This window comes from Raphanus sativus, chromosome 8 (genome assembly GCF_000801105.2).
Source record: "Raphanus sativus cultivar WK10039 chromosome 8, ASM80110v3, whole genome shotgun sequence".
NCBI lineage: Eukaryota > Viridiplantae > Streptophyta > Magnoliopsida > Brassicales > Brassicaceae > Raphanus > Raphanus sativus.
The window spans coordinates 13,586,405-13,655,833 of NC_079518.1; the positions used below are offsets into that span (position 1 = coordinate 13,586,405).

Genomic DNA, 69,429 nt, shown 5'->3' on the forward strand with positions numbered 1-69,429 from the left:
TTTTGTAGACTGAAAAGATGAATGGTTTGGAGAATTATTGATTTGAAGCCTTCTTTGTTGGTAGCATAAGTCTCTGCTTGTTTGATTTCTTGTTTCCCTGATTTTGGGTTTTGTATGTAGATGCCATGGATGATCTGGATAATTTAAGACAAATAGCCACACAGAGATTGATAGAAGTGAATGAGCGTGTGGAAATTGTATACAACTTTGTGGAGGGCGCTCACACTTGTGCAACTTGTTCATGTGATTGATCTCATGGATAACTGCTTTGTGACTGCACACTTTATCCTCAATCAGACGCAGCCAGCGCAGCCACTTGAGGCAGTTGATGATAATATGGAGGCGGAGTCCAGTACCACGGACTCTTAGTTACTTCTCTTCTTATTATAACTAGAATTTTGACCTCGTGGTTCGCCGGGGGAAACATACTAATTTTGAATGTAATTTTAAAATACTAATTATATATAAAAATATTTAGAATGTAAATGATGATATATAAAAATGAAAATCTTAAATTTATAATATCATTGAAATTGAGGCTAAGATAAGTATATTCATAGAATATATATAATATGTGATGTTTTGAAGGAACCGTTTAATTTTCGATATAAAATTCATATTTTTAGTGGTTTTGTAACTTCTTGATGAACTGATATCATAGAGAATAAATTACACAATTTAATATGGTGTATTCAAAATAATATTTTTTCTATTTCGTTGTGCCACTCTTTATCGTTCCAATAAACGTATATACTCCATCTCTAAAATAACGATCGATTTTACCATCGGTTATAAAAATAGTTTCATGATGACCTTTTATAAAAGTAATCAACATGCAAAGTTTAAATAACATGCCGACATAAGGATGAACATGCTAATTTTATGAGCAATTAAAATTGTTATCAAGTATGAACATGTATGATGACTGAATCGTGTATAAGCACATTTTTTCTGAAAATTATTGTAGTATTGATCAATTTTTAGGTTATACGAAATCTCTTTAAAGAAGGAAACATCGAAAGTGTCTTCTTATTAAAAGTAAGGCATATATACAATAAACGCAAATAAAATCTTCAATTTTAGGTGTTTTACCAAATATATTTTAGAATAATTTAGAGTGATGAATATCTTTCTGTTTTATTCTTTAATCTAATATATTAAAACTGAAGTACAAATAGTACTTAACCCTTAGAGTTGCACAAAATTACAATGGCATGCCACTCCTTTTAATTAAAAATTATCCAATTAAATATAACACATACCCAAATAATATTTATTATCTTGCCATACAAATCCAAAACGTGATTCTCTAACATATATTTCGCTTTAATTAACCACATTGCCATATAAATCAAAAACGTATTTATTAACTTGCCATATATTTCACTATTATTAAAACTATATTGCCATGTTAATCTAAAATAGGATTAATAATTTATTCTCATCAAAATAAACTATTTTGCCATTATTATTATCCAAATATATTGATCACGTAGATCCTATGTGTGATTATTCACAATAATTAAATTGAAAAAATATTATAATTTTGTATATGAGTAACATAAATTTGACATAAACGAAAAGTTTCGAATAAAATTTTGTATTACTAGCTGTTTTATACGAAATAATAAGCATTTCATACACATATTAATATATAAAATCAATATGACTCCTTTTAATATTTAATAAATATTGAACATATACTTTTGTCAAAAAATAAGTTGTCCCTTTATAGTATAGATATAATTACTAATTTTAACATTTAAAATAGAGGAATTTTCTATATTAATTTAGATTTATATATTAAAAACCACTGGATAGAAGAGTTTTTTTACCTCTTTTAAACAATATTCTCTAAAACGTTTTTTAATAAATTTTTTTTGAAGACATTTTGGTGATAAAAACTTAAGAAATGATATTGAGAGAATTACCATTTTAAATATTAGGGTTTGAAAATAATATAAAATTAGTAGAAACAAAAACAATAATAAATATTTGAATGTATTAGTAATCATTTGTTTGTGATATAAATACATTCAATATGATAATAATCAAACAATAATCTAATATCGTTTGATCACAGTTAATAAAATCCAGTAATTACCAATGGTTTATAAGATAACAATAATTTTTATAAATTAAAATAAATAGTCCTGTCGGCGTGTATGTCAAACTTTAGACATGTATTTATTAAAAAATCAAAAAAATCAGATATGATTTATATATATTTAAATCAAAATATTTGGAATGTAATTTAATAAAACTTAAAAGTATATCTAAATCTCTAATATTTACATTTTTGCTGTTTAATATATCAAAATAATTGAATTAAAGTCTGCAGAACGTGAAAACAAAATTTCTAATAATTTGGAAGTTAAGCGCATTGAACATGATACAAAAATATCAAAAGAAAATAACATATTAATCTACAACATGAACACAAAAATCAAGTTGACAACATTATCAAAAATTAGAATATATAAGAACCAAGAATAAATACCCGTGCGGGCGCACGGGTCAAGCTCTAGTTAGGATTATGGCCCATGCTATGCATGGGCATTACTATGATTAAATTTTTTTTTGACTGATACTATGCTTAATATAATTACATTCTAAATTTGAAAATACTTGTGCTACTCTTAATCAAATTTCCGGTTAGAAAATACTAACTCTGGAAAATAAGTATAATTAAATAGTTACCGAAAAATATAGTAATTTCGGACAGATCCATACAAAATTATGGACCTTTTATTTAATGACAAACATTCTTGCAAAAAAAACAATAAAATATGCACTTTCTAAATTTTCATGTTTCTATATGATATGGTAAATTTGTTTGTCAAAGAAAAAACAAAAAAATATTATTTCATAGTTTGGCGATAGACCCACTCTAATTGACAACTATTTTGTATACACATATTTGATTTTAATTACCTTTTCTATGTATATGTCATTGAACAAATTATTATCATCACCCACACTTTGATAAACTTAGTTCTTCTACTAAAAGCCATAAATTATGGATAGTGCACCAAAGAAATTGTAACAACTTACATTTATAATTTTGACCAAAAAAACTTACATTTATAATTAACTAAAAATACCTCTTTTAACAACTGACCTTGATTTGGTTTTCGCAGCAGCAGCACTTATAATACCATCTTCACACCTCCATGATAAGTTGATGTAACATTTCTTTTACCTTATAACCATATAAACCATAACATCTCGTTAACATTGAAAATATACACGGTTTAACTGAAAGAAAAGTTCCAGTTACAAAAAAAAAACTGAAAGAAAAGTGTCAAAATACTCACATTTTTATTTCAAATCGATTTAGGTCTGATGTTTATAATCCATATACGCAGTCGAATCCTCTTGGTCTTCGTAAGAGTAAGTCAATGAAAGAAACAAATGTTAATAAATAATCAACTCAAAGAAAATTAGAAAGAGTAATCTACCTCAAAATGCTTTATATAATAGACTTTTATATATTACCTCAGTTGTTGAAAATGCTTTGATTTTCCTTCCTTTTCTGAAGAACTATGCTACAGAATATGAGAAAACTCAACTGGTCTTAACGGTGAATTATGCGGAAAAAGAGAGTAGCAAATTGAGAAGATTGAAACATTTAATCTTGATAAAAATAATTAACATGTATCTATTTTTGTGTGCTACACTTCAATGAGTCAAAACAAATGATGAAGAAGATGAAACCAATGGACGAAAAGATAGAAACTGAAAGTTATATAGAAAATGAAACTGTTTGGGAGTTGTAGATGTAATGATTTAATTTTGAACGTGGTTTAGTGATCTGAGAGAATCTAGGAATTTAAGATTTTACAGTTTATAGAATTAACAGATAGCTAGCTTTAGGATTTCACACGATTGTTTCTTTGCTGAAAATTAGAAAAGGATTTTTAACTAATTATTTTTTAACCAAAAATTAAACTAAATATATTTAGAAATAGTGGAAACACGTGTCACTCCTAAAATTGATGAATGAATTCTGTTTTATATTATTAACTAGATTTTGACCCGCCCTTAGAAGGGCGGGTATATTTTTTTTTTTACATTTTTTTATAAATTTAATTTTTATATTTATGTTTTTATTTACGTTTTTTTCATTATATAATATCAATATATTAAAACAGGAATATGACCTATTGATATATGTGTGGTCAAATTATTTTACGATAATTATTAAAACCTCTTATTAATTATTTAAAAGAAATATTATACAAAGAAAAATATAAATATGATTAAAAACATAAATATAAAAATTAAATTTCTAAAATATGTAAAACAAAAAAAATATACCAGCTCTTTTAAAGGCGAATCCGAATCTAATCTATACTATTAAAATAGAAACATAACATATTGATAGATGTATGGTAAAACTATTTTAATACAATGATTAAAACCTCCTATTAATTATTTAAGAGAAATGTTATACAATGAAAAACACAAATATGACTAAAACATATAAATATAAAAATTAAATTTCTAAAAAAATATAAAACTAAAAAATATAAAAAGGCGGGTCCAAATGTAGAAATATATTTAAAACCCGTTAAACTAAAATCTGTAGAATATCGGATCATGATAATAATTTTAATTTTAATTTTAGTTGTTTAGTTTTAGTTTTAATTTTATTTTTTAAAGAAACATAATTTTTATGTTTGTGTGTTTGTATAATCATATTCTGTATGATATGAATTTAATAGAATAGATAAGTTTTGTAAGTATGTACATGTATCATATGGTAAGGCTTCGTTTTTTTGTCAATATTCAGTCCAAATTTTTTTTTTTTTTATTTGAACATAAAAATAGGAATATAGGGAAGTTACGAACGGTTAACAATATTCGAAGCCCAAATTATCGTTTCATATGCTGAGGGAAGTTACTAACGGTTAACAATGCTCTAAAGGACCTTTTATTAATTGGTCATACATGATAATTAATAGAATAGATTTTGACCCGCCCTTAAAAGGGCGGGTAAATTTTTTGTTTCACATTTTTTAAAAGTTTAATTTTTATATTTGTGTTTTTAATTATTTTTGTTTTTAATTTGTATAATATCTTTTTTAAATGATTTATAAGAGGCTTTAATAATTATAATCTTTGTATAATATCTTTTTAGCCAGTTACGTGATTAATGACCATGATTAAGAAATTAAGAAATATAATTATGCAGTAATGGGCGTTCACAAAAAATACGATATCAAATCATATTGAATCATACGCCCTTTTGGGCCGTTACGTGATTAATAGCCAGTTACGTGATTTGGCAGTTATATTAATACAAAAAGGTATATTAAAGATGTATTTAGTGGCAGTTATAAAAATTAAAAAGTGGACATAACTCCATATCAATTGGACATGTTGAAGAATTAATAGAATAGATAAATGAAACGGTTAGTATTATGAAACAGGACACGTGTCACTCCGTCGGAAGTCGAGTTTATGATGTGGCGGATGACGTGGCGCATCCTGGAGAGAGATAACTATACTTTATATAAATAGATAATAATTATTAAAGATTTCGTTGTTTTCTATTTATTTTATGTTGAATTTTTCAATGTACACAATTTCTCAGACAAAAATGAAAGGTTGTAATACTTCAAATATTTGCAATGGTTAATTGGATTGTAGTGGTTTTGATCATCAAATGTTACAATGTCTGATCATCATATGTTGCAATGGTTAATTACCTCACAACAATTGAATATTTAAACAGTTCAGATGTTTATCTAAACAATTCAAATTTTTATCTAAACAATTGCAATGATATATTTAACAACTAAAAGAATTTCATATAAAATCAATGGTATGCTTAAATTATTTAAATGATGTAACTAAATTCTTGATAAACATTAAATGCTAATTTCAAACATATTTGTTAAAAACTGAACATAAATCATAACTTATCTTATAGATATTTATTTATTTGTAACCATCGAAGACATATATTTCAGAGGAAATGACAGATGCACTGAACCAACAGAGAGACTTAGCATTGCAAGCAGTAGATCATTTCACAGATACTTTTCATTGGCCACTCGTTCACTACATCCAAGCGGTGAGAAAGAGAGTTTTCTTTATTTTTTAAACTTTAATAAGATTTTATCTGAATTTTTACCATTTACGGATTGATTTCTCCTTTGTAGGACATCATGTGCCTAATCTACAAGCTGCAATCAACAGACTTAATTTAATGATCAACAATCTTTCGGATCCTGCTATTTTTGCTGGAGGTGTTGCGGCTGAGTTATTGAGTGAAGAGGGAATGAACGAAGTGAGAGCTGTGGCGGTTGCGTTAGTAACTGTACTTCGTAATTGGGTTCCGCTGATTCAAAACTACATCAACGGGGTGAGAGTTCTTCTGCTAAACCCAATACTTGAGGCAATTGATGATAATATGGAGGCGGAGTCCAGTACCACCGACTCTTAGTTACTTCTCTTCTTATTATAACTTGAATTTTGACCTCGTGGTTCGTCGGGGGAAACGTACTAATTTTGAATGTAATTTTAAAATACTAATTATATATAAAAATATTTAGAATGTAAATGATGATATATAAAAATGAAAATCTTAAATTTATAATATCTTTGAAATTGAGGATAAGATAAGTGTATTCATAGAATATATATAATATGTGATGTTTGGAAGGAACCCTTTTATTTTTTATATAAAATGCATATTTTTAGTGGTTTTGTAACTTCTTGATGAGCTGATATCATAGAGAATAAATTACACAATTAATCAGGTGTATTCAAAATAATGTTTTTTTTCTATTTCCTTGTGCCACTCTTTATCTTTCCAATAAATGTATATACTCCATCTCTAAAATAACGATCTATTTTACCAACGTTTAGAAAAATAGTTTCATGATGACCTTTTATAAAAGTAATCAACATGCAAAGTTTAAATAACATCCGACATAAGGGTGAACATGCTAATTTTATGAGCAATTAAAATTGTTATCAAGTATGAACATGGATGATGACTGAATCGTGTATAAGCACATTTTTCTGAAAATTATTGTAGCATTGATAAATTTTTAGGTTATACGAAATCTCTTTAAAGAATGAAACATCAAAAGTGTCTTCTTATTAAAAGTAAGGCATATATACAAGAAACGCAAATAAAATCTTCAATTTTAGGTGTTCAACAAATATAATTTAGAGTGATGAATAGCTCTCTGTTTTATTATTTAATTTTCGTTGTTTTCTATTTATTTTATGTTGAATTTTTCAATGTACACAATTTCTCAGACAAAAATGAAAGGTTGTAATACTTCAAATATTTGCAATGGTTAATTGGATTGTAGTGGTTGATCATCAAATGTTACAATGTCTGATTATCATATGTTGCAATGGTTAATTATCTCACAACAATTGAATATTTAAACAATTCAAATGTTTATCTAAACAATTGCAATGCTATATTTAAGAAACTAAAAGAATTTCATATAAAATACAATGGTATGCTTAAATTATTTAGATGATGTAATTAAATTCTTGATAAACATTAAATGCTAATTTCAAACATATTTGTTAAAAACTGAACATAAATCATAACTTATCTTATAGATATTTATTTATTTGTAACCATCGAAGACATATTTTTCAAAGGAAATGGCAGATGCATTGAACCAACGGAGAGCCTTAGCATTGGAAGCAGTAGATCATTTCACAGATACTTTTCATTGGCCAATCATTCACTACATCCAAGCAGTGAGAAAGAGAGTTTTCTTTATTTTTTAACTTTAATAAGATTTTATCTGAATTTTTTTACCATTTACCGATTGAATTCTCCTTTGTAAGAGGATCATGTGCCTAATCTACAAGCTGCAATCAACAGACTTGATTTAATGATCAACAATCTTTTGGATCCTGCTATTTTTGCCGGAGGTGTTGCGGCTGAGGTATTGAGCGAAGAGGGAATGAACGAAGTGAGAGCTGTGGAGGTTGCGTCAGTAACTGTATACTTCGTAATCGGGTTCCGCTGATTCAAATCTACATCAACGGGGTGAGAGTTCTTCTGCTAATCCCAATACCATTTTTACAATCTACAAAATGCCATCAACCGTCTCAATTCCATCATCCAAGATCTTGTGTCTGCTGTTTTGCCCTGATAATGATTGTGTAGGGTAATGGAATTTGAGCACATTCCTCTCTATCTTTGTGAAGACCTTTTCATGTTATGGATTTCTCTACTATTTTAGGTTTCTGAATATCATCCTCCCGCTAGTTCTTTTGTTTCCACTTTATCCATTCTCATCTTGTTAATGTGTTTCAACTTACATTGTAAGAAGATACCCTTTGTTCCTTGTGTCTCAGTTAACTGTGAGCTTGATACAAAGTTGCTCTGACATGACTGTAGATGGTGGTGAAGTAAACTGTCTTTGTAGATTAGAGTACTTTATGCTGAGTGTTGATTATTAATGTCCTTATGATTAGGGTCTTGCATAGTTCTGATATTGGGTGTCACTAGCTAGCTATCTGTGCATTGAGGGCTCAATCTTGCCTCCTCTTTCTGTTCCAGTAAATCATGAATTTGTAGTTCTATCTCTCCATGTTTTAGCATTTGATTTGGATCTGCTTTTGTTTTTTTTCTCTGTGGAATAGAGACTGCAATATTTGAGCTCAAGCTCTTGTTTCTGTCCGTTGTAATATTCAGCGAGTGACTCTTGTTTGTAATAAACTCTCAAGTGCTACCAAGACCCTATATCTAAAATCTTAGTTTAATAACAAAAAATTAGAAATCTAATGCCATAACATTAAAAAAAAATCTTATATTCATAAAATTCACTAAAGTAAAATGATACTATATAAAATTTTAATATAATAATATGGCTATATTTTGTTTCGGTTCCTGATTTGTATACACTGCTGTATACAGTATATATCTTTGTAGAAATGGAAGGAAGTATATTCTGTACGCATGTATGGGTGTATATTTTTAAATAAACTTTTATTTTAAAACCAAGGAAGTATTTTAGAACAAAAGGAAGTATTTTATTTTTACCAAAAAAAGGAAGTATTTTATAACAAAAGCTACTTTGGTCGTTAACCGTAGGGTCCTTAACTGTATAACACAAGAAGATGGTTGGTTAATCGCTAACAAAAAGAATGTGGTTATTAATGGAAAGAGACACATGGGCCAGACCAAATAATTTAATAAAGCCTTGGCCCGCGTGATCAGTCGTTTTGTTTTCTTTTTTCTCCTTAGACCATCATTATTGGTGTCCCTCCACAAAGTCCCCCAATCTTTCTTTTTTTTTTTTTTTTTTTTGGTCATGAATGTGTAAGGGCTTTGTAAGGGCAGCCCTTACATAAGAGCTTTCCCTTCATTTTTTGCCTTGGTCCCCTCCCCTTCTCCCTCAAGGGCTCTTTTAAAACCTCCCCAATATTGATGCTCTTAGGGTTTAATAATAAACGAACAGTAGTATCAGCTTTTCTCCAAACACAAAGATCCGAATTTGTTCAAGAAACTCCAATTCTCGCAAAGGTAAAGATTCCAACTTCGATTACGTGTTGTTGTGGAGATCTTCCTTTATAAACTTTTACAGATTCTTTAGATTTATAACTTGATTTTATTAGGATGCTCCTGTGAACTTGTGATGTTATGATGGTATGACGTATGAAGTTCCCTCAAGATTGAAATGTTTCTGACTTGCTTTGATTTGTATCCTCTGAGCTATATATATATATATATTTTTTTTTTTTTTCGGTTCATGATTTGTATACACTGCTATATCTTTGTAGAAATGGATCTTTCTCCCAGAAGAAACAGAATCCATGCTTTTCTCAGCAAAGCATATGAGATGGTTGATGATCCTTCCACGGATAAGATAATCTCATGGGGACCAAACGGCACGACGTTCGTGGTTTGGAAACCGCTCAAGTGTTCAAGAGACCTTCTTACCCGACACTTGGGAATCACAAACTTTGCAAGATTCGAGTCATATGTAAGTGTTTGTTTGTATTACATTCTTCTTTTGCCAAGTTCAGTTTACACACCCATGATGGATGTTGTTTTTGTTGTTCTAGGGTTTTAGCAAGATGACTGTGTGTGGACAACAGTTGGAGTTTGAATGCAGTGACTTTGTGAAGGGCCACCCTGAGCTTTTGGACAAGATTGGTGATCGCTACGTGGCCAAGTTGAGAGCTTTTCATGAGAAGAGGTACAAGCCTTTTGAGGATAAGCTTAAAAATGCAAAGACCAAGGAAGAGTGGGATCTAGCTGTGAAGGAGTTCTTTGAAAATAACAGTAAGGAGAGAAGGGAGAGCAGGCTGAGGATGGAGACCTCTCCTCCACCTGCTCAAGTGCCAAGTAATGGATCTTGATCACAGCTCTCCATCTTTGTATTGGATTTCTCTACTTTGGTTATCTTTCTAAACAATACTCTCTGGATTCTGCTTCTTTTGTTTCCACTTAAACCGCACTCATCTTGTTAATCTGCTTTCAGTGTTGGTTAGTCTTGTAAGATATATACCCTTTGCTCCTAAGCTCTTGAAGCCACGAGCTTATTATAAAGTTGCTCTGCCTTAAGTAAAATATCTCTGGAGAAAAAAATGTATTTTATGAGAGAAGAGACAGGTTAGGTGCTGAGTATTGATAATTAATGTCATATGATTAGGGTCTTGTAGCTCTCTGTGCATTGAAGGCTCAATCTTGCCTCCTCAGTAAATCATGAATTAGCAGTTATGATTTCTCTCCATGTTTAGCATTTGGTTTGGATCGGCTTCTCCTGTAGAATATAGATTGCAATATTTGAACTTATGGTCGTTTCTGTCTGTTATAGTACCCAGCGAGTGGGTCTTGTTTGTCATAAACTCTCAAGTTCTACCAAGACCCTGCTTTTATTTCCGAATACAAAGTGTACATAGCAGATAGTTACAATATCTGGATCCTACAGAGACATGACATGAACTTAAGTATGTCCAGAGGTAAAATGGTATAGAAAGTTCAGCTGAGGATTGGATTTTCTAAAGTTTACTACATTTTCAACGGTTCAGTGATTCAATACAAACATAATCATTCTAAGATATTTTTTTATAAATATAATGGGAAAATTTTAGATGAAAACATTTCCTCTTTTTTTTTTGCATGTTTTCCTGCTTCACAGGAGTTATCATAAGCTTTAAATGAAACAAAATGAAACAGTATCTCTTATTCTACTTCACTAGGTGACTCGACGGCATATATATGTGGGATAATATTTACGTAAAATTTAAACTATAATAGTTATTAATATATATTTTTGTTTAGTTTTTTGTATTTTATATTATTTTAGTTAAGTATGTTATTCATGAATTACTGAATTGTGATGTTTTAATATACTTGATTTTGCAGAATATTTAGTTTTGTTGTGATTTTTGATTCTAAAATTCTAATTTGATTTTAATCTGGCAGAGTTAAGTTTTTATTGTTTATATGGTTATTTCAGTTGTAATTTTTTTTAGTATCACAAATCACTTATACAATTTATAACGAATAAAATTGAAAATAATTTTTAAATCAGTTTAGAATTGATTTTTTTTAAATGTAATTTTACATTTAAAATTTACACATAAACATAAAATCAATTAAAGCTACCCAATTTTTGAAAAAACTTTATTGTAATTAATATATTTGGTTTTATTTTGTGAAGGGAACACTAAGTAGAAATTGTATGCACCACATTCTAAACTGAAATATCGATTCAGGCGGAGTAACAAACATTAAAAATACTAAAGATTTAGTTGTCCCTATTACCTGTTATAAATGTTGCATCGATAAAATGTTTATGTAACGCCCGCATTTGTTAGGGTCGTTACAGTTTAGTTAACCAAATTATTTGAAGTCTTTTTAATTATATAGTTTACTTTGTGATATTCACTTTTATTTTCGTGTGTTCAAAGAGAGTCTTCGATGTTGAAATATTTATATTGATGGTTTAAACGAAGTTAACTAAATTATTTGAAGTATTTTTCATTATATAATTTACTTTATGTAACAAATAGTCTTCAATATTGAAATATTTATATTGATGGTTCAAACTTCATAGATTTAGTTATCTAACTATTATTTATAAAGTGAATTGACTGATTTGTCAGTATTTCCATGAATTCAGGTAATTTTATTATTTTATATTTTAATAATTATAGCTAATAATTTTGTTTATTTTCATATTTTTTATTTAAACATGTGGTTTAAGATAATAAAAATATTATAATATTTTAGTTATGATATATCATCTTTTTATAACTATTTTAATTTTTGATATATGTTGGTTGATTCTTATTTAAGTGCTTTTTGGGTAAATATTTACTTTCGGTGTATGTTTCGGATTAATATTAAATACTAACTGATATAAGAGATGTATATTTGGTACATCTAGATTTGATATATATTGGTTCATTATTCCATTATTCGTAAGTGATTGACTTTCAAATATAATAACCGACTCTATCTTATCATAATAAGAATACATAAGTGTTAACATAAAGAAAATCACCTAAGATGCTGAATTTATCTTATTATTTATATTGACTCTATGTAGCTATATATATGTTATTTAATTTCTAATTTATCATGTTCTCCATAATTTTAGATTTGGTTATATTTTACGTTTAATTATTTTTGTTAATAAATAAGTTTAGTGATTTAGCTGATAATTAATTATTATCTTGAGAATAATTTTAAAAATATAATGATAATATCATAATTAGATTTATATTATATTTATTTTAATAATATTAAAACATTATGTATATATATATGTTTATATTATATTTGGTTTAATCAATATATTACATAAGATATAATGAACCATCCACCTTTTAAGATAAATTTCTTAAAAGATCAAAATCACTCATTGTGATAATTTGTTTTTTAAAAATGTTAGCAAAGAATTCAAAAATATTTATAATATTATTTGTAAAATATTTTTTCTCTCTTACGTCAAAACTTAGAATGTTTAAAGTTTATATTTTTCTTATTAATTTATTAATTAGATTATATTTGTTAATATATAATTACTCATAAATTAAAACAAATTTATTGATTTGATAATCATCATTATCTAAAAATTTCTATATTATATTATCCAAAAATATTTTACATCATAATATTTTAAAAATAAATATAAATCTCTCTATGTAGTTTTATGTATACATGAATATTTTATGTTTATTTTACGTAATAAAATATATTTTATTAAAATAAAAAAACTTTCTCGTATATTAAAAATTAATATTTAATCAATTATCAAATATTTTTAAACCATAAAAATAACTCATTCTAATATTTTGAATTTATAATATTAATATTTATAATTTTTGTAAAATTATTAAGCCCGCAAGTGCGGGAAAGACACCTAGTTTATTTATATAAAGATATGAACATCCATATGTTATTAAGTTGGAAATTTTTATTTTACATGGCTATGGTTTTTATTACATTTGATGAATAAATATAATTTTAATATATAACTATATTTTTATCCGCGCTAAGACTATTTGCAATGGGCATGTTGAATATCTTATTCAAGTGTTTAATGTCTACAGTAAAGGTGTTGAAAAAAAAAAACAATGACATGGCATTCAACTAGTTGCATTTATTCAACATGTTGAAAGAAAAAAATGGGTCTCATGAAGTTAGGCGTTTAATTTCTATTGGATGTTTGAGATTTTTCATTTTTTTTTATTTCACCCTAATTATTTGAAATTAATTATTTATAAAAATGTAAGCTATTATTTTCACTTTTATTATATAAAATTCATAAACTTTATGCTCTATAAATAGATACTTATTTCGTTTGATTTTGGATATAGAAAAGAAAATTTTATACTCCCTCTATTTTTATGTAAGTGAATGCATATAGATTAAGAAAAATATTATTTATTTTTTAAAATATTATTTGATATATAAATTAAGTATAGTTAAACCAATCATAAATAATTCTATATTATTTGATAGGTAATATATTATTTGATTGGTCATACTATACCCAATAAAGTAAAAATTACATAGAATAATGAAACTACTTATATTTTAAAACATATAAATTTTCCTTAAACTACTTATAATATGAAACAGAAGGAATATCAACAGATATTTAGAACATCTGCCTCACGAGAGTTATCATACTATCAGTAAATTAAGTAGTAAGTACCATCAATACGTTTGAGGACGTCAATGTTTTGCAAAGCCGTCTAACAGCACGTGCAAATAGAATGGTCGACAGTGTTCGAGTTAAAAATTAAAAAAGACATTAAGAATTTTTGAGATAAATATATAAGTTATGATATAAAATTTTAATTTTTTAGATATAGTACTAAATTTAGAACTGGTGATTTCAAAAAAAGATGTCAAATATATATAAATAAATTTATAAAATTTTAAAACTATTCTATTAGATCATTAAATATACCATTAATACTTTTTCAACAGAGTCTCACTACAAGAAAACAGACGTATACCGACGGACAAATTCGTCGGAATGTCGTCGGAATACCCCTATTCCGACGATTTTCCGACGAAAGTGGTCGTCGGTTTCAGTTGGTCGGAAATCCATCAGACAGTCCGACGATTTTCTGACGGATAATGATGAACCCGATTCTGACGGAGTTCCGACGCCATTCCGATCACGCATTCCCTCGGAAATCCGTCGGAGTATTCCGATCACCGTATTCATCGGAAACTCATGATTCTGACGACAGCCATTGCATCGGAATATTCCGACGAAATTTCCGACGAAACAAGTTGTCGGTATATTCCGACGAAAAAGGTCGTCGGTATATTCCGACGAAATGATCCGTCGGATACGTCCGACGACATTTTTCGTCGGAATATACCGACGGATATATTTCGTCGGAATTTCTGATTTATATATTTTATTAATTAAAATTATTTTTATTATTATTTTTTTAATTTTTAAAATATTAAAATTAATTTAAACAAAAACTGAAATTAAGAAACTATTAATAATATTATAGAAAATAAGTTTTAATACAAACTGAAAAAAAAACATTTAGATAGTTTTAAATTAAAAAACAAAAAAAAACTACTGATCCGGGAACAAACGATCCAACTTCTGCATTATCTCGAGGTTGGTCTTCTTCTGATCCGCCAACTCAGCAAGGATTGTAGCATTCTGCTCCTCCAATGCTCCAATCCGTTGATCCTTGTTCTGTAGCTGCTCTAGAATCAAAGGATCGGCGTACGGGACTTGAGATGAAGAAGTCGGACATGAAGAAGCACGACGGGCCAACCCTACCAAACGACCCTTTTTTTAGGGACCGCCTAGAAAAAATTTAAGTTAGTAAAATATAGTAATAGAAAAATATAAAATTAATAAATAAAGTATTAAAAACAAATATAAGAATGAAAAAAAATTACCTTTTCAACCAGCTCGTTGATTTGCAGTCGGACATGTTGTTCGAAGCACCCGTAGAATTGTCGTCAGAAAGAGGCTGCTAATAAATAATTCGAGACGGCCCTGATGTTTTGCGTACACATGCACAATTTTCACTTGTTGGGAGCATGCAAAAAAATATATATTATATATATATATATATATATATATATATATATATATTTATATATATACACGTAATGTAAGATATTGCCATCTCTTTACAGCAGGAAAAATCCAGCAATTAACGACAACTCTAACTCTGTTCGTTGCTTTTTTCAAAACTCTTATTGTTTTGCTAAAACTAGCATTTTCAAAAGTTTGATCCGGTGTAATTTTGAAATATTTAAGATATACAAAACAGTTAACTTGATGAAAATAATTAAGTATGCGAATTAAAACGTATTTTAAGATAAAAATTTATAAGAGCATATTGTTAGAGCATATTGTTAGAGCAACTTTTTTTTGTAACTTAATTGTTAGAGCAACTTCAACACTAGTTTCTTGCAATAGTTCACACTATTAAAAGAAATGATACAAATCATAAGAGCACTCCTAGCCCAAATATTTGATGGAATATCTCAAAATGAAAAAAAATTAAAATGCATGTAAAATGTACAGTTCTGTTTGCTCCCAAGGAGAATGGATATAGTATAAATTGTTTTTGTTTCATGTAATACTGTTCATTCTTCTATATCTAATATAAGATTGTCATTGGTGTAACTTTTTCTCTATATTTAACGTTTAATAAGAAAAAAATATCATTAGAAATGCTCTAAGGTGAGATACACATATTGTTAGGTTATAACTATATAAGTATAGCAAGAGTCTTAAAAAAGAGAAGAGTATTTTCTTTTAACTAATGGAGAAAACTAAATGTTAACTAGAAAGCACTAGGATTCTGAATGAAATAAATATTTGGAGATTCGTTGGCTGTATCAAAGACTAAAGCAATGTTCATTCCTATCATTTATTTTGTTGCTTCATCAATATTTTGATGCTTTACTAAAGGGTGTTGCATTTTGTTTTATGATCTCTGTTTATTGAATCAAGATGATTGGAACTGTGATCATGTCTTTCCACATCATCACTGTGAACTGTGATTGGAACTCTGTCTTGTAGCTGCGTCCCACATCCCAGAACTTAAGTTACAACTTTCTTCTTCTTTGTTCTCCCAAATGGGTTCCTAAGTAACTTAAGAAGAGAGTCCACTGTCTCAGTCTCTTTTCCTCCTCCTGGGTCTCGGAAACCATTCTTATTGTTTCTTCAGAAGCTAGGATTTGTTTCTGAGGAAATCTATTCAGACAAATTTTTATTTTGTTGACTTAGGAGTTGGATGAGAAATCCTTCTAGCATTTGCGGTATGGAAATTTTTTATTTTGGGTAAAATGTAGAAAGTTGTTTCTGAACACTATTGGGCTATGTTTTATTTTCAAGCATTAAATGAAAAGAATTTAGCCCAAATCAAAAGACTCTTCAGTTCAGAAGTTTTAAGTCTTTCTTCCCACATCGGTATTTCTTCTGATAGTGTGCTTCTTTATATAGAGCATAGAAACAACAATTAAATGTCGAGCTAAGTAACAAGAGCTTGTGACCCATGTGGGGACAACAAGATGGTGGGACACTGACTCTGTTCCACGAGCTGGTTCTGGTGTGGCATGTTTCTGAGCTGCCCAGTCCAAGCTGAGAGTTATATGTCTGGTTTGAGCGAAGGCTTGAATTAGGGGTGTGCTAAAGGTGGAGGGTAATGCGTAAGGCTGGTTTCACAGAGCAGCGACCACCTCCCACTCTCAGCAGTGGACGGATAACGGCTCGGCGCGGCCCAGAACCAATATGGCCTGCTGGTTCGTTGTGAGCTAGACCACCATTTTTTCCTCTTTACTGAAATACCTATATTTTTGGTTACTAGACCATTTTTTCCTATTTATTGAAATACACTGACTCTGTTCCACGAGCTGGTTCTGGTGTGGCATGTTTCTGAGCTGCCCAGTCCAAGCTGAGAGTTATATGTCTGGTTTGAGCGAAGGCTTGAATTAGGGGTGTGCTAAAGGTGGAGGGTAATGCGTAAGGCTGGTTTCACAGAGCAGCGACCACCTCCCACTCTCAGCAGTGGACGGATAACGGCTCGGCGCGGCCCAGAACCAATATGGCCTGCTGGTTCGTTGTGAGCTAGACCACCATTTTTTCCTCTTTACTGAAATACCTATATTTTTGGTTACTAGACCATTTTTTCCTATTTATTGAAATACCTATATTAAGCTTAGCTGCTGGAATCTTACGAACAATAAGCGTGTTTTTGGTGTGCTCCCATGGCCAGCGACATTTCTCGTCCTATACCCGAGTGTGAGTAGGTTATTCTTCCTTGGAAAAGATTCTTGAAGACTAGTTGAACGAGCTCTCTATCACTCAGTTTTTTTCCTCCTATGACTCTGAAATGTTGAATCAAACCACAATATCATAATTAAGTTGAAACATGGAAACCGAAGTACAAATGTGACAGAGCATTGCTTGGTCAGCAAAATAAATGTGTTTTCGGTACGCAATGAGGGTTCTTGGGAAGCTGGAAACCGTTCTTGATCATTTCAAAAAAAGGTGGAGATAGTGCATTCTTTTGATCGTCTTGGATTTTTGTTATCCGTCTTTTACTCATGCAGACCTACTTTCTTAATGTTCAATCATATTTTATGAATGATTTTGAAATAAGATATGATGTTATAAAGTAAAAATATCAGTCATGTGTTTGAATCCATTTGATGGTGGGAGCGATGGCAGATCATGCTTTTTTTTGTTTATTGCCTTTATAAACATATTTTCTTTATTTTATATGTCAAACTGTTTTGATTTTGTATTTTCACATAATTAGCAAACTTTCATTGGTATTCTCACCAGCTATGTGTTCTCTGTTGTGTTTGATTACATCTACTACACTAAGTAAAAGCCAAAAGAATTGGAGATTGATCAGCAGATTAATTTAGATTTTTTTCAGATTAATTCAGATTCTACACGCTTACAGTTAATTATATGTATTGTTATTTTAAACAAATTACTTAAAAATGATTGTTCAGTTTATTTGAGAAAAATAGAGTTGTGAATCATTAATTACTTATTATCAAGAAAGTTGTTACTTTTAAAAAAGTAATATTTAATTAATAAATTCAACCAATTATAAAAATATATATTATTTAATTGGTTACACTATATCTAATAAATGAAAAGTTACGTAAATATGTGTGAACTACTGACATTTTGAAACAAGGAAATTTTCATTAAACTACTTAGAATAAAAAATGGAGGGAGTACTAATTAACTTATATGTTTTATTTTGTTATTTTTATTTTTGTATCGTACACATTTGAAGTTTCGTAATTTTATTGGTTTTAATAATAATACTTTTAGTATTATTAAAAAAATTAATAAGGATAAAAATACCAAATAAAATAAAATTTATTAAAAGCTATATCATTTTAGTAATTTAAGTTAATTAAAAAAATTGTAGTTGTAAATTATAAAAGATAAAAATATGAATTAAAAATAGTAGAGCATGATGTTGAATTTTACTAAACAAAACTATTGTAAGAGTTAGAAATGAAGTTAAGTATTGAATAATTAGATAAAAGAGAGAGAAGATGATGTAGTTTGTTAAAAAGTTAATACAAGGGTGTTGAATTGTGTAACCATTGTTGATAGTCTAAGAAATCCCATGTTTTTTTTTTTTTTTCAATTACTGATAAAAAACAACTATTAATTTTGTTTCTATCTTAAACAATTGAGTTTAAATATTTTATCATTTGTGTTTTTTTTCAAAGTGTGGTATTTATTCTAAATAGATTTAAATAATAGGTTTGATTTAACTGTATATATATTCTTTATTGAAAAATAATGTGTTCTTATTATTAAAATTTAATAACGATATGAATTGTCAATTTTAGTTGAAACAAGTTTTTCTTATCATATATTTGTGTCATGTTATAACCATCAATCTATTTTATTATTTTATCTTTGTTCCATTTGGAAGCTACTACTAATTGTTGAAACATTCTTTCAAAGCGCGGATATCTTTCCGTTGAACATTTTTGATAAAAATTTACATGAGTTTATATTTTATTAAAAAATAAATAATTTAAAAGTTTTTCTATTATAATGTATGAGTTTCAATCCTATCTGACTCAGATCCATGGTCGAACTAGTGAACCTGATGCAATGTATATAATCCGGTTCGGATTTAATGAAACTTTTAATTAAAAATCCGATTGTACCTGATAAAAACTAGAAACCCGCTTAACCAGTTGAAGGTAGTCTTTATAAAATATAATATGTGTCTAACAAACTTAAAATGAAAAAAATACCTGACCTCAAATAATGAATGTTCTTAGAAAATGATTTACCATGTGGTTGAATTTGATATGAACTAATGGGATGTTTTCGTATTATTGTAGTACATTGTTTTTTTTTTTTTTTTGTCATCAAACATACAGACTCATATTGACTCTGTACACCAAACTGGTAGCTCTGCATCCATGTGAATGACAAAAGACGATTGTTGTCTGGCACTGCGTGCTAAACGATCCGCCTTTGAATTTGCCGTCCTTGGTACATGAATGAGCTGTGAGCTATGGAAACTACTTTGTAATCTCCTGATATCCGCCAGATAACTTGCAAACGCCGGCCACTCTTCTGGTTCCGAAACCATCTTCACCAATTGAGAACAATCCGTTGCAAACGTAACCTGATAATGTCGTAAATTCCTCATACATTCCATTGCCCAAATCAATGCTTCCACCTCCGAGTGAAGGGGAGACATATTTACCCGAACATTTCGTGCCCCCATTAAACCCTCATATCCTTCCAGAGTACTAAACCAACCTTGTCCCGAGAATGAATCCTTATCCTTCCACGAGCCATCTGTGAAGCACCATCTCCCTGGGATTGAGGGAGGCTGATGTACTTGTGGTGGTATGGATTGACGGATAGTTAAATCTTGTGCCGCAGCCCACATAGTAGATTCCGTTTCTGCCAACTTTAGTGTGTCCATGGGATCAATATCCAGGTTACTAAAAACCTTGTTGTTCCTTGCTTTCCAAATATACCATAGGATCCATGCAAACTGATGATCATTCATATTGGGTAAAACTCTCCAGAATAAGTGATCCATGTTAACGAACAATGATGCCGATGGGAAAATATTTGGATTTGTTGGTATTGTTGACAATGCCCATATTTGTCGCGCTAGAGGACATTCAAAGAAAACATGATTCAAAGATTCCTCCACACTCCCACATCTATCGCAATTAATTTCCCCTTGCATACCTCGGGTTTTTAAATTCTTCTTGACCGCAACACACCCTGATACAATTTGCCAAAGAAAGTGCTTAATTTTTGGTGGACACTTAACCTGCCAACAAAAAGCTTTCAAAGCATCTACCGTCGGTCCATAGAAAACTGGTTATTTTTCTTTGTCAGGGTAAACCCTTTCCACCTCATATCCTGATTTAACCGTATATTTTCCATTGTTTGTGAAATGCCAGCCATCCTTATCCTCTATACAAAACCTACTAAGAGGTATACTTTCGATTATCTTTGCGTCCAATGGATCCACCAAGGCCCGAATGGCTTGTGAGTTCCACGTCCTAGAACCTGGAGTAATAAGAGAGTCAACCGTGAGGTCCGGAAGTAAATTGTGATGATTTTTGTTTGCAGGTCTCGGGCGAGTGGTTGGGAGCCAAGGGTCATTCCATACTGAGATAGATGAACCTGTTCCCACCCTTTTAATTAGTCCTTTGCTAACCAGAGATCGAGCAGATACGATACTCCTCCAACCATATGATGGGGAGTAAGAACGGATTGGTTCCAGGGGTGAAGCATTCCTGAAATACCGACCCTTGAATACTCTAGCGAATAGAGTATCCGGTTTATTTATTAGACGCCAAAGTTGTTTTCCAAGCATTGCCATATTGAAATTCATAATATCCTTAAAACCCAACCCACCCTCCTCCTTAGGAAGGCACACCTTATCCCATGATTTCCAGTGCATGCCTTTCGTACTTCCCCCAGGACTCCACCAAAATTTGGCGACCGTACTCGTAAGTTTCTTTATTATTGTTTTTGGTAGTTGATAGCAGGACATCACATGGTTTGGTAAAGCCGTAACCACCGACTTAATGACCACTTCCTTCCCTCCTTTAGTAAAGTACCGAAAAGTCCATCCATTAATTCTTGTGTCCAGTCGATCTTGTACGAATCCAAATACTTGTACCTTAGATCCACTGAGATCTTCTGGTAATCCCATATATGACCCCATACCTCCTATATTATGAATCCCCAATATATCCCTCATTTCCTGCCTCCTTGGTTCCTCAATCTTATGCCCAAATTGAATAGATGATTTTTGAAAATTAATCAGTTGACCCGAGACTGCTTCATATTCCTTAAGAATCCTGAGAATAGTCTCACATTCATCCCTCTGTGCCTTACAAAAGAAAAGACTATCATCTGCAAACAGCAGGTGAGATATTGATGGGCAAGCTCTCGCTACTTTCATTCCCGTCAATTGTTTTCCTTGTTCCGCCTTTTTGATATTTGCAATCAGAGCCTCTGTACACAAAATAAAAAGATATGGGGATAGTGGATCCCCCTGCCTAAGACCCCTTTGTGGCGTTATAAGTCCCTTTGGTTGACCATTTAGTAAAACCTGATACTGAACCGAAGAAATACATTCCATCATTAGTTTTGTCCAATGTGGATCAAAACCTAGTTTATTGAGTAGTGCTTGAATAAAATCCCATTCCACCCTATCATATGCTTTACTCATATCCGTCTTAATCGCCATATACTTATTTTGACATGATTTATTTGTCCTCAAACCATGAAACATCTCTTGAGCAATCAGAATATTATCTGAAATCAACCTCCCTGGTACAAAAGCCGATTGTGTTTCCGATATAAGTCTTGGAAGACAAACTTTCAGCCTCTCACACAGCACCTTGGATATAATCTTGTATCCTACATTACAGAGACTGATGGGTCTCAACTCTGTCATTCGGGTAGGTCTTTCCGTTTTTGGAATCATACAAATATTGGTAAGATTTAACCTTGGATCCATGTCTCCTGTAGCTAAAAAATGATTAACCAAATCCACCAGATCATCCTTTATATGTGCCAAGAAATCTGAAAAAATAGAGCAGTCATTCCATCCGGTCCCGGTGCCTTTTCTGGGTGCATCAAATAAAGCTTGTTTCACCTCTTCCTCCGTTGCTACCCGGAGAAGACGTTGATTCATCTGAAATGATATAGCTGGTGTTACCTCCTCCAGAAAATTATCAAAATTGGAAGGATCAGTAGTCGTGAACAGGTGCCCGAAATAATCCACGGCCACCTTTTCCACTCCATCCTCATCCGTTATCCAAGTACCTGCCTCATCATAGAGGCCCATAATCCTATTACGGATCCGTCTTTGCCTTGTTAGAGCATGATAGAAGTTAGTATTTAGGTCCCCCGATGAGTACCACATATTTCGGCTTTTCTGGTGCCAATACTCCTCTTCGTCCTTATATGCATCCTGTAATTTCCTAGAAACCTCAATGATCTCCTCTTGCAATCTTGAATCATCAGTTTGTACCTCTTCCAATGCCTTTTGAAGTTCTGCAATCTTGTCCTTCCCATATGGCGGGTTATTTTTCCTCCAAGCCGCAATCTCGTGTCTACAATTACTAATTTTTGAAACTATGTCCTCTGATATGCCAGGGCCAGATTCCTTCCATCCCGAGGCTATTGATTCCAAAAGACCTTCTTGCCCAATTCATCTTTTATCAAAACGAAATTGTCCCTTTCGTCTCCGGACTTTATCTTCAATAAATGCAACTACCGGTCTATGGTCTGATCCGACCATTCCTAAATATTCCGTGTACGAAGCCGGAAAGAGAGTATGCCATTCCTCGTTGGCTAGTGCACGATCCAAACGACATCTGACCGTAAAAGCCCCTTTACCCTTTCCACGCCTACCTTGCCACGACATTTTATTTCCCCGTGCCGGGAATTCGAGTAACCCATTATTCCTTATCATGTCATTAAAGGGGACAAAGGAATTGGCACTCCGTAACGCTCCTCCCTCTTTCTCATGGTTACCAGTAATTTCATTCAAATCACCAATTATAAACCATGGGTCCGATCTCGCTAACCCATACCGTGTCAATCTCTCCCATACATGTTCCCTCAGTTTCTGTACCGGATCACCATAAACAAAAGTTAAAAAAACTTTTTTACCAAGGGTAACCGCTTCGACATCTATCATTCTATTACTCGTATACAAAACCTGAACCTGAAATACATTATTATAGAAGAGTGCTAAACCTCCACTTCTTCCATTCGGATCCACCGTAACCAAATTATCATAACCAAAATGCGCCTGAAGATCTTGTAAAAACTCTGCATCTTGTTTTGTTTCAGACAAGAATAGAAATTCTGGTTTATGTTTGTGCCAAATATCTCGAAGATAACTCATAGTCCATTTGCTTTCCACTCCTCTACAATTCCAACTTATAATCTTCATATAAAATCCTTTATTAAATTAGGAGATACAGATTTAGAGTTCCGAGGGTTTCGAGTGTTTGATGGTTTCGGCGGGTGTGAGGGGATGGGATCCCAGAATCGGAGCAATGGAAGGGTTACTTCGGCGGTGGAGTTTGGATAGCGAAGTCGACAAAGGGAAACTGATGGCAAAATCGAATCGGGGGGATTCCGATTTGATTAAGGAAAGGGGGATCGCTGGGATCTCAATGCAATATACTCTTTCTGAAGAAAAGGTCTCGATTTGGGTCATCATTAAGACGAAATCGATGATCAACAGAGGTATGGATTCTGAGTATAAAGGCGCTTCTTTTAAAAGGATTTTTGAGAGATTTGATTATCGAGGTAGCAACCATGGTTTATGGAAACAGTGGAGCTGTCCTCAATTATGTCAAGAATTTCATGAGGATATGGAGGGATCATTCATGGGTTTCAAGTGCGATTCGGGGATCATTCATAATTTCGTAGGGATTTTTTTATTTTCTGGTGATTTTCTGGTTTAATGAGCGCCAGATATGGTGGGGGAACTTTGATTTTCTTTTAATTTGGTGTTTAATAAGCTCTTGGAGCATTTGTGTTTTCAATGGTTGTAAGGTTTTTTCTTCCTTCATTTTGTTACTCTTGTGGGGATCGGGTGCGACCCGCTTAGCTTTCGTTGCAAGAAATAAAACTGGAATTTATTTTTATTGGTTTGGTTGGTTAGATTACTGGAATGGCTCACAAGTATGCTCTGTTATTTATATTGTAGTACATTGTTATATAGTAACTTTGAGTAATCTATACTATTAAAGTACAAACACATTTGGATTTTTACTATGTTTACCCCTATTAAAGAGGCTTTCTTTTGTATTCATTAATGATATTTTGGACATTTTGTATTGGTTTTTTTTTTAATTGTTTTTGGTTTGTCATTAACCACCGGTTTCCTAATTCAATTTTGGTATGTGATTATTCCGTGTTTGATACTGCATCATTTTAATATTTTTTTCAACCGGACATGTTTGAAACTGCATCGTTTTTTCTCAAACTATTTAATGGTTTGGTTTTAAACCGCTTTTTCCTAAATATAATCTCAACTATCTAACAAAAATTATTTATAAAAAATAAAAATTGTTTATTGGTTCAACCAGTGGTTCAACCGGTAACTGGATTTCGATTTTAGTAGTTTTTATTGGATTTTTAAATTTTGTTTTTTTTTCAAACCCGAACTGAATTTATCTTTGATCAACCGGTAATCCGTTCCACCGCAGGTCTCAATCGAATTTCAAAACATCGATCAAAACTATAAAGTTGTTATATTGATTTACATTTAAAATATCTAATTCAAAATTAAAAACCTAAAAATACATGTATAATATAGTTTTACCGAACATAAATCTGGATATAAAATACATATATGAGACGGATTATATAAATATATATACAAGACGGATTATAAATGTGATTATATAAAATTTTCACCAAACATAAACCCGCGCTTTGAAAGCGCGGGTCAAAATCTAGTAATGTCTTAAAGAATAAACACACATGGCTAAAACTGTTTACCTACTAATCTATTCTATTAAAATTAGGAACATAACTTATTGATATAGATTTAGTCCAAGTGACTATGCTACAAGTGTATAGTCATGCAACATCACAAATTCAATACAATTATCAAAACCTCTTACTAATTTTAGAAAATACTTTACATAAATATGATTACAAAGAAAAATGCAAATATGATTACAAAGAAAAATACAAAAATGAAAATTAATTAAAAAGAATATATAAAAGAAAACGATATACTCGCCCTTTAAAGGACATATTATAATCTAGTTTATGTATAATAAAGTATCATCTGTATAACGAGTTTAAAAAATATAGTTCTTAATGAATTTTATGTGTATAATAAAGTAAAACCACTATTAGTTTGATTTTACCTATATTTAAGATTAAAATTCATTTATGTATATAAAAAATATTTTCTTCAAATGAAACTAATGGATTCTAAAATTTGGGTATTTAAATAATGAAATTTATGACCCAAATCCATGATTTGTTTGAGCTGCATTTGTAGTATATCCGCAAAACTAAAAGACTAAAATATTATTATTGAGAATTAAAAAGTCCCTGGAAAAAAGAATATTTCAGGTAAAATTAAGTTTTCATTAAAAAGAAAAAAATATGAATTATTATATTTTAATAGTATATACTATCTGTAAATGAAAAATAAATTTCATTGATTTGATAATTATCATTATCTAAAAATAATTTATATTTTACTATCCAAAAAAACTATTTTACATCATAAAAAACTTCAAACTAAAAAGAAATATAAATCCTTATATATATATATATATATATATATATATATATATATATATATATATATATATATATATATATATTGTATAATGTTTTTGTATGCATGCATGAATGTTTTCAAATTTTATTTACGAAATAAATAACTAAAATATTTATCATATATTATTACTAAATATTTCAATTGAATATATATATATATATATATATATATATATGTATATATATATTATATATATATTTATTGTTTTTTCCTAAACCCCTATCATTATTATATATAATATTAAAATTAAATTATCTTTCACAATCAATTCCATTTTCTATGTGGTACCATTTTTATCTGCAACAATTTTGACGCCTCAAATCTCCTCCTTTAGCGTTGGCAGCCCTACAAACTTTGGTGTCTCTTTTTGCCACTAGACTATCCATGTGTTAACAGCCTACATTATCATCCCATGTAACGGTCTTTTGTATCTGGCGATACCGAAATGTTAATTCACAGTGGCCGGAGCTGGAACTCTTGTATCTTCACCTTAGTGTGCTTTGTCCTCAAGTTAATCACCACCATACCACAAGCTCTGTTTCTTAAAGAACAAGGAATATTGGCTTATTCACTAAAGAATTATCGGATAGATCTTTAGGTTTAGAGTTTCCTCTGAAATATATAAAGGGTCCTCTGTGACCGGTTAACTCCCAGAGAGAGCTTTTAGCAAGAGAGAGTTTTGTATGTCTAAATAAGGAGAAGCAAAACATCTAGAAGTAGGATCCTGAGTGGTTCAGAGACTGCTACAGGTCTGTGAACAAGTGAGACTAGCCAATAAGTTAAGTTTTGTTTTGAGCTTTATAGAAATATTGTTTTTAGAAAGAACTTGTATGCGCTTCTAAAATGATTAATTAATCTAGTCGTATTTCTTGGAAAAAATTATCCATGTGTTACTGTGTATTCTAGTTTGTGTAGCTCATATATCTTGCATTAACAGACATTTCTGAACAAGGGGATAAGTCGGGTAAGAGCATCTCCAAGTAAAACTCTATTTTTTCCTCCAAAATGGAGTAAAAGTGAATATAGAGTAAAATTGCTCCAACCCTACTCCATTTTTCACTTCATAATGGAGTCATGAACAAACAAAAAATAGATTACTCCATTTATGGAGTAAATCTCAAAATGGAGTGAAATATAGAGTTAGGTTGGAGCATATATTACTCCATATTCACTTTTACTCCATTTTGGAGTAAAAAATGGAGTTGAGTTGGAGATGCCCTAAAGAAAGATCGAGGAACAAGTTTTTTTTTTGTGAAAGTCGAGGAACAAGTTGCAGTGTTTCAATTCAGGATTAAAAAAAAGACATCGAGCATTTCTACCCTGGTTGTAGAAGCTGAGGAGAGTTTTCATATTTATGGTCATGTAAAGATATTTGTTTTGGTCTGGCTTGGAGGAAAAAAGCTATTGATGATGCATTTAGGTTAAAAAAAAATTTACTCTGCTCATCATTTTTTTTCAATTTGTTAAAACTAATGCAGTGACTGAAGCTTTTTTGGTAAATTCTAATGATTTTTATTACTTCATCACATTCACGAAACTTCGCGTTAAATAAAAAAAGCGATTATCAGCGGGAAAATATGATACTGTTGTCTTCATACTAGTATTACCACCTGTGCTACGCACATGTCAATTCATTATTTTAAAAATTATTTGATCATTGTCATTTTATGTTAATTTACCATTCTTTTTAAAATCACACATGTAAACAAAATTAACCCACAGTGTGTTTTTGGTAGTGTGTTAAATTTCTCGTTAAATTTATAAGATTAAAATTAACAACTACTTTAGTTTACATTTTATAAATTAACAATAATTATGTAGCAATAATTAAGTACAGTAGATTCACCTTTGGATTCAAAAATATAATCTTCGTGACACGTTCAGCAATAGTTTTAGCGTCGAAGCTACTACTGAAAAATAATTGACTCAACCAATGAAACATTAGTAAACAAATTAAAAAGATAGTAAACAATAGATGACAAAAAAAAGATAGTAAACAATAGAAAACATTCTCTTTTTTTGGGCGAACAATAGAAAACATTCAAAACCTTCTTTGTCACCGCTTGAATATCACTGGTTGTGAGTGTTTTCCACAAGAATAATATTTATTATGCTCCATTCAACCGTGACCTCCAAGCCCAAATCAAAAGAGAGAGGAAGTTTATCTCTTTAAATTATCGTACCAGTATCAGTTGCGTCCCGGAAATCCACCATTTCAATCTAAATCTTGTAAACAATAGGTTTTAAGAAAAAAGAAACTGAGACTAAGTTATACTATAAAAGATAAAAGAGAGAACAGTTTGAAATCGTGTGACTCTGAACGTGCATGAAGAGAATTGCTAAAATTTAAGGTGTTGAAGATTTTTTTTTCAGTCAATTGTTTTTTTCTTTATCTTTAAGTATTTTCCATTCGTCAAAACCTAATTGGTGAACTGATTTGTGATTTAGTATACATAGGATATTTATTTTGTTATATAAAATGAAATAACTTTTTATTTTTAATTGCAAAATTAAGCTGAAACGATTTACATAGAAGTCGTTTAGGTATAAAAAAATATTGATTTTTTAATTTTCTACTGGACGACTTATGTGTAAGTCGTCCAAGAAAAGTCAATTTCTAACATAGTCCAGTTAAATGCAAAATTAACTCATTTATCCAAGTAGTCTCGATTTCTTTTTTAACAAACAAAGATGGACACCTTCCATGTAAGTCGTCACTAAAAACACATTTAAAAGTCAATTGCAAAACTAACATTGTCATTGACCAGAAGACTTATCCGGAAGTCGTCTGGGGAACGGATCTGAAAGAAAAAAATGATTTCATAGTTTCAACCAATGAGATAACTTATTTAGCACACATAAGTCTTCTCCAATCACCCAGAATCTCAAACAAATGTGACCCATCAAGAATTGTAAGCTGCAATGGCTCTATGAACCATAAATTTTAGAATCAAAATCTTGGATTTTTTGGATGAATGTGAAGAGAAAATGAATGAGATGTTGTTTTTAGTTCATAATAATTGAGAAAGAATGGTGTAAATCGATTTAGGTGCATTAAGAGCTTCAAATTGGTTGTTCATGGTGGTTGGTGTATTGATGGCAATTACAATCTTGAAAATACTTGAAGATGATGAGATTGAGAGAGTAAAAATGCTATATTCGAAAAAATAATAATGATATTTTCGTGAATAATATGAACTTGTTGGGTGAATACGGCAAAAAAAAATTCCAAAAAAGCATGGATTATTTTTATGTTTGACTTTGAGTGTCAGGTCATATTTGCAAATAACCCAAAAAAGTATACTCCATTTATTTATTTTAATTGTCATTTTAAATTTGTGCACACAAATTAATGAAAATATTTAGGAGTCAAGCAACATAGGTGATGACCAAGTTTGAGAAATACTGAGATGGGCTAATCAACATGAATCCTCTTATTATTATTGCAAGTGTCTTTGATCCTAGGAACAAGATGCAATTTGCATCTATTTGTTTTGATAAGCTTTATGATAAGGACAGTGTGGAAAGCAGTCATCTCAGAACCTCCATTAGGGCACTGAAGAAGCAGTTGTATGAGTATGTGGTGAAGATAGGTCCACTATCTCAAGGTGACAGTGCTGGAAACATGAGTGAGAATGGGGAAACAATTGGATGCTTGTTTTAGATGTCTGGCGACAAGGAGGAGTGTGGAGGGATATATTCTTTGTATTCTGAGATGGTTTCAGAGGCTGCGAATGAAGAGGTTAGTAGGGAGCTTGACATATTCTAGATGGAAAGGCATGTGCCAAGAAGCTCTAACAATATGGGATTTGACTACAATGTTCTATCATGGTGGAAGCGTAGTTCTGTTAAGTTTCCAGTATTATTAGAACTAGCCAAGAATGTGCTTGCTATTCAAGTCTCTTATGTTGCTTCAGAGTCAGCTTTCAGTACAAGTGATTGGATTTTGGATCCTTTTTGCAGTTGCTTGACGTGTATATATATGATTGAAGCACTCGTGTGTACACAACAGTGAATTCGGAATACCATCAGTGCAGAAAAGCTTGCAAACTTGACACAGATGTTTGAAGAACTTGATTTCCATGAGTCTTAGGTAATCGTGTGGGCATTTCACTCTCTTACATATTTCTCATGTTTTAATTCTGCGTGTGACTGTCTTTCTCTATATGTAGAGACTCTAACAGTAGCAGGTTCATGAGGAGATTCGAACAGTTAAAGGTAAATTATCTCACTTTGCTGTTTTGGTGTCTGTTTTAAGAAAAAATTGTGTGTTTGTATAAGTTTCAGGTTCAAGTTCGAGACACTAAAGATATGATGGTGTTTTGTTTTTGGTCCCTCGTTCTATTTTTGGACATTCTCAATCTTTTTTGGACTATCTCTCAATGAATCTATGCCTCTTTAAATGTCTTTCATTGGAAAGAGTTTTAGATTCAGGATGATGGATCTTTGTTGATGATGATTGAGGAATGATGAATATTGTATGTTTATTTTTCTACTTCTTCTGTCATTGTACCAAATTTCAGATGTTTCAGGTCATAACCGAAAATCAGGAAAATCCGAAAGTAACCGAATAATAGATAATATCCAAAAATAACCAAAAAATCAGATATTTGGTTAAAAAAATCACAATCGAGTAGTTTCAAATTTAATTTTGGTTAGTTTCGACAAAATTTCCAAATTCTGAAGTATCCGACCCAAACCGAACCAACTATCTGAACTCCTAGGGCTACTAAGAATTATTTTTCACCATAATAACATAATATACATATATTTTAATATAAAAATCTCTATAATATTATCTGAGAATTCAGTTTCTTATGTGTCTCGTTCCCGTTAATTCTCACGATGGTTGATTACAATGATAACCTTATTGAATTAAAAATATTTTATTTAAATACTATTAACAATTTTTTATTTAGTTTCCTTTAAAAAAAATTCCAAATAACATATATAATAAAAAAGAAAATTTTTTAAAGTTTAAAATCGAATTTAAAACAAATATATAGTTATGTAATATGATTTCATGAAAAAGGAAAGTCGTAAAATAGTAATATTCCATAAAAAAAAATTAAATAGCATAAATATAATTTTGAAGTAATAAAATACTTTATTTATATCTATATTTTCTTATATGAAAAAATATAATTGTATATAATGTGATTTCATAAAAACAATTTCACACGGATAATCTTGATATTTGAAAAGAAATCTTATTTCAATAAAAACATAATTTTAAGTAGCATAAACTGATGTATGTTTAGTTGACTAAAAATAGTTTATAATTAAAATTAGGGAATTGAAATGTTTTTTTTTATTTTTCATATATTTAGTTGACAATAATATCTTTCAATTAAAGCATAGAAAATATCTATAAATTATATTATACTTATATAATATGATTTTTCAAATACAATCATATTTTTTACTGCTTCTTTTTAAGATATATTAAAAAGTAAAAAAAAATTAACAATAAACATCTTTTGATCAAATAATTTCAAATATTTTAAAATAGTATAACACTATATTCTTTAACGAGGTATATAAATTTTATTTTATCATTATTAAAATTATAAGTTTTCTTTATATTAAATTGTTGTCAAATTTGATGGTTTTATGTTTGTAGAACTTAATATAACCATAATCAAAATACCAAATCAAATCTGAATTATCATTTTTAAGATTATTTAAAATAAGTTTCAGTTTTTAATGAAAAAAATAAATTTCATTTTACTATTCAATAAATCTAATGCACAATACTATATAGAATTTATAAAATATTTTAGTTACTGTAAATTTTTATAAGTGTCCATGAGCTTCCGAATATATTTTAACGAAATAAAGTAAGAACTTGGCCCACGTGAGTAGTACTCATATTTTTGTTTTCTTAGGGTTTCTATTTTTTATTTTTGGTCAACTCTTAGGGTTTATGTATAAACGATATTTTAGTGGGATTGCAAAAGAAGATCTGGTTCCGAAAAAGCCGGCAAGATTCTCTCCAAATTTTCAATATTATGTTGTAACCAAAAGGGACACAAGGGCCCAGACGAAATATTTATTTTCTTCTAATAAAACAAACTAAAAGCTCGGCCCGCAAGCGGGACGCGGCAGTGATTTTGTTTTATTGTCTAGGGTTTCTATATTAAACGACGATCCTATTTTTTTTTTATTCAGAGGAAAGCGACCTTCCGATTCTCTCGCCAAGATTCACGCAAGGTACGAGTCTTACTTACAGGATCTGTTAAATCTCCGAGTGCTACAGAGATTAGAGATGGACTTTTCTACCGAAAGAACCAGAATCTGCGCTTTCCTCAACAAAGCATATGAGTTGGTTGATGATCCTTCTACGGATAAGATAATTTCGTGGGCACCAAACGGCAGGACATTCGTGGTTTGGAAACCGCTCAAGTGTTCAAGTGACCTTCTTCCACTACGCTTGGGAATCGCAAACTTTGCAAGATTCGAGTCATATGTAAGTTTTGTGTTTACATACTAATTCTTGGCCAATTTAAATCATAATGTGATGGATCGATGTTTCTGTTGTTTTGCGTGTAGGGCTTTAGCAAGATTGTGTCTGGACAACAGTTGGAGTTTCTATGCAAAGATTTCGTGAAGGGCCACCCTGAGCTTTTGGAGAGGATTAGCGATCGGTACGTGGCCAAGTTGAGAGCTTTCTATGAGAAGAGGTACAAGCCATTTGAGGATCGGCTTAAAAATGCAAAGACCAAGGAAGAGTGGGATCTAGCAGTGAAGGAGCAGAAGGGGTTTTTTGAAAACGATAGTAAGGAGAGAAGGGCGAGCAGGCCAAGGACGAAGAGCTCTCCACCAGCTCCGGAGAATTAAGTGCAGAGTAATGGAATTTGAGAACATTCTTTTGTATCTTTGTGAAAACCTTTTCATGTTATGGGTTTCCCTACTGTGGTTTGTTTTCTGAACAATATTTCTCGTGTTCTTTTGTTTCCACTGAATCCCTTCTCGTCTAGTTAGTGGTGTTTCTACTTTCATTGTAAGATACCCTTTGTGTGCTCAATAAACTATGAGCTTGCTGATATAGAGTTGCTCTGTCGTGACTCGTGAGTCTCGTGACTGTAGATGGTGGTGAAGTAAACCGTCTTTGGAGAGTAGAGTATTTTATGCTGAGTATTGATAATTAATGTCATATGGTTAGGGTTTTCCATAGTTCTGATATTGTGTGTCTCTCTCTAGCTAGCTCTCTGCGCATTGAGGGCTCAATCTTTACTCCTCTTCCAATCATGGATTAGTAGTTCTATTTCTCCATGTTTAGCATTTGATTTAGATCGGCTTCTCCTGTGGAATAGGGACTGCAATATTTGAGCTTATGCTCTTGTTTCTGTCTGTTATAATGCAAGTGGGTCTTGTTTGTTATAAAACTCTCTAAAATTTAATGTCATAACATCTTGATTTAATAATAACAAATCAGAAAATTTAATGTTATAACATCCATAAAAATATCTTGATAAAATTTATTAAAGTAATATGATAGATATTATTATGTGTAATATTTAATAAATAATACTAACATTATATTATTAAACAAATTATTGTATTTATTACTAAAATTTCACAAAATACTAAAATAATAATGTTTTTTATAAAAATAATATTAAAGTATATTCTTTGAGTACTAAAATACAAAATACTAAAATAACTAGGTGTTTTGTCCGCACTTGCGTGTTTAATAATCTTATAAAAAATTAAATAGATATATTATCAATTTAAAAACCATTAGAATCAATTATTTTATGCTTTTGAATATTTAATAACTAATTAACTATTAATTTTTTAGATAATGATGTTTATCAATTTAATGGATTCGTTTTTAGTTTATGGGTAATATGTAATCATATATCGACAAACTTAATCTAACTATTTATTAAGAGTAGTAAAGACTTTATATGCTTTAGCGAAAAAAATCATTTCGGAAATATTATTATAACTATTTTTGAACTCCTTTGCAATTTATTTTTCTTTTTGCAGACAAGAAAATATCACAATGAATTTGATTGTGTTAAAAAATTATCTTAAAAATAGATGATGATTCTATATTCTGTGATATATATATAGCCTGTTTAATATTACCAAAACTAAATATAATATATATACAATATTTTAAATTTTAATATTTCTAAAGTGAATATATGACAAATTTAACTGTGATATTATCGTTAATTATTTTTAAAATAATGATAAAATTATCAGCTATATCACTAAAATTATTTATTGATTAATAATTGTGCATAAAATATAATTAAATCTAAATGAAGAGCATGTAAAATCAGCAAATTCACTTCTCAAATCATAATAAGTGCTTTTTGGTTGTCCTAAAAATTATTTTGAAAGGTACAAAATTCATTATATCTTATTTGAAATATAAAATTCATTATGTCTTAGTTGATATATATGTACATATATATATATATATATATATATATATATAATTGAGCCGGGTTAATATTATAAATCAAATATAATATTATATATATATAGTATTGCCAAAGTAAATTTAAGATAAATTTAACTATGATATTATAATTTTTTAATTATTCTTAAATAATGATAAACTATCAGCTAAATCACTAAATTATTTATTAATTATAAAATATAAATTTACTTAAAATATAAATTAACTTAAAATTATGGAGAGTATGACAAATCAACAAATTCACTTCTCAAATAATAGTATAAGTAATGTTAAAGTATATTTTCTTAATATAACATTGAAATATTAAATTAAAAATGTGTTGTATTCAATATAAAATAATAACAAAGTAAAATCTATAAAATATAATCTATATATATTAATCATCGAATAGAAAATCTAAACAATAAGATTATAAAGTTATACAATTTCTAACTCTAAAATGTAAATTATATATTTAAAAAGCTTATGATAATACAAAGTTATATATTTACAAAATGAAAATCTAAACTACAGAGAATGGATTGTCAGCAGCTTGATACCCTATGTTCGAATTTAACGAATTATTTTTTATTTTTAATTGTTTAGAAATATGCAGTACAAAAAAATATATCGTTGTTTGAAAACATGAATAACAATATATTTAGAAAAAAAAATGTAGTGAGCTTATGTTATTAATAAAATTGGAAGTTAATTATATTATGAGAAACTATCTATCTAGTACATCTTTAAAATATACGGAAATGTCCAAACTAGTTACCTAAAACATCGTTTGTCTAAAATAATCATAAAATAAAATGTAAACTTTATTCACATATTTCAAATAAAAATAATAATTTAAAATTGATTTATATAAAATATTTGATTCAAAAATATTCTTATCTCAAAATTTGATTTTTACTCAGATATTTTTCAATAACCATTATAATTTTTTTTTCAATATATAAAAAATACAATACAAAGTTCAATTTAAACGTAACTAAAACTATGTTTTTATATTTCATAATAAGTTTAAAAAATATAATATATGTGATTATTTATATGATGGTACATATAAAATACTATTAATTACTCCCTCCAATCCAGAAAATAAGATTTTCTAGAGTTTTCACGTTTATTAAAATATATAATAGATGTTTACAACTTAATTTACTATTTATTATTTTATACATTTTTCAATAACCATCCACCAATAAAATTTATATAATGGTGCATATAAAATACTTATATAATGGTAGTATAAAATTTATATAATGGTTCATATAAAATTTATATAATTTTTTGGAACAAAAATAAAATCTAGAAAATATTACTTTCAGAAAAGGAGGGAGTATATGATTATTTATATAATGATACGTATAAAATATGATTAATTATACGACGATACTATATGTTATATAATACGTGCATATAAAAGTCTAGTTATGTTTTAAAGCATAAACACACATGACTAAATTTGTTTTCCTACTAATTTGTGTATGATAAAGGCAAGTTCTAAAAGCTGTGACATATGGTGACCATTACGAATACAGTTAAGGGCTATACTGGTTCAAAGAACCGGTTGCGGTGCGGAAGTTTGAAGTTTCAAGTGTTATTAAGCGTTTGTATTTCTAGCACACAACATTTGAAAATTGTTGTATTTGTAAGATATTTATGTCTAGTTGATTATGAGACATTGTAGCGGTTTTATAATAATTACCAATATTAACATATTTATAACATTATATAAATATAAAAACATACTATTGTGATAAAATATAATATGATTAATAATATTATTATGTTTATTTATTTAATATTTTAATTAGTTGAAAGTTATAATTTTATAAAAAATGAAATTTATATTAAAAAATTTAAAAGAATATTTTTTCATTTTATATATGTGTAGATCTTTATATATGTATGTATATTAATTTTTTAAAAAAATCTAATGAATATTTAGTTTAATGTTTTTAGAAAACAAATTATGATACTGTTTGTGAATTTAAATTAGTATATAGTGTGTATATATTTTTATTTATAATATTTCCATTTTATGTTTTTTAATTTAAAATATTTTTAAAAATTAATTTTATATTTATTTATCGACCTACAACCACCCGTAACTGCAAATTCTAGCCGTAACCAACTTTTAACTTTAATAGGTTAGAACTTAGAACGGATTAAAACGATTTGTAAAAATTTGTATGATTGTTTTAAAATGATGTCAACCGTTACTAACCGTAAAATCTACGTTTGTTTGCAGATAGTAGCAAGAAAATCCGTCATGTCCTAATTCGGATGCATTATACGGTTGCCCAATTTTTTGCCGATTAGAACGTGGAATAAGATTATACGGCCGTATTATTTTAGCCCATCTACTGTAACTTTATTAAAATGAACACTGTAGCAGCTATAAACATGAGATTTAGGGTCTGGCTAGTTTAAATACAATTTTTGTGGTTGCGGGTGCAGAAGTTTGTAGATGCGGGTGGTTGGGATTATAAGCATTATTTAACGTTTTATAAAATTGGCAAAACGTTTGAAAATTGTTGCATTTGCAGGATATTTGTGACTGGTTGATTATGAGATATTGCAGCGGTTCAATAACAAATTACAAATATAAACATATTATAACATTATAAAAAAGATAAAACATACTATTGTAATAAAATATAATTATTATTAATATAATATGATTAATAATAATATTATGCTTATTTATTTAATTTTTAATTAGTTGAAAGTTATAATTTTAATAAATGTTTTTGAAGATTTATATTAAAACTTTTAAAAGAACATTTTGTTTTGTTTTTTTATATGTGTATATCTTTATATATGTATGTATATTAATTTTTTAAGAAATCTAATGAATAGTAAATTTAAAGTTTTTATAAAACAAATTATGATGATGTTTGTGAATTTAAATTAATATATGAAGTGTGTATATATTTTATTTATAATATTTCAATTTTAATTTATTTTTAACTTTTTAAAAAGTTATATTTATCCACTTGCAATCGTCAGTAATCGTAAACGCCAGCTGAAATTATTTTTTGATTTTAAGAGGTTTAGAGCGGTTTGAAACGATTTGTAACGGTTTGTATGATTGTTTCGAAAGACGTCAACTGCTACCAACCGCAAAAGTTACATTTCACGAATACTTAAAAAATTATATAATATACTAATATATCTCTATTTAATGCATAATTAATTAATTGAGAATTATTTAAATAAAAATCTATCAGTTATTCAAAATGATAAAAATAAATTTAATGTATAAACTTGTATTGAAATTGTAGAACGACTTTATCTTATTTTGAAACAAAATAAATAAATCTAAATGACAATTATTATGAAAACGGAAAGAGTAACTTATTCAAGTAAAAACTATTCCCACGTACACTCCAAATTTATCTTGATTTTTTAACAATTAGTTAGGTTCAGGATTATCATACGAATAGTGCGTACAGCATTTTCGAACATGGATCCAAAACAAGACACACAACGAAATTTAATAGGGTAAAATGACTTTAGCCATAATCGATCCAAGCTGTTTTTTTTAGTCGGTTATAGTGCGATTCCTCGGATCCAAGTAAAATAACGAAGTCTAGAATGATATATGAGCTGCTCGAGTTACCTGTGCCTCTTTCCGACGTTTGTCACAATTATAAACTGTATTTCCAGAATAAAATGTTCGTTATTTTTATTTTCATCCAATTATTATTTGGTTTTCCTTTTTTTTGTAACTAATTATTTGGTTTTCTTAATCTATAAATTATGATCCAACAAAACAGATATACTAAACGTTTGTATTAAAGTCACATAAAATTATTCTAAGATATATTCAAAGCGAAAAAATAAAAGAAATATTAAAAAATCAAAAGGCTAAATAACTCGGATCAAAAGTTTTCCTTTTTTTTAATCTTCCGCTGTAATTTCCTTTTTAAGTTATAACACAGTTTCATCGAGAAGGGCAGAAAAGGGCAATGGAATAGATCCAACGGTCAAAATCTACCTAAATCTCAAAAGCCACCGACTCGAACGGTAACTCGTATTACCAAAATTTCCTTTTCTATTGCAATTTCCTTTTTTTTTCAATTCGTCTCCACTCGAACCCTAACTCTATAAGTGTTTCACATCTCCTTCTCTCGCATAACCAATTTCATTTTCTTCTCTCTCCCAAAAGTAATTTCCGTTCTTCTAAAATTGTAACTCAGCTTCGTAACCCTAGAAAGTTTGCGAATTTAAAAGATGGAATCAAACGGAGAGTTGGTGAAGTTTTTAGGCGAAGGTGCTTACGGTGCCGTCCATCTCGTCAGATACATTCTTAGCGACGGTTCTTTCTATCATGTCGCCGTCAAAGGCTCTTCCCCCACGAACCGCGATTCTCTCAACAGAGAGCTAAAGATTCTGCGCGAACTCAGAGGCTGCCCGAGAATCGTTACATGCTTCGGAGACTCTTTGGAAGAAGGTTTAGGGTACGACAGACGCAAAGTCTACAATCTGATTCTCGAGTACGCACCCGAAGGGAGTCTTAGTGATTTCATGGACGGCTACATCGACAGAAAACTACCTGAACCGCTTATCAAAGACTTCACGCGGATGATTCTCGAAGGTTTGGTCTCTATCCACGGTCACGGTTACGTTCATTGCGATATCAAACCCGACAATCTCCTTGTCTTCCCGTCCGGAGGAGATGATGATGATTCTTACGAGTTGAAGATTTCTGATTTTGGAGTCACCTTAGAAGTGGGAGACACTCCTGATTACTGGAGTATCTATTCTCCTTTTGTGGGGTCGCCTCGTTACATGCCCCCCGAGTCTGTCGAAAACGGCGTCGTTAAGGAAACCCTAGACCTGTGGTCGTTGGGGTGCTTGGTGTTGGAGATGTATACGGGTGAGAGGCCGTGGGAAGGGATTGATAACGATCGTATCGAGGCTCTTCTGCTTGGCGGTAAGGCTCCGGAGATTCCGGAAAGCGTGCCTTGCGATGCAAGAGAGTTTATCCAAACGTGTTTCGCGAGGAACCCTGAGGAGAGAGGAAGCGCGTTTAAGCTGTGGTTTCATAGGTTTCTTCTTCTTCGTCCACCGAAGGAGGATAAGGTTATCGCCGTTGCCGCTGCTGGAGAGAAGAGAGATTCGTTGCCGTTGAGAATCAGAGGAGCTTGGAAGGATATTACAAAGAAGCCCCTGAAAGCGAAGATATTTCCATCGAAGCCTCCAAAGTCTAAGAAAATTCTGAATAGTCTACTGGGTTGCCTGGGTTAGAAACGCTCGGATTCCAATCTAGTTTCGGTTCAATAATTTCTGTTTTCTTTTAGTATATGTGTAGATGTAGTTTTCATGTTGATGCAAATATTGTTTTCATCTCTCAGCCTAGCCTGTATGTTATATGGTACTAAACGTGAACAAACTATGTTGGATATCTTTTATATATTGCGTCTTTCTTGCTTACGTGTTCTTAATCTCAGTTAATCATTGCTATAAGGAGCCTGACTCTGTATTTTTGCACGACATTGTCATATTATACTTAGCAATCAAGCTGTTCGATAATATGCCTGTAAGAGAGAAAAAAAAGCTTCCTGCAATACGGTGATTGCTGATATAATTTCATCGATGAGTGCAAAGACAGAAGTTTGCTGATATAGTTTCATCGATGAAGCCTACTATTTTGCTAAAAAGAGTAAGATGCACTTACGTTGCACTTATGGTAGCCAGAATCACCTAGTTTAAACACTGCAAAGCATACACGTTGCAACCAAGAGTTTCCCAAGTTTCTTTGAAGAAGAAACGTCCAAAACGTCTGCAGTGATTAAAAAGACAAGGAACAATAGAAACCATAAGGTACACTATAAAGTCTCCTTGCCCAGTAGTGGATACAACAAATAAAACAGCCTCCTCATCAGGTAAACAACTCTGCAAGCAAAAAAAAGAGAGCAAGTTTGAATAAGAAAGGAAAACACTTTTACGTTACTATTAAAGAGTGTGTGGAATCTCAATGTTTACTCAAACAACTTTAATCAACATAAATCTAACAGCTGACTATTAGAATGAAGAGAACATATCAAAAATAATCATAAGGCTCTATGTGATGTGATCTAGGTTTAGATGTCTGATTTTCAAGATTGAACAAATGAATGCTTCAGATACGACTCTGACTAAGCGTTGGCGCGTTTTTTTCTTTTCATAATGATTCTTTTAGTAACGTTATCATCAGTTTTTCCCTTTCAAACAAAACTGTGATGAACAAAAGATGTTTCTCAGTTATGTCATATGGGTTTAGAGAAGCTGGCGAGGTATCACCCGGAGCTAAGTGACAACGACGAGGACACCTACTCAAGTTGCAAGTCAAGCTCACAAGTACTTCATCAGCCAAATCTAATGTCAAGAGACGTTCTAGTCTCTTTGATATGATTCCTGTCGAGGCTAGTTTTAGTACATTTTTGTTTTCAGAAAGAACAAAGTCATATGGGATATGCTTTGAAGCTGTAACTTGTCTCGCTTTGGTGCTTAGAAAGTTCTCTGTAAGTATGTGTCTACACTCTAGACTGTAGATTTTACTTTTAAGTTATCCTCCTTTCCTTTGCAGTTTTTTTTTTTTTTTGCTAAAGCCCTTTCCTTTGCAGTTAACAAACGTTTTGATGTATTCTCGAAGAATACAGGGCCGCTGACTCTGTTCCAGCACCATTCATCCGGGAAATGGAAGTGTGAATCGAAGAGTATCACCAACTCTGATGAGCCACCACCTTACCTGTATCAGCTTCTGCTTTTTTCGGACCAGAAGACACCATCCAAAGGCAGATACAACCACATGGTTCATTCCCTCCCATTTACTACCCACCATTCTAGTCACTCCCATTCCTGGTATGTTACCGAGATGACAAAGGAATAGACTATCACAAGTCACAAGCGTCATTCAATAGTACTGATCCTAAAATCCACGTTAGGAACTTGGTAGCGTTTGTATATGAAATTTAGAGAAGAAAACTTTAAGACACAAAGATCCTTGCAACAACAACGTTAATAACACGCGTCATTCTTCCCCATTAAATATGTGTGCTCTTAATCTACATTTGCTTTCTTTGCCCCATTTTTTCTTCTCTTAATCTATGTTGATTGTTTTGTTTGAATTCAATACAGTCGCATGATCCATATGTTACTGACACCTGTTATTCTCTCACTCTCCATCAGAACAATCTTAAACTCATCATTTATTAATATTTAACTTTGACAATTATTTTTACTTAAGTATCTTTTTGATAGTTAAGGCAAATACGAATATTTAATTTTGTGATGAAAATTACTATGTTCATATATAATTTTATGATATTATTGAAAATGAATATTTAAAATTGTGAAATTATCCCTTTTATATTTATTCAATTTGAGAAGAATTAATGACTAATGTATTTTTGTCATTAATTTTGTACTTTTTAAAATATAGTTTAACTAGATTTATTAAATTATATTTAATACAAAATAAATTATATATTATGCCCCACATTAATTTATTTTATAAGTCCGCCTCTGCGCATGCATGAGAAATTGGCAAAATATAATTAACATATGCTCGAGATATTGACCAAATAGATATCTGTATGAGATATTGACGAGTTGTATGTGTTTATCAAATCGAACCAGCATCAATACCTGACAACCTATAAACACACAAAAACTTTGAAAAAACCAATAATACAAATCCAATCAAAATAACAAAGTGTAACTCAGTATTTGTTCTTTTCTATTTTTACACTAAAAATACTTAAAACCCCACTCAACTTCAATTCCAAATTAAATCTTTTTAAAATATATGTTACTGAATAACACTTAATTTTAAAATCTTTTTTAAAAAATTATAAAACTAATAACTATGAATTTGAATATAAAATTTAATATCATAAAACCAGTAACACTAATTTCAACATAGATTTTCAAATCTATTATTAAAATATATAAACTAATAACACCTTCTAATTATTAGTCCTAATAAGTGTTTTAAGTCGTAACGTGTAATAAGAACTTGACAAAGTCATCTCATATGCCGCAAATTTCCCTATATAAGGTAGAAATTTTTTAAGATTAACTGTTGATAGTACCTTAGTCGAAGATTTCTTTTCTTTTTTGATCAAAAGCAAAGATTTCTAACTAAATAAAATGATCGTTTTGCATTTGGCCAAAACTTTTTTCTTTTGTTGCTTTTCTTTGTGTTAATGGTTTGCAAGTAGTCAAACTTCTAATTTGGGCAGTAAATTATTTTGACCAGATTCACTAGAAAGTTTAATATATTGAATTTCACCACATGTCAATAAAAAAAATATTCAAATATACAAACTAATCATTTTTTACCCAAAATTATTTTAGTGAATATGGAAGATCCAATAATGGAAAAAGTATATAAAAGGAGTAAATTTGACTTTTCCCAAGACTAAAATCAATACTATAAATAGAGCCTTTTAAGATCAAAAGAATCAAGAACAATTTTTCCGCTGTATAAAAAATATTACTATGGCTATCACAAAAACTTGGGTGACTTTTTGTCTCTCAATAATTTTAGTGGCTTCGTTGTCAAATCACAACGCTTTGACTTCAGGTATGTGTAATTTTTTGTTTTAACTTGTGAAAATCTAGAACTGACAAAGATCACGTACTATGTTTTTTTTTTGTAAACCAGATCCTATACTATGTTCTTTTATTGAAACCTATCATATACTATGTTCTAATGTGGGTTTGTAGGTGCAGAAATGGAGAAGGTCCAACTGGTCCAACATAAGTATACATTTTGCGCTAAAAGTTTGTGTACAGACCTGTACTCACCCCATATGTGCTTCATTGACTGTATTTCTAAAGGGTTTCTAACCGGAGATTGTATTACTCCTCCCAATTCTCCGTTACGGTGTTGTTGTGCCAATGAATGATTTGAGCGTTGTATTTCTATTTCCTGAGTATAAGTTCAATTCCTAATGAACCCAACGAAATAAAAGCAATTTCATTATAATGAATGTGTTTAACCAATCAACATCAACGAAATAAAACTATTGAATATATGATATAGAGAAGATTGCCGTTCAAAAAAAGTGAAGATTGTCAAGAAGAACAAATGATATCAAATAAAAGTTCATTTGTTTCTTATAATTTATGATATTGAATTAAATTAGCATGAAAGTGATATCAAACCTATATTAAAAGGAGGATATAATCAAAGGGGAAGTCGTCCACGTCGTCAAAAAAAATCGTCCAATAGAAATAGAGCTTCGCGCCACGTCAGATATGCTTTGGTCGAGTCTTTCATTTGGGCTGTGATTTTTTTTTTTAAACTACCCAAATCAAGCCCAACTCGCTGTGGCTGAAGCGTGATCTTCACCGACGATTCCTCTTTCCCGACGATCAAATTCTCAGCACTTCACCGTCACCGTAATCCACTCTTGCTTTAATGGTTTCGTTCCACCTTCCCCTCTATCTCCTTCTATATAATAAAGCCAACCCTAATTGAGACTATGCAGAAACATCTACATCTATCCGGCATGAAATACACCCGAGCCGAGAGTCTCCCCTCCCCACCACCAAGTCTCCCGTCGCCGTTCCTCTCTCCAATTGAAAATGACAGCTCACCCTCATATACATGTCAGCATCCATGGCCACAAAAACCGTGAAACCTGTTGCGATGCGTCTGCATTTTTTTCTGTAATTAGGAGAAAGGAAGCAAGAGCAGGAACGATGTTTCAGTGTCAAGGTTTTGGTGAAAACCAGAAAGGATCAAGTATGTTTCAGTGTCTTGATAGCATTTGCTCCAAACAATTCCATAGGTATGTGCCAATGTCTCATATTACATGGTTTCTGCTTTCTTTGTTCTGTTGCTTTAAGATTTTATTCTCTTTCACCTTCTAATTAATTGTTACTTACTCTCTGATTTACATGTCTATTCAATCACAAAAAAAAAAAACTCTTAATCCTTTGCTCCTACAGGTTCTAATCATCTCAACCTAGAGATTGCTAAGATGATCAGAGGTCACTGGCGACGAAGAAGCCTGCAATTTTGTCAGAGTATCCTAAGGCATTGACCATGATTAGACAAATTTTCAAGTATTATTATGGAGCTGATGTTATTGTGGGCGTGACTATGATGACCGAAATATTGAAGCCAACTTTGACTTTGACTTTATCATGAAACAAGATAGATAAAGGTACATCAATATTTTGATCTTCATATTCATTTGTTTTTTCTTATATATTCCTTAACGGTTCGTGTTGGATTTGCTCAATTCAGTGGGGAAGATCAGAAGAAAAAGAGTGAGAGAGATTGAGAAGCAGAAGGTGAGGTGAAGTGCGTTAAAGAAGCCTTTGATTTAGTAGGCGTTAACGGATCATCGAGAACCCGATTTAGGTAACGTTATCAAGGCCAGCCCAATATGAAAGTTGCTTACCTGAGCCGAGAGTTCGAGGTTTCCATGAGCAGGACTGTGAAGGAAGAGTTCATGCGTGCTTTCAAGAAAGAGATGGAGATTACCGAGAAGCTGGAGAAAAATCAGAAGGCTATTCAACGGCCTTTTGATGGTTTGGACCTTATGGGGAGGTTATTAGACGAGTTTGATTTGTTGCAGAGACGGTCGCAAGCTGTGAACTTAGACACGGTCTATGTTAAAGTTAGTAAGCTGATACCAGGGTTAGGGTTTGTACCAGAGGATGCTGATAGGCTTATGGCTTCATTTAGCGGTGGATGGCAAATGAGAATGTCACTCAGAAATATTCAGCTTCAGGTAAGAACAAAATAAACACACACTGAATGGTCTGCATTTAGAAGCTAATCTGAATTATGTGTTTATGTGAATAGGATCTGCTACTTGATGAGCCTACAAACCATTTGGATCTTGATACTATTGAAGATATGCCTATGATTATAATCTCACACGATAGAGCCTTCCCTGATCAGTTGTGTACCAAAATTGTGGAAGCCGAGATGGCTGGTTGAAGGACATACGAGGGCAACGACTGTCAGTATGTGATCTCAAAGGTAGAATGATTGAAACTCAGATTGCAGCTTGGGAAAAACAGCAGAAAGAGATTGAATCAATTAAGGACTTAATAAGGCTTGGCGCGGGTTGAAACTTTGGATGTGTTCAACAACTGCCGAAAAGATTAGGTGGTTGAAATGTTTCAATGATTTCCTAAGCACAACAGGTATGTCAATTTTTTTTGTTCTAACTTTCGCTGGAAGCAGTGTTTTTGTTTGTTAGCTGTCTCATTCAAATCTTTTTGACATTTCATCTTTTTTTCCTTTCGAATTAAGTATTTTCTTTTTGGAATGGTGCAATTAGTAATAATGTTTTTACGGGGTTTCTTCCTGAATCTGTTGGTCACCTTCCAGATTGGTTAATATTTTCTTACTTTTCTTTAGTTAAAACAAGAGAATGATAAAGGATAACATGGAGTTGCTTTAGTTTAATTGAGATACATTTTACTTTCTTACAGCTCCAGTAACATGATTATATGATTCTAGCTCACGTTTCTTGCTGTGGAAGAGGGAATCTTGCTAGAGAATATCTTCTTACCCAGACGTGATGAGCTGCTTCCATTTCAAGAAGATATCAATGGCGGACTAAAGAACAAGTGTTGGTGTCTGAAATAACAGAGAGAAAGTACTTGCAGAAAAAGTAAGCACATTAGGTAATAGACAGTTGATGAGAAAGAGAAAAAGTGGGAAGGTTGAGTCGGGGATCAATGGCAAAGACACTACGGTTGAAGAAGAAGAAGCGGAGAAGACTGATATTATCCTAGACGTAATTTCCCGGTTGACAATGATGACATGCAGTTTTAGTTTTCTATCACCTCTTTGAGTTTTATATCGCCTCTTTGAGTTTTATATCACCTCTTTGTATTGATATAAATTAGTTTTTTCGTCTGTAAGGCTTGCTTATTTGCAAAAGAGTTCCATAGTTTAGTGTCCTAATAATATCTTCCATTAATCTAATCATTTTCTGATCCTAATAAAATCTTTTGCAGATGATAAAATATATGTGGCTTAGTAGTTAGGAATATGAAACAATGTTGGCCTGAACTACTTCAAGGTGGAAAAGAGATCTTCCAATCATTTACTAAATATTTCTCAAAATTTCTATAATAAGTTTGACATTTCTTCCTACCAGCACTATTAACAAATAGTATTACGTCTTTTCTACATGAGAAGTAAATAGAAATTCACCACAGATAAAAAAGACTACGACCTTAGTCTTTTTTTTTGAACAACCAACTATTTCATTAAGAAGAAAGCATAGTCAAGAGTTCAAAGAATATAATGCATATTTAGCTAAGGCATCTGCAGAAGAGTTCAAGCTTCTAGGTACATAAGCAAAAGAGACGAAAGTAAAAGATGAAGATAGATTCTCGATAGACTATGACCTTAGTCCATCCATCAACTTTACGGTCTTAGCATTTAGCATTTAGCCAAAAAAAAAAACATTTACGGTTTTAGTCGTAGCATTTTTCTTTTTTTTTTCTCATTAAAATATTAAACTATTTTATTGAGTTTCTCTTGATTTTCTAAATACTGCAGGAAAGCTAATATTCACATAAACATTAAACTAACTTAAAAGATAATCTTTCCGTTCCATAATATAAGATGTTTTGGATAAATTTTGATGTTTCAAAATATAAATTTTTTTAATACTTTTAAGATACTTTATCTTTATTGAAATTGGTTAACCAATATCAATTTACTATATTATTTGTGATTGGTTAATTTATATTATTTAATAATATTATATTTTATGTATATATGGATGTTTTCAAGTTTATTTTATGTGATAATAAACTTTTTATATATAATAAAATTAGTATATATAAATTTTTTAATATTTAAGTAATTATTAAATATTTCAAAAACATGAAAATAATTTATTCTAATGATTTTTGAATTGATAATATATCCACTAACAAATTTTTGTAAAGTTGTTAAACCCGCAAATGCGGATAAAATACTTAGATGATATTGATAAATATTTATCAACATTAACTACGTACTGCTCCTGTCAAATGTGACATCAGGAAAAAAAAATTTTGACATTTGAAAATATTTTCGGCCAAAATATATAATATCTAATTATCTAAATAAATATATTCCATTTAACAAATGCAAATGACTCAGTCTTTGGAGGAACAAAATATTTAAATAATCATTATAAAAAAAACTAAACCACGTTTATTCGGAATATTCAAGATAGCATGTTTTCTTAAAAATCATATCTACTCGGAATATTATGGATTACCAAATTAAAAAACACTTTTTAGTATCAATTCGGTGCGAATATAATTGGTTGTTTTTACCGGATTGAGCACCCTTAAATAATTCATCAACTTCCTCATTGCTTTGACAAATACAACACCCTCATTCCAAAACACAAACATTGACACATATGATCGGGATATAAACGATCAACACACTTTTCTGCGTGAAGTTCGGAGAAAGAATCTAGTTAAATTAAAGCGGAAATGATCTATACTATTAAAAATGGTACACTTTGTTTTTCCAATAAATATCCATATCTTTCAACATTGGCGAACCTACGTGGAGTGGGAAGGGTGCAACTGCCCCCCAAAAAAATACAAGTTTATTTAAATGCACCAGAATTTATATGTATATTTTAGCTTTGTTGGTAAAAAACTACTATTTGCACCCACTGAAACAAAGATCAAATAACCCTTTGTTCATTTTCAATGTTTTTGCCCCCACTCATTATATTTGTTAGGTTCGCCACTGTCTTTCAATATATATATACTGTGTCGTTTATTAATAATATTTTGGACATTTTCATGTCATTCGTTAATTCTATTCTTCGAATATAAATAATTTTGACCTAACAATTAATTTAGGAAATATTCTAAAAAATCTATACTATTATTCACAAAGTGTATTTGTTGATTTGTCATCTCTATAATTTTAGGTGTAGTTATATTTTATGCGCAATTAGTAATGTTAATAAATAATTTAGTGATTTAGCTGATATTTTATCATTATGTTAGAAAATTAAAGCGAAGATATTTCCATCGAAGCCTCCAAAGTTTAATAAAATTCTTAATAGTCTACTGAGGTTGAAGATTATTATGCCTATGATGATGAAACGCTCGGATTCCAATCTAGTTTCGGTTCAATAATTTCTGTTTTCTTTTAGTATATATGTACATGTATGTTGATGCAAATATTGTTTTCATCTCTCAATATGTATGTTATATATGGTACTAAAACGTGAACGAAGTATGTTGGATATCTTTTATGAACAATACTTAGGTTCACCCCTGAGGTGAACTTATGAATTCACTTCTTTCTTTATTTCAATCATATTACCATAAATATTAATATCACATAAATAAATAAATTATAAATTATAAAAGAATAAACTTTAAATCATAAATTCGAACCCTAAACTCAAATCTTAGATCTTAAATTTTAAACCAAACCCTAAACTCAAACCTATACCCTAAACCCAAACTATATATCATAAATCTTAAATCTAAATTTAAATTCTAGATCCTAAACTCAAACCATAAACCCTAAATCTAAACTCTAAACCCTAAACCCAAACTCTAAACCCTAAATCCTAAACCTTAAACCCAAACTGTAAACTATAAACCCAAAATTTTCAAATACCTTTGGGTTAATGATCATCAAATGTATTTTCAAATACATTTTAGGGTATAGAGTCCGGGTTTATGGTTTACAGTTTGGGTTGAAGGTTTAGGATTTAGGGTTTAGAGTTTGGGTTTAGGATTTAGAGTTTGGATTTTGGGTTTAGAGTTTATGGTTTGAGTTTAAGGTCTAGGATTTAAATTTAGATTTAGGATTTGGTATATAGTTTGGGTTTAGGATTAGGTTTGGGGTTAGGGTTAAAATTTAAGATCTAAGATTTGGTTTTAGGGTTCGAATTTAAAGTTTATGATTTAAAGTTTATTTTATTTGTGAACTAGATATGAACCCGTGCGTTGCACGGATTTTATTTGATGTTTTAATTCACGAACACATAAAAAGATTGGAAATATTTTTATCACGTTAGTTCTTGGATTTCAGTATATATTAGTGACATTTTTAATAAAATAATATGTTTTCTTACATAATTTTTGATTGATATTCTATTTCAATAATAATGGTGTTTTAAATAGTACATTGATATTTTTATTTTTAAATAAATACTTCTCTTTTATTATTTTCAAAATAAAATAAATACATTTTTAGGGTATAGAGTCCGGGTTTATGGTTTACAGTTTGGGTTGAAGGTTTAGGATTTAGGGTTTAGAGTTTGGGTTTAGGATTTAGAGTTTGGATTTTGGGTTTAGAGTTTATGGTTTGAGTTTAAGGTCTAGGATTTAAATTTAGATTTAGGATTTAGGGTATATAGTTTGGGTTTAGGATATAGGTTTGGGTTTAGGGTTTAGGGTTTAAAATTTAAGATCTAAGATTTGGTTTTAGGGTTCGAATTTAAAGTTTATGATTTAAAGTTTATTTTATTTGTAACTAGATATGAACCCGTGCGTTGCACGGATTTTTATTTGATGTTTTAATTCACGAACACATAAAAAGATTGGAAATATTTTTATCACGTTAGTTCTTGGATTTTCAGTATATATTAGTGACATTTTAATAACAATAATATGTTTTCTTACATAATTTTTGATTGATATTCTATTTCAATAATAATGGTGTTTTAAATAGTACATTGATATTTTTATTTTTAAATAAATACTTCTCTTTTATTATTTTTCAAAATAATATTAGTTATAGTTAATTGAAATATATAGAACTGTGAACTCTCTATATTGTTTATATTGTGTAAGACAAACCAAAAACGACACAATTAAAAATATTAATATAACATAACACCAGTTAATATGTTTTATCGATATTCAGCTAAATATCTAATATATTTCTAGATAAAACATCAAATTTATTTACTTTAACATTCATGGTGTGACTTTAACATCTATTTCTATATACAATATTTTGTAAAACACTATTGTCGCTATGTTTTAAAAATTTGAAGTTCTTCAGTTGTAGTGACTCTTGATAGTGCGATATATAATTGTAAGACTGGACTTAACAAATAGACCAACTTTTTAAGCTCTGACCTTAATTCTGGTTGATAGTCATTTCATAAAACACTCTTATAGGAAATTGAAGTCTTTTCATTTTAAAAGGAATACAAATCTGTTTTTCCACATAACTTCCGGTTAGGATTTCAGCTTCAATATTCATGTTGTATAGGCGAGTTATTCATAACATTATTCTATTGGAAAGTCTTCTTTTTGATTTAAATTCCTTAATAGCATGACCTATAACAATCCATTGGAAAGTCGTTCTCTTTTGATTTAAATTTCATAGTAGCATGATCTACAACAACTTAACCAATTTTTATATGTTGATAAGAATAAACACACATAATCATAATCACATATAATCATAATAGTCACATTAACTTAGTCACAATAGCATAACAGCTAGACAAAATATCTGTAAATTTTGATTTTATATCTTTCAATTTGAACCAAAATTCCAAATATATGTAACTCTACGAAGCAAATAAAATACTTATATGCAATATCTGTAAGAAACGAAGCAAATCACAAAATACTAATATTATTAAGAATGAATATCTGATCTGATCCGTTATATGAATACATATACATGTATGTAAGGACATATATATATATATATAATTTATATAAATATTATATTGTATATAGGTTTTATAGTACTTTTTAATAAATTTATTAAGTTATTTATTAGAATTTTAAAAGTAATAAATTTTTATTTTTGTAATAAAATGCTATTATTATTTTATTTTATTTTTTAAATTTATGATTTATTTACTAATTTTAATTTATTTTTGCTGATCGAATCAGATATCCGGTCGAAAATCTAAAATTATCTGAATATCCGGAGCACCGAATATCCGTGTGGCTACAAATCGAATTGGATCAAATAATTGATTATTATAACAAAATGGATCAGATCAGAATATCTCCAAAAATCCAGATATCCGATTCATGTTCACCACTACATCTATATGTACAAACGGCTAAGTATAATTGTAACAATAACTAATGTATAACAGCATGACAATTATATTCTTTTTAGAAAAAAGTTCAACATCAGTTTTAATGTGAAGAAGGATATCTAGTTATTTCCTTATGTGACACCCAAAAAAAGATAACACGCGAAGATGTGAAAGAACATGTAAGAAAATTCACCAGATATTTTTCTTGCTCAATCCTGCAAAAAATTACTTTTTAAACACACAAACTGTTTTTTATTATCTTTCTGTATATTTTATTAATCATAAGATATTTTAACAAATGTAAAAATTTTATACAGAAAATTAATATCAAATAATCTTTTATAATTATCTTTTTTTGGATTTTGAAAAAGGAGAATTAGTATTAAATAAGTTATTTTACAAACTTCTCTTCTTTAAGATTTGTAAAAAGGAAATTTTCTAAATATTACTATTAAATAATTTTTTAAAATTAAATTTTACAATTAAATCTTTTAAAATTAAATTTTACTATTAAATTTACGAATATTATTTCTTCAATTTCTTTTAATTTATTAGTATATATATATATATATTTAATCATGAGATATTCTAACACAACTTCAAATATTATAAGAAAAATTACTATCAAATAATATTTCTAAAAGAGTATTATTAAGTAATTTTTAAATTTTCTTTTTTTACTATTAAATAATTTCAAAATTTGTTTTTGTTTTTATTTTCCTTAGTATATATTGTTTTAATCATGATATATTCTAAACATGTCGCATTATTAAAAAAGAAAATTACTATTAAATAATATTTTGTTTAAGATTTTTAAAATTAGACATTTTACTATATAATAATTTCACCAAAAATCGTTTTTATTATCTTATATATTTATTTTAAATTATGAAGTAGTTTAACACATATCACAATTTTAAATATATAACTGTCATGTGTCACAATCATATTAATTAACAATTTTGAATAATCAAGTTTCCTATTAAGTAATTTTAGAATATTATTAAGTATTTTTAAAAAATTCCTTTTTACTATTAAATCAATTTTAAAATTAATTTATTTCAAAATTCGTTTTTGTTATCTTAGTATATATATTTTATATCATTATAAATTTTAACCTCTTTAAAAATAAAAAGGAAAATTAATATCAAATAACTATTTGCAACTATGTTTTGTTTAGGATTTTAAAATGGAAAATTACTATTAGAAATACTTACAATTACTTTTTAACAAAATTTGTTTTTGTTATTATCTTAATATATATTTTTAATTATAATATAGATTAACACATGTCGCAATCTTAAAAAATTTAATGACACATGTCGCGATCATGTTAATTAGTAACTTTGAAGAACCAAGCTTTATATAATAAGATTTATAATTTATTTATTTATGTGATATTAATATTTATGGTAATATGATTGAAATAAGGAAAGAGGTGAATTCATAAGTTCACCTCAGGGGTGAACCCAAGTATTGTTCATCTTTTATATATTGCGTCTTTCTTGCTTACATTAATCATTGCTTTAAGGAGCCTGGCTCTGTATTTTTACACGACATTGTCATATTAATACTTAGCAATCAAGCTGTTTGTAATATGCCTGAATGAGAGAAAAACCTTACTGCAATACGGTGATTGATCCTGAAAATAGCTTGTTCTAGACTGATGCTGCTGTTTAAATGCAGTCTTTAACTATGCCTTTGAAAATCTCGATGACCTGGAAGGCTGGAACCAGATGATATATGTTGTTCGAATTAAGTGTGTTCGGGTTATCTAGTGAAAGAAGACATAGGAATTTGGAGGATGGAGAGAAAATGGAATTTGGATTAGATGTTAAGGGTTCCAGCGTTTTGTTTCATCATCAGTGGATATAAACCACCAATTAAACTGGTGTGGAAGTACTACAATTCTTGGTTAGTATTGCTAGACATGAAAATTGTTGTCCGTGCTAGACATGAAAATTGTTGTCCGTGTTTATATAGTTTCATGTCCCTCTGTGTAATGGCTTCCTTCAATTGAATCTATAAATAAATAAATCTCGTCTTCCAAAATCAATGCGTAAATAAAAATTAACTCTTCTCCTCTGTTTTAACTTTTAACTCGAGTCCTTCATGTGAAGCTGCATCTCAAACTAAATTACAATCAAGTAAATGAGCATCTAACATTATAGTCAGGAAATGGTTGTGCCGTGCGAATTTAATTCTATCTTGATTTTAAGTTTTTTGTATGTTTTTGAAAATTAATCCGGAAGTGTTGCAGAGTATGTATGAGTTTCTATTAAGAGATGAAGGTGGAGAAAAAGGGCAAGTGAAGACTGATTATTGATATTGATCAAAAAACCTTGAGAATGAGATCCTTCATATTATCTCTTGTAGATTAGTTTTATTTCATGTAATCAACGTGCTTAGCGATGAGTGAGAATAAATTTGATGGGCGCAGTCAATTGTATGGCCGGATGTTGATAAACCTATTTCAGTTAACCGGCGCCGTATGATCGATCATATGTATGTTTTTTTGGTCTAAGATCAGATCATATGTACGTTTTAGAGAGTTAAGACAGAATAAACCCCCAGTTTCTAACCGTCAGTGTGTGTGTTCTTTGATGCTCCTCTTGGTCTCTTATGTCCTTTTTACTATAGCATGAATCTTTTTCTCTTAGATAGTCTTGACACTTTCACACACACACACACACACACACACACACATGTGGTAGTTTGTCTATTTACTACATGCACTTGCATCATGCCCTGACCATTCTACTGACTCCTACGCTCTCTCTCTTACACAAGCAAACTTTGTTTTAGACATCAACCACTCCAAAAACCACTCTAACCTAAAAAATTAACTCCGTTAGCTTTCTACCAAGCTGACACATTAATCTTCTTCTTAGAGTGCAACTTCTAATTACACAAATTGTTTGTTTTATCAAAGGTTACAATTCTAACAAATCTCCGCCACTATTGGGCTCTGGATTGAACATCCGTATTCTCCTGGTTATGGCCTTGACCCTGAGTCCCTGACCACGGCATTGGTGACTGTTATGGGATAATGTGTTTTGATAAGCTCTCGCTTAACAACAACAGACGTTTTGATGGATTCTCAAAGAGTGTGAATCCATGGATATCACCAACTCTGTATTTAGCCACCGACATGTATCAGCTTCTGCTATTTCGGAACATCCAAACGCAGATACAACCACTTCCTGGTTCATTCCAAATCCAGGCAGTGTTGGTGCTCCGGACATGAACACAGTGACAATGGCTGCCTAAAAATCTACCGGATGCAATGGTCTCTAAGGTTTTGTGAGTCTTTTTTAGATGCGTATATTGTACAGACTATTCTTTGGGATTAATAGTAAAGCATTCATCCAGATATTCAGAATTCTTTTAATAGTAAAGACTAAGAACGATATGTTTTGTTGTCAGTCGACGTATAATATAAATACAAGGCAATATTCCAAACCATGAGTTACGCTGACACGCATATCTTGTTGCTTTTTAATTCAAATTTGCAAAACTTGCAACTCATCCGCAATTGCTTTCTTTTTCTTCATAATAGTCTTTTTGTTCTTCGTCGTCTTCTTCATGGAGACAGTCTTCGTGATGGTAACGACTTTTGATTCAGAATTCATCAGGACAGTCACTTCATCATCTGAATCATCATCGGAATCTGAACCACGGGCATAGATTTTCATAACACGCTCAGGTTCACCTTTCACAAAGTCTTCATCTGCAAATTCACAGTGCTCTGAAGACTCAACTTTCTTAATCCCCTAGTGAATCATTGAAAACAAATATCGTGTTAGAAAAAGTAATTGAATTTTACCAAAAAAATAGTACTTAGCATATACAAAAAGAAATAAAAAAAATAATGACGCAATAATATAGCTTAGCTTACGTAAAAGTCAAGCCTGTCGATAAACGAAGAGAATTTGTTGTGATGAAAGGTTCTCTGTAGAAAATCTCTGGAAAACTCGGTTGGATCCCAAACGATGAAACTCTTGCCGCTTTCACTCCAAGAGATGATTGAATCCGTTGATGGATCGTCCACCATACGATATACACGCTCCAATGTCGTAACAAATCCGAATCTTGATGCAAACGATCCACTCTGCTGCTTTTCTTTTCTCTTCTTTCCGCACCCACTCTGTTGCTTAACCATCGTCGTCGCAAAATCCACCCTATTCGTAACCCTAAGAGAGAGAGAGAGGGAGATCACTTTTTATACGACCGCAACTGGGCTCACAATTTGTTTGGGCCTCGTCTCTCGGTTATTGTTTTATTTTCTCTTCCTAATCTATGTTTGCTTGTTTTGTTTGAACTCATTATCAGTCAGGCGCATGATCCATACGTTAAGGGCACGAGTCACTCTTCGCCCTTAAATGACACGCGTTATTCTCTATAGCCAATATGCTTCACTCGCGATAAACTTTTGTTTTTAACACTATATGTCGATGCACGGGAGATTAATTGACGCTAGTCACGCTACCTAACATTTTTTTTATTTACGTTACAAAACCGACGCTACACATAATGCCTTTTTTATCAACTTTATTTAATTAAAGCATATCTTTTACATAATGTTTTATTTACATTAATAAATTAGAAAATTTAATATAAATTAAAATATGTAAAGCTCTAAATCTCTATAATATTATTTGAGAAGTCAGTTTCATATGTGTCGCGCTTACATTGATTCTCACAGTGGTTGATTACACGAATACCCTTAATGAATTAATTTTAGTTATACATAATTATCTTTACTAAAAAATTGTTTAGTTTCCTTTTTGTTAATAAAGCTTTAGTTATCTTTATTTATTATAGTTAATTTATTTCATAAACCCATATATAATAAAAAGGAAATATCTATAAAATATATAGATTTTGTATATACAAAAAACGGATTTATTTTTTCTAACTTTATATTTTCCCTAAAAACACAAATAAAAAGTGAATATTGAATAATTTTCAAAATATATAGGTTTATATATATAATTTACAAAAGAAAATAGTTAAGATAAATTTTAAGAAAACATATTTTATAATAATTATATTTTTGATTAAATGATTTAAAAAAAATTAATTTCAAACAACATAAAGTGATCATTTAATATCATTAAAAAAAATTATTATTCATTAAAAAAAATTATTAATATCATTGTCAAATTAACTATAATAAATAAATTAACTAAAGCTATTGTATCCTATATAAGGAGATCATTATTCATGGAATAAGACACATCAATTCCTCTCTTCTCTTCTCTTCTCTTCTTTACTTACAACAGTTTGCTTGTTTTGTTTGAACTCATTATCAGTCAGGCGCATGCTCCATACGTTAAGGGCACGAGTCACTCTTCGCCGTTAAATGACACGCGTTATTCTCTGTAGCCAATATGCTTCACTCGAGATAAACTTAACTTTTGTTTTTAACCCTATAGTATATGTCGATGCACGTGAGATTAATTGACGCTAGTCACGCTACCTAACATTTTTTTATTTACGTTACGCCTTTTAGTCGAGTCATATACTCATATACAAAACCGACGCTACACATAATGCCTTTTTTATCAACTTTATTTAATTAAAAAGCATATCTTTTACATAATGTTTTATTTACGTTAATGAATTAGAAAATTTAATATAAATTAAAATATGTAAAGCTCTAAATTTGAAAGTATATCTCAAATAAAACGTAAATAGCCAAAGATCATTCTTTTTTTTTAACATGGGCATTATATTATTTTGATTATTATCATCTATTGACACAACTTCAAATTTCATTTTTAATTTAATTGTTTAAATAATTTATTTTTAAATATATTATATAATAATAATGCCAATAAACTTTGTATGACAAGATCTCTCTCTCTCTCTCTCTCTCTCTCTCTCTCTCTCTCTCTCTCTCTCTCTCTCTCTCTCTCTCTCTCTCTCTCTCTCTCTCTCTCTCTCTCTCTCTCTCTCTCTCTCTCTCTCTCTCTCTCTCTCTCTCTCTCTCTCTCTCTCGACCAAATCTTAGCTTGTCGTCTCTCCTCGGCGCGTGGTGGCCAAATTCGTATATTTTCGTTTACCCGAATCAAAAGTAAATTATCATTCCAATTTGAGTTGAGAGAAACATAAGTTAAACCTGACCCGAATTAAGTTTTACCGAATCAAAAGTAAAATATCATTACATATAATATATATCATAGTTTTTATCAAACTTACTATCAAATTAAAACTACATAATTACATGAAATATTTTTTTTCCTCAAATAAAAATTATGGAATTACCTAATATGATTAACATATATATATGACAATCTATACTATTATTTATGAAGTGATTTTGCTTACTTGTCACATTCTCCATGATTTTAGCTAATTTTGCTTATTTGTCATGTTTTTATTTAGTTTTTTAGATTAAATCATAAATTTATTAATTTAGATAATATAATTATTTCGACATTTCTAATTAATTTATTAATTAAATAGTATAATTATTTCAAAATTTCTAATTAGAATTATGATTATAATTATTTTAACTTTCACAAGCTTCTTATTAGTTTTTCACTTAAATTATTAATTTATTAATTTAAAAAGATATAACTATTTCAAACTTCTAATCTATACTATTATTTATGAAGTGATTTTGCTTACTTGTCACATTCTCCATGATTTTAGCTAATTTTGCTTATTTGTCATGTTTTTATTAGTTTTTAGATTAAATCATAAATTTATTAATTAGATAATATAATTATTTCGACATTTCTAATTAATTTATTAATTAAATAGTATAATTATTTCAAAATTTCTAATTGGAATTATGATTATAATTATTTTAACTTTCACAAACTTCTTATTAGTTTTTCACTTAAATCATTAATTTATTAATTTAAAAGATATATTATTTCAAACTTCTAACTGAAATTACAATTATAATTATTTTAAACAAGCTAGGATCAATTATTATTTATCATATGATGTAATATGTTTTAAACTCTATAGTTTCAGTTTTCTCATTCATTCTAAGTTGTCTCGATTATAGTTTTTGACATCTATATTTATGTACTTTTGATATTTGTTTTCTTTTGGTTGGAGTTATATGTTTTTCTTCTTTCTTTGAGTTTGAAAGACTGAACCAATCGATTTTATTACATGGAGTTAATAAAAATTTACCGAACAAACAGTATAAAAAACTTTCATTTTCTCTCAAACTAGAAAAACTTTCATTTTCTCTCAAACTAAATTTTTTTTTAACATTTTCTTGTTAATTCATGTATATTAGTTAATATTAGGACTACTGAATAAAATTCATAAATTAATTGGTGATAATTATAAGGTTACCTATATTTATATTTATTAATGTTTTTAACTGATCCGAGAAGACATCCACGAAAATCTTCTCATTTAATTTTACTAAATTTTTCAACGCAAAGTTGTAAAAGATGTGATATGTTCTTACTAGTTACTATTGTTTGTTCCATCTGTTAAATATTACGGTTATATACACCAAATGAGACTTGTTACAATCAGGCAAAAGCCTGATTTCACTTCTTAAACATCTCAACATCAAGTTGTATCTACATCCACGACACCAAGTTTGATAATCAGCTGTAAGACACCAAGTTTAATAATCAGCTCAACGAAAGCCTTATGCTAATGTACAATGATTTATAACATTTGTTAACATGTGAATAAATGGATAATTAAGAAAACAAACAAATGTGGTAACAGAGACACTCAAGAGATCGTCCATTGACAGGATAGTTTGCATTTTGGAAGTCTAAGAGTGTTGTTGTAAGATTGTCGAGAAGCAAATTCAAAAACAGAGAACTTGAATTCAACAATTAAGTACAACAAGAATGTTTTGTAAAAAACAGAAACTACCGAGAAACAAAACCACAAGTCTGTTTTAAAAATTGCAGAGATAGATAAAACTTAGATGATGCCAATCTTGTTAGCAACATCTAAAGCATCATACTCCGGTGTAAGCCTAACGTAAGCTTTCTTCGTTCCATCAGGCCTACACAACAAAACACCAAACATCATTGTATCAATATATATATGAAACACACAACTAAATTCCCAAGCAACGTAATAATAACTCTCTTATTACATACCTGATGAGGGTGTTGACCTTCTTGGTCCTCAATGACCAAGGGTACTTGAGGATACCGTAATGGTCCAACTTGTTCCTCAGAGTAGCGCTGATCCTACTTGGGATCTCTAGCGTTGGTCAAAGTCTTTGGCCTGTGGAAGGTGACCTTAGTCCTGATCGTTTATCCTTCTTCTTGAAAGCTTGGCCAGACTTCACTGCCTTTGCAGCCTTCAAGGCCTTGGCTTTTGGGCCATCCTTCTTCGTGGTATCAACTGCAATAAAAACAGAACAAGAGACCTTTAACAACATATTTCTCAAAGTTTAAGATCATTGTTTCTCACTATTACAGAACATTAAGGCAAGACTATGCTTACGTTTAACACAAGACTTGTAAGAGTAAGAGACCCAAGTGAATACTCAACAAGACGAACATATGTAGCATGATTATCAGCGTAAAGATCGTACCTTTAGCCGGAGATATTGTACTGGACGATTCCTTCCCACAACATTATTCAACAGAGAGTTTACCTTGCAGAGGCCCAAGCTTTGAATTTTCCTTTACAGTGATCCCTACACATGCCAATCATCAATCAATAATCACCTTCACCATATACTCAAAAAGTCCAAAGCTTTTAGGGGAATTGAGCACAAATGAATCAAAAAGTCGAAAGCACAAATGAATCAAAAAGTCGAAAGCTTGGAGTTCACCTTAAGAAAAACTTCTTAGGTTTTATTTTAAATTTTGTGTGCAGAAAAAATAAATGGATTAAACTATAGGCCTGTCAAAGTCAAAAGTTATACAATCAAATTATTTTTAACTATTATTAAATTTTGTGTTCAGGTTAAATTTTTGATACAAAACTCGTGAACATTTTTAGGTTGAGCTCATTTTATCATATTTAATAATTAGTTAGTTTATTCATAATATGTAAATAATAGATATCTTGTTTGTTTTATTCGGGCAGACAAAAAAAAAGACAAAGAAAACAATGTATTTCTCAATATTACGAAGGCCTCTTTAAAGGAACGCAAATCAGATTAATGGGCCTGTTTGATGCTCATTGAGAATTCTTGCTGCATCTATATATCGTCTATAAAATAGCTGTGTCTGGCAGATTGTGGCTTCAGAACAACAACAACAAAAAGATGGTTGATGGAAAAAGAACCGAAAGAACAAGAGACAGGGAGCACGCAAGAAATCTGGCGATCAAAAAACACACCGAGTTTGTTCAAACTCTAGACGAATACGTCGACTTTGTCAACAATGTCAGCATTAATTTATTATTTTAATCTTGATTCTTTTATTTTTATATATACAATTCTTTTTAATCTTTCTTAGCTAACTTTTAAAAATGATTTATTGCAGCTGGCGTCTCTTCCCTATCAGTTTGATAAAGTGATTGCTACCATGGAGAAAGTGATGAAGAAGTTCCAAAAGATTTCTTCTATTTATCAAAGTGTTGAAAGTGAAAGCGACTCTCAGGAAGATGAATATTAGATCGAAGATGAAGATCAGATGGGTGTGATGAAGCTTAATTAGTTGGTTGTCTAGGTATGATTGTCGATTAACCTAATTGTGTTATCCGCGTTTGATACCAAGTGTGTTAACCGAGAAGATTTATAAGTTTTTTATGTTCCACACAAGCACAACCAACCATTCATAAGTCTCTTAACACCATAACATACTAATATAAGTTCCATCAACACACATCACAACCAACAAAGAACATTATAATATTATAATTATAGAAAAGGTGAACCGATCATTCCCTTAGTCCTCCTCGTCACTCGCGTCCAGGACTTCCTGAGGAAACTTCATCTCCACTCTAGCATCCCTCTTCTGCTCCCACACAGCAGTCACAACATCTTCCATTGCCCAGTAAAACTTGTCTAGCACCTTCTCGTTGGATGCACACTCGATTTCGGTAAGAACTCCAGACACGTGTTCTTCTTGACACTCTCTGATCAAGTCAATTGCCTTTTCCTTCAGATTTTTTATCTCGATCGCATGTGAAGCTTTGTATTCTTCAAGTGCTGCTTTTTGTGCCTCATTTAGATTTTTGGGATCCATCTAGAAAAATAAAAATTCCAGGAAGTATTAAGAGGAAGATGAAGAAGATGATGAGGAAGAAGAAGAGATATATAAAGAAGATGTCTGGTTTATTACGTCTGCATGCTGGGAAAAAAATATAAATAATAATTAATTACAAGAAAAAGATCAGTTTATATCTCAAAATAGTAAACACTAACAGTCTAGCATGTGATAGAAAGGCATGATTTCTTTTCGGTCTTTGTCTTTACCCATCGCTTTCTTTCAGAGGGAGGAAGTTTTGACGATCACGTACCACATGACTGGATGGATTTACTTCGGTTAAAAATATAATTTATAATACATAAAAAAATTCATCATCTAATCACTAAGTCATTAACTTTTTCATATTTAAAAATAGAAACAAAAACAAATATCACAATAAGATGTATTCCAATAATATTAATATAAATCATTATTTTCAAAGCTAATATAACTATCACATGTAGTTTTAAAGTTTTGATGATAAAATAGGAGAGCTATGTTCATTTATTTTATTGTAAAATGTTTCTCCTGTTCATATAGAATTAAAATGTATAAAATTATGTTTATTGTTTAGTTTATATGGATAACAATCTTAAATTTTATTATTATTAAGTATGTTTAGTTAATATAACTAAATAATCACTTTGAATTTTTGGTTTGGTTCGGTTTAAAACCAAACCAAATTGTCTAGCTAGATAAAATCTTTAATCAAATGGTTGGTACATATATTTGTGATCTGTTTGGGCTCAGTTGGTTCATTTTGATTTGATTCAGATTGTTTTTTTTTCATCCCTAAGCATTATGATCTTGCATATTAATCAAATCATGTCTGATTCCTGGTTAAATTAATCATATCATTTAGTTTTCAAACATGATAATTAGATTAAATATTCTTTATGTTGTTTCTCTAGGCAAAAGTAAGAAATGTATAGACCAAACATTTTGGCTCTTGTTATAGACCATTCAATTACTATGCCGTATGACTATTGGTCTCTTGTCTCTTGTTATCCAGTATACGGAGACCGGAGTAGTTTGAATACGTAAGCTCCGGTAGTTGAAACAATTTCAAAGATTAAGAACAAGATTATTGTAATAGTGTTTCTACCACATTTGCTCGTACCATATATGTTCCACAAGATAACTTGCAAGCTAGCTTCCGCAAGAGACAAGGATATGTGTTCAAGCTTTACAATGTGATCTATAGGAGTTGACTTTCATCACGAATATCGTGTAGGCTTTGCTTTCTCTTTCATCCGAGTTGACGGTCTTTTCTTGACTCTAAATTGATGCATGTAGTTTCTTTATCTGATCGGAGATGTGGTACAAGTCTCCAGCACTAAAACAAACTGGAAAGCATCATATTCATTCAGATTAAAGCTGGAAAGACCCACAAAGCCATTCATTCTTCTATGCCTTACCAAACATCCATACTTTAAAAACAGTTACAATGCCCACAGTCACAACAGAATAAGGTATATATGTTAAAGATAAACAGCTCAAGCAGTACATATAATACACCAAGGACAATGCTAACATTTTTGTAACATCCCTATCCCGGGCCCAATATTTTTCCCATGGGATTGGGCTTCTCTACGGCCCGATGGCCTAAAAACCTAGGTCACCACCTCCTCATCCTTATAAAAAGGACTGCAGCCTCCTTCTTTTCTCTCATCACAAACTTGAAGCGGAGCTCTGCAGAGATTTCCCGGAGACTGGAAGCCCTAGCCGTCAAGCCTTCCCCCTGCGCCGCCGTCTTCTCTCTTTTCTCTCTCTCTCCTCTCCTCTTTTTCGCGCGCCTCTCTCTCTTCTCTCTCTCTCTCTCCTCGGCGTCCGAACTCTCTCTCTCTCCTCGTCGGCGGCGGTTCGGTGGTGGTGGTCGTGGTGGTGATCGCCGGTGGTGGTGGTGGTGGTGGTGTAGCTGATTAATCGGGTGGTTCAGATCTCATCTTCTCTCGTTTCTTCAGATCAGATCTAAGTTAAGGTGAGGTGATCCGAACCCAGTTTCTCTCAAGTCCTTTATATTAATCTTGTTGGATCTAGGGTTGAATAGCTCTTGTGTGAAAGTTAGGTTGGTAGTTCATGATGGATCTAGGTTGTTAGATGCATGAACCATGTTGCATAAGAACGCTCATACTGATTAAAAGGGACATTAATGGACTGGCTTGTGTTGATGCGGCTATATATGATGATTGCTTGCGTGTTGTTTGGTCCCATGTGATGGTAGAGATTTCTCTTAGTATCCGGATTAATGGTTGATCATGTTACTCTTGCGTTAAGTGATGGATACCTGTGGGTTAGCGAGTTGTCGTTTGGTATCATTTATGTGAAGTGAGCTGTGTGAGACACCGATAACGGGTGGCGTCTTGAGTATGAGTATGACTATGAGTCCAAGTGTAAGTGAATGAGTAAGTGAAAGAGGAAGTGTAAGTATGAGTATGTGAATGAGAATGAGAATGGGAATGAGGAAGTGTCAGTGAACTTGTTTGTAGTCCTGCTTGGACCACCGAGAACGGGTGGGCGTCTAGAGTCTAGGGTGTGTTGTGAAAGGACCGCGCGAGGGCGGGATATAAATAAGCAAGTGTAGTGGCGCCTTAGGATCGAGTCAAGCCAAAAGAAGGTGGCTGGGTCAGGCTATGAATGGCCGGGGGGCAGACAGTGCAAGGTGGCCAACGTGCTGCAATCCGGGTTAGCCTTTAGGAAGCTGGAGAGGGGGATGGTTTTTCCGAGAGCGGGCGCCCCTTCCAGGTTAGGCCGGCACGAGGTGGGACGTCCGTAAACGGCTATAGGTCCTACGTCTAGGTTGATTGGAGTCAGTTGCTCTTGTTGTGTTGTCAAGTCAGTCTATTCTTTAAATGAGTGTTGTGTAGCAATGACTGAGTTCGTGGTATTGATTGACTGCTAGGTTGCTAGAATTGATGTTGTGAAATGTTTATGATGCATTGTTGATTGTAGTGGCTAGTCAGTCCTGTTCCCGCATAGAGTAATATAGAGTGTCTTGCGGGCAGGCTGGTCTAGAGTCACTTCACTGAGTAATCCAATACTCAGACCCTCCCTTTCCATTTCCCTGTGCGCAGGACTGTAAGTAGAAGTGTATGGATATGGGTGAATCGGAATTTCAAAGAAAGCAATGCGATCGTCGACTCTTGCGACCAGAAACAGACACGGCGGGTTGCCTATATGGGTATACGCGTGTCTATAGCTCCCTTTCGTTAACCCCGGTCGATCCCCGGGGGACAGGGATGCTACAACTGGTATCAGAGCGGGGGTTAAGACCCCTTAGTGCTATCCTAAGGGGTCGGCGTTTCCAAAGTTTTTCAAAACCTTGTTTGTAAAAGAAAAGAATTTGTGAAAGTTTTGATGTTTGAGGAAACCGTGTGACGTTGTTTTCAAAAACCACCCATTGTATCTATGCTTCTATTATGGTTCTGATCGTTTCTTGACTGCAGGATGTTTCCGCTTGATCACTACGAGTGGAGGATGCCTCGTTTGCACTACGGGCCGGCGGGCACTCGGGAACACGCCCGGAAACGACACCGTGACGCAGAGGGCAACTGGGTGCTGCCTACGTTCCCAGATCCAGAGGAACAGTTCAGAGAGTTTCCATTCGAGTACCCTTACGAGCAGACTGTGGGACGCATAGTGACGATGCCACACTTTCTGAAGATGGTTATGGAGGAGCGTGTACTCCAGGGTTGTGCTACGTTCCAACTCGCTCTCGATGAGGACCTTCCGAGGAAGCGGGGCCGGCCAAGCAAGGCGTCAGGGGTGGCCCGAGAGCCTCCGCGATCCGTCGCAGGGAAATGCCGGTGCAAGACACTATTCCAAAATAAGCAGGAAGATCGATCTGTTGCTGGCTACACTGTGGACTTCATCAACCAAGCCAGGCTGTGTAAGCCGAAGAGCGCAGAAATGTGGTGCAAATGGTACAAGCGAGGACTGCGTAAGAAGATACAGGACAAGGTGAAGGGCGTCTTAGAACCTTTGGAGTTCGCCTTGGTGCAACGTATGGCTGGTTTAGCGATCGAAGCAGAAGGGGAGATTGAAGCCAAGAAACCTGGGCCCGGGAAACCGAAGAAGGGCGATGGGAACCCCAAGGTAACCGGGGGGGAAGTGCCCAAGAAGAAACGTGGGCGTCCACAGAAGCCTTCTTCAGATCAGGATGATTGCGACTGCGATGTACGGGTTCAGGCTGCGCAGAAGTCAAACAAAGTGAGGGACTACTTGTGGGAGTTTTTGGATACTGCCAGACATTGTCAGCCCAAGCCTGCAGAGGAGTGGTGTAGGTTGTTCAGGGCCGGACTACGCAAAGAGATTCGCGACAAACTCGGGGCAGCTCTGGAGCCCCTGGAATTTGCTCTTGTGAGGAGGATGGCAAGTCAGGCAATAGCTGCAGAGGATAAGATTAAAGGAAGAGTGTTCGCCGTCGAGCAACAGCATCCCCGGAAGAAGAACGGAAACCCGAAGGTTAGGGTGGCGGGCGGCGGCACGGCAGGCACTGGAATCGGGACCATCGGCGACTCTCCGCGTGGTGGATGGCTGAGCGAGTAGGACCCTTTTTCGGGAGTAGGAAGCGAGTTTTATTTGGCAGATTTATTTATTGTTGCTGGCTTTGGTGTTTTTCTTTTCTTTATGGGCGGTCCGCGTTTGTGCTGATGCCTTGAGCTTTCTGAACTATTGTAGTCCTACTCCATATATTTATTGAATTCATTCGTTGGTTCTTACGATTGTCGAGTAAAAGTTAAAGTTCAGAGTATAAATGGTGGAGGAGTAGGACGAGTGTAATTCATTTCCGGGAGTTCGGGTTTAGTTCGGAATCATCGAAACCGGGAAGAAGGATGTGTCCGAGTACAGGAATCGTAACCATGGCGTGGTATCATCTCAGTTAGTGACTTATGTCCCCTTCATGGAGATTCTCCAACCTCCCTCTAAAGGTCACCACAAAGGAAGCCTTATGACAATGGACTCTCTCCCGACTCTTCCGAAGCAAAGCGGTTTGGGAACTCATCTAAAGTCACCGACTTTTCTCAACCCTTTGCCATCGGCAACATGCCAGGGCTCTAGAAGGTGTTGAGTTCGGGAGAGTTACTAAGGAATTGGAAGGGGTGGCTAACCTGAGGATGGGGCGGGTGAAGCGTTGCATCTGGTTGTATCCGTCGCTTGCCCACACTGTGTTTGGAGCAGGAGCAGTAGCAGCAGAGGATGGTCAAGGAGAGCTTATGAGTTTGGAGAATCAGCTGGCTTTGGATTGTGTGATTGACTTGGATGAGGATAGTTCGAAGAAGGCTCTCTGTGTGGTTCCTTCCACTGAGATTGTTATTCTTGCTTCTGATGATGTGATGAAGATGCTGTGAGAAGCCCAAGTATCCGTTTCAGTCAAGTCTTGTGCAGCATCAGAAGAGTCAAGGTGATGTGGTGCCTGTGACGCCGCAGTCCGCCCTTGAAAAGGTTGTCTTGGAGAAGGGAAGGGAGATGTCTTGTGCCATTACTGCATTGGTGGAGGGAAAAAGTAGCAGAGGCAACCTTCTTGCCTTAGAAAATGGTGTGGTCAACGATAAGGGTGTCTATGTGGACGTTTAGGATGACGAAGGTGGTATTGAGTCTGAAGCAGCAAATGAGGATCTTGGTAATATCTGGAATGAAATGGCCATGTCAATAGTGTGTTCCAAGGATGCAGAGACCACGCGCAATGAATCAAAGACCGATGAAGTGGAAGACTGTGAGCACTCCTTCATACTAAAGGACGACATGGGTTATGTTGCCGTGCCTGCGGAGTTATTGACAAAAGCACCTTAGACATTATCAGTGTGAACTTCAGTAAGGTGAAATGGAGCACAAGGACATATGCTTCTGAATCTCGGGATAAAAAGTGTGGCGATTCAGATTTTGAGATTAAGTTATCTGCAGAAGGGCGGATGATAGGTGGGCTCCCTGCTCATCCGACGCATGCTAGCAAGATGAAACCTCATCGGGTAGCTCATTTGAGTTGTGGGCGGCGCTCCGCCACAGAGGGATTGCATCGTGGCTCACGCTCCTGGTTCTGGGAAACCTTCATGATCATCAGTTTCGTGCAGAGCTTCCTTGCAAAGTATCCTCAGGCTAAGCCACTGGTTGTGCTTCCCGAGGAAATTTTTGCCTACCGGGGAAAGAGAGTTTGTGTGATGGCAGGACAGAGACACTCCACTGCTTGACTCCTACAGTGCTAAAGCAGAAGACCGTGCACAACGGTGGACGGAAAAGAAGAGTATCTTGTTTCTGGGCTGCAAGCAGTTTTCAACCATTGTCTTGGGCAACATCGTCATCGACATCACCAATTGGGGCCGAGTAAGGATAATAATAAGCGCCTCGGATAACATCATGAAACCGAGAACGGGTAGGGGACGAGCGAGTATGTTTGATCGAAGTGGGGGAGAACTAAGGACACAGTGAAGAAGACCTATGAAACCTCGAAGCGAGTAGTACCGCCTGAAGTGAATTGGAAGTAGTTTAAAGCCGCCGTAAGTTCGCGTCAAGGGCTAGCTTGGATTGCAGGAACCGTCGGAAAAATATTGGGGGAAAGGATGTTAAGTAGTGGGAGTACCCGAGCGGAATTCGGGGCCGAATTCCAGTAAGTGGGGGAGATTGTAACATCCTATCCCGGGCCCAATATTTTTCCCATGGGATTGGGCTTCTCTACGGCCCGATGGCCTAAAAACCTAGGTCACCACCTCCTCATCTTATAAAAAAGGACTGCAGCCTCCTTCTTTTCTCTCATCACAAACTTGAAGCGGAGCTCTGCAGAGATTTCCCGGAGACTGGAAGCCCTAGCCGTCAAGCCTTCCCCCTGCGCCGCCGTCTTCTCTCTTTTCTCTCTCTCTCCTCTCCTCTTTTTCGCGGCGCCCTCTCTCTTCTCTCTCTCTCTCTCCTCGGCGTCCGAACTCTCTCTCTCTCCTCGTCGGCGGCGGCGTTCGGGGTGGTGGTCGTGGTGGTGATCGCCGGTGGTGGTGTGTGGTGGTGGGTAGCTGATTAATCGGGTGTGTTCAGATCTCATCTTCTCTCGTTTCTTCAGATCAGATCTAAGTTAAGGTGAGGTGATCCGAACCCAGTTTCTCTCAAGTCCTTTATATTAATCTTGTTGGATCTAGGGTTGAATAGCTCTTGTGTGAAAGTTAGGTTGGTAGTTCATGATGGATCTAGGTTGTTAGATGCATGAACCATGTTGCATAAGAACGCTCATACTGATTTAAAAGGGACATTAAATGGACTGGCTTGTGTTGATGAGCGGCTATATATGATGATTGCTTGCGTGTTGTTTGGTCCCATGTGATGGTAGAGATTCTCTTAGTATCCGGATTAATGGTTGATCATGTTACTCTTGCGTTAAGTGATGGATACCTGTGGGTTAGCGAGTTGTCGTTTGGTATCATTTTATGTGAAGTGAGCTGTGTGAGACACCGATAACGGGTGGCGTCTTGAGTATGAGTATGACTATGAGTCCAAGTGTAAGTGAATGAGTAAGTGAAAG

The 69,429-nt window shown here is 31.9% G+C and overlaps 5 protein-coding genes and 2 pseudogenes across 6 annotated transcripts; 5 read left to right on the top strand and 2 right to left on the bottom strand.

The window, feature by feature from the left end:
* The first annotated feature begins 9,379 nt into the window (after positions 1 to 9,379).
* LOC108821606 (heat stress transcription factor A-4c-like) lies at positions 9,380 to 10,550 on the top strand. The gene is made up of 3 exons (XM_018594607.2): positions 9,380 to 9,517; positions 9,775 to 9,977; positions 10,060 to 10,550. The coding sequence occupies exons 2-3, from the start codon at positions 9,777 to 9,779 to the stop codon at positions 10,354 to 10,356; spliced, it is 498 nt and encodes a 165-aa protein (XP_018450109.1). The 5' UTR covers positions 9,380 to 9,517; positions 9,775 to 9,776; the 3' UTR covers positions 10,357 to 10,550.
* A 21,872-nt stretch (positions 10,551 to 32,422) lies between these two features.
* LOC108821571 (heat stress transcription factor A-4c-like) lies at positions 32,423 to 33,365 on the top strand. The gene is made up of 2 exons (XM_018594574.2): positions 32,423 to 32,788; positions 32,872 to 33,365. The coding sequence occupies exons 1-2, from the start codon at positions 32,588 to 32,590 to the stop codon at positions 33,157 to 33,159; spliced, it is 489 nt and encodes a 162-aa protein (XP_018450076.1). The 5' UTR covers positions 32,423 to 32,587; the 3' UTR covers positions 33,160 to 33,365.
* A 5,482-nt stretch (positions 33,366 to 38,847) lies between these two features.
* Positions 38,848 to 40,105, top strand: LOC130498536 (mitogen-activated protein kinase kinase kinase 20-like). Its single transcript, XM_056991980.1, has one exon. The coding sequence runs from the start codon at positions 38,990 to 38,992 to the stop codon at positions 40,004 to 40,006; it is 1,017 nt and encodes a 338-aa protein (XP_056847960.1). The 5' UTR covers positions 38,848 to 38,989; the 3' UTR covers positions 40,007 to 40,105.
* Positions 40,106 to 44,077: 3,972 nt separating this feature from the next.
* Positions 44,078 to 46,703, top strand: LOC108835169 (ABC transporter F family member 5). 2 transcript variants are annotated; one of them, XM_056992352.1, is made up of 5 exons: positions 44,078 to 44,541; positions 44,702 to 44,919; positions 45,003 to 45,492; positions 45,567 to 45,913; positions 46,205 to 46,703. In XM_056992352.1, exons 3-4 carry the CDS (start codon positions 45,145 to 45,147, stop codon positions 45,702 to 45,704), a joined length of 486 nt encoding a protein of 161 aa, XP_056848332.1. In that variant the 5' UTR covers positions 44,078 to 44,541; positions 44,702 to 44,919; positions 45,003 to 45,144; the 3' UTR covers positions 45,705 to 45,913; positions 46,205 to 46,703. The 2 variants fall into 2 exon arrangements, with proteins under 2 accessions (XP_056848332.1, XP_056848333.1); XM_056992353.1 differs by having other exon boundaries at positions 46,233 to 46,703.
* An 8,447-nt stretch (positions 46,704 to 55,150) lies between these two features.
* LOC108821291 (heat stress transcription factor A-4a) lies at positions 55,151 to 56,014 on the bottom strand. The gene is made up of 2 exons (XM_018594338.2): positions 55,676 to 56,014; positions 55,151 to 55,550 (listed from the first exon to the last, which is right to left on the bottom strand). Exons 1-2 carry the CDS (start codon positions 55,937 to 55,939, stop codon positions 55,281 to 55,283), a joined length of 534 nt encoding a protein of 177 aa, XP_018449840.1. The 5' UTR covers positions 55,940 to 56,014; the 3' UTR covers positions 55,151 to 55,280.
* A 3,655-nt stretch (positions 56,015 to 59,669) lies between these two features.
* On the bottom strand, positions 59,670 to 60,464 carry LOC130498983 (60S ribosomal protein L23a-1-like; annotated as a pseudogene).
* Positions 60,465 to 66,831: 6,367 nt separating this feature from the next.
* On the top strand, positions 66,832 to 68,354 carry LOC108832000 (protein CHROMATIN REMODELING 35-like; annotated as a pseudogene).
* The last annotated feature ends 1,075 nt before the right edge of the window (positions 68,355 to 69,429 follow it).

Coding starts and splice junctions, on each gene's coding strand:
- LOC108835169 (XM_056992352.1), top strand. CDS start 45,145: ATGAAAGTTGCTTACCTGAGCCGAGAGTTCGAGGTTTCCATGAGCAGG. Junction 45,493..45,566: donor TCAGAAATATTCAGCTTCAG/GTAAGAACAAAA, acceptor TTATGTGAATAG/GATCTGCTACTTGATGAGCC.
- LOC108821291 (XM_018594338.2), bottom strand. CDS start 55,939: ATGGTTAAGCAACAGAGTGGGTGCGGAAAGAAGAGAAAAGAAAAGCAG. Junction 55,551..55,675: donor TCGACAGGCTTGACTTTTAC/GTAAGCTAAGCT, acceptor ATGATTCACTAG/GGGATTAAGAAAGTTGAGTC.
- LOC108821571 (XM_018594574.2), top strand. CDS start 32,588: ATGGACTTTTCTACCGAAAGAACCAGAATCTGCGCTTTCCTCAACAAA. Junction 32,789..32,871: donor TTGCAAGATTCGAGTCATAT/GTAAGTTTTGTG, acceptor TTTTGCGTGTAG/GGCTTTAGCAAGATTGTGTC.
- LOC130498536 (XM_056991980.1), top strand. CDS start 38,990: ATGGAATCAAACGGAGAGTTGGTGAAGTTTTTAGGCGAAGGTGCTTAC.
- LOC108821606 (XM_018594607.2), top strand. CDS start 9,777: ATGGATCTTTCTCCCAGAAGAAACAGAATCCATGCTTTTCTCAGCAAA. Junction 9,978..10,059: donor TTGCAAGATTCGAGTCATAT/GTAAGTGTTTGT, acceptor TTGTTGTTCTAG/GGTTTTAGCAAGATGACTGT.